Source organism: Lissotriton helveticus, chromosome 9 (genome assembly GCF_964261635.1).
Source record: "Lissotriton helveticus chromosome 9, aLisHel1.1, whole genome shotgun sequence".
Lineage (NCBI taxonomy): Eukaryota > Metazoa > Chordata > Amphibia > Caudata > Salamandridae > Lissotriton > Lissotriton helveticus.
Window position 1 is genome coordinate 1,100,576,198 of NC_136070.1, and position 72,089 is coordinate 1,100,648,286.

The window sequence follows — 72,089 nt, forward strand, 5'->3', positions numbered from 1 at the left end:
CCTGTACCGGAGGCCCCTTACCTATTATCTAATGTGATTCACAGACGAACGCCCCTACAGCAAATTTGGCATTCCCGACCGTCAGGGCAACATCCCAAGGAGGAATCCCCACCTGCCACTAGGGAAAAGACCTGGGACCTAAAATGATAAGGCTACAGTCCCCATCCCAACTCAGTGGTCCTCTAGGAGTGTCCAAGGAAAAGGTGAGATCACCCTCAAAAGGACCACGGCAACCACAAGTGTGCAAATGGCGCCTGGCTTGAAGAGGACTCAGCCACGGAACCCCAGAGGGATCCAACAGAGTGTCAGCAACAGAGGGCAATCTTGGCCTGGAGATGCTGCACCTTGCTCCCACCTTCCAGATAAGCCAGCTACACCATGGAAACCTGCCCAATCTAGCACTTACTGGCCTTGGTGGTCAAGTATACCTGTTGCAGGGCCAGAAGCAGCTTGTGGAGGTGATGCAGGTGTTTCTCCCAGCTGGAACTGTAGACGGCAATATCGTCTAGGTAGGTGGCACAAAAACCTTCCTTAATAGCCAACAACTTTGGAAGGTAGCAAGGGCATTTTGCAAGCCAAAGAACATCACCTGAAACTGGAAGTGGCCCTCTGAAGATAAAAATGCTGACCTCTCGGTTACCACCTAGGTAAGAGCGATCTGCCAGTAACCTGATGTCAAGTCAAAGGTACTGAGGAATTGGGCAGTGCCCAGCATTCCAATGAGCTCATCAGCTCTGGGCATAAATACGCATCCGTCGTGGTGATGGAATTCAGGCCACGATAGTCCATGCAGAACAGAAGCTCTGGTGTGGCACCCATGGGGAATCTTTGATACCAACAACACAAGGCTCACTCACCCCAAATGCAACATCTTGGAGATTTCCTGCTTGATTCTGGCCCTCAACCTATTTGACAAGCTGTATATTTTGTTGTACAGAGGTGAACTGTCTCCAGTGTCAACATCATAGACGCACAGATGTGTGAGTCCATGAGTGAGTGAGGACAGTGGGGCAAACTGTCCCGGCAACTGGTAACAGTCGTGCTGCTCTTCTGGGGTCAGAGTGAAGTTGAGGCTGACACAATCCACTGACCAATCATCTTCCTGTGCAGAGAGTAGGTAAGGCAAAGGTTCATTCTTTTCTCCCACCCCCTCATCTATCACGAGGAACATGCTCACTTCGGACCTCTCGAAGTGAGGCTTGAGTCTTTTCACATGAGCACCCCTAGGGGTCTGGAGATCCATCTAGTAGGTGGCCACACTCTTATGCTCCTTGAGAGCCCTGGAATCTACTGGTTCATTGACCCACACTTTCTGGCCAGACTGAAACTCTGCCAGAGTGGTTTTCTGGTCATACCAGAGCTTCATGACTGCCTCTGTGGCCTCTAAATTGCTTTTTGCCTTTTTCTAGAAGCACTGCATCTGGTTTCAAAGGGCCAGAATATAGGTGACCACATCCTTTGGGATTCCTGGGAGCTTGCTCCCATCCCTCCATGACAAGGTTCAAAGGTCCTCTAACAGGGTGTCCATAGAGGAGTTCAAAGTGGCTGAACCCTACTCCTTTCTGTGCCACCTCCCAGTAGGGAAAGAGAAGGAAAGGCAAGAGGGCATCCCACTTATGCCCCATGGGCTCAGGCAGATCTATAAGTATGCCCTTGAAGGTCTTGTTGAATCTCTCCACAAGATCATTTGTTTGGGGGTGACATGGTGTGATGAACTTGTAAGTTACACCACACTCATTACACATGGACTTTATGGACTCAGACAAGAAGTTAGTGCCTCTGTTAGACACTACCTCCTTAGGGCACCCAATACGGGTAAAGATCCCCATCAGAACTCTAGCTACCATAGGTGTACTAATTGACCTCAGAGGGACGTCCTCCGGGTATCGTGTGATATGGTCCACTAAGACCAGGACAAACATGTTGCCCAAGGCTGTCTTGGGGTCCAACAATCCAATGATGTTGATGCCCACCCTTTCAAAGGGGGGCCAATGACTGGTAATGGGATCAGGGGAGATTTTTGTTTTTTCCACTGATTTACCGCAGGCCTGGCTGGTGGGACAGGACGTGCAGAATGCATCTGAAGCTGTCTTTATTGCCTTCAAGTGGGCGACAAGCCTGGCAAAGGTCTTGTCTTGCCCTAATTGTCTTGACAGGGGTATGTCATGAGCCAAACCCAGTAGGAAGGTCCCAAAACACTGGGAGACCACCAGCACATTGGCTGCCCCAGCCACAGGAGCCTTCAGCTCACTATAATGGAGATTATTCTCCCATTAGATTATGTGATCCCTAGAGGCTTCACCTGCTGCATGTCTGAGACCTGTCACCTCAAGCCCTCAAGAGTGGAACACCTAGGTGGCAATCTCTTACCCGGTTGGCTCTGGGACCTCCACCTTAGGGACCCCATTAACCTCCACTATAGGAACTTCAGGGGCTTGTTTCCAATGCCCCTTGCCCCGCTCCTTGGCAGTTGTCTGGTCCATTGTCACAGGCTCCAGATGCCCTTGATTTCCACCATGGACAGTGTTGTCATACAAACCCACTCAGTAAATCCCATCATCACCAAGTGTTGCCTGAGCTTTACTTCCCTTCAGGCGTTGTGCTCCAGGGCACTGCCTAGCAAACAATTAACAGGCATGGCAGGGCTCACAGCAAATTTCAGAGAACCTGAGGACTCCCTTCAAAGAGAACCAGAGCCACCGGTAAATAGCTCTATTGATTGCTGGTGACTAAGATTTGGTGTAATGTGTTCCGTAGGACCTGTTCTGCAGACACCAGCTGACACCTGATAGTAGTCATGCTTGCTCCTGTGTCTCACAGAGTCTTCACCTATTGTCCATTAATGGTGGCCCACTGCCTATACTTTGAAGTATTTGCAGGCATATGGGATTTGGGCACAATCTCTTTATCTTCCAGGGAAACTAGGGTAACTTGTGTTTGTCCCCCAAAGCTAACTGGGATTACTTCCTCCTCGAGCACTACACTCACCAACCAAGGTGTCAGCCCAGTGGTGGGGAGTTGTGCCATCTTGGGACATTTGGAGTCGCCCATGTAGTGTGCATACTTGTAGCACTCAGTACATTTGGGTACAAACCTCACTGTCTTGTGATCAAAGAACCCCTTCTTCTTAGGATCAGACTGGGACTGGTTACCACTACTCCCTTGAGAATTATTTTGGGGGTAATTTGAGAACTTCTTGCATTTAATTTTTTCTCCTTCCTCTTTTTTTCTGTTCAGAACCCTGGCCACCTTTATGGGAGTCCTCCCCAGATACCTTTTTGGACACTGGTGCTAGCTCAGAGGTTTGTCCCCTCAGCAAACTTCCTGCTGTCAGTCAGCTTACTGTTAACTGGGTGCGGGCCCAACTCTGTAAAACAAATACTGAGCATGTGCTCTCTCATGTTTCAATTGTACAACCCAACATAATCATTAACCTTGCTGCCCTGGACCCAACCATTCACTGCCTTTTTGGAGTAGTCTGCAAAATCTACCCAGGGTTGATTAGGGAGCTTCTGGCTGCCCCTAATTCTTTGGTAATACTTCTCAGGGGTCAACCCAAATTTTGCAGATAAAATGGCTTTCCTAGGGTTATACTTGATTTGGTCCCCAACCGCTTGTGTAATAAGTGTGCCCCTCCTCACAGGAGCGGTAATTGCAAACACAACAGTGATGGACAGAATGTGGATCAATGTCACACATTCACCCCAGTCCAAAGATCTGGGCCCAAATCCATCGTTTTTCCACTCCACACCACCCTGGGTTAGACAATGGCGATATGCAAATCAGCGCTGACCCTGTGCCCCATGGGAACAGTCCAGTCCGAACTACAAAAGCCATGTCCTTCCCAGAACGGAAACAAGCATCCGAGGACCGGCCCGGTTTCAAGGTAACACCTCTCATCAGCCCGGCTAGCTTGATTCCAGTGGTGTGGAGTGCCTGGGACTCACGTCTGAGCATCCCCAGTACACTTAGAGCGGTAATTGCAAACACAACAGTGATGGACAGAATGTGGATCAATGTCACACATTCACCCCAGTCCAAAGATCTGGGCCCAAATCCATCGTTTTTCCACTCCACACCACCCTGGGTTAGACAATGGCGATATGCAAATCAGCGCTGACCCTGTGCCCCATGGGAACAGTCCAGTCCGAACTACAAAAGCCATGTCCTTCCCAGAACGGAAACAAGCATCCGAGGACCGGCCCGGTTTCGAGGTAACACCTCTCATCAGCCCGGCTAGCTTGATTCCAGTGGTGTGGAGTCCATCACTGTTGTGTTTGCAATTACCGCTCTAAGTGTACTGGGGATGCTCAGACGTGAGTCCCAGGCACTCCACACCACTGGAATCAAGCTAGCCGGGCTGATGAGAGGTGTTACCTCGAAACCGGGCCGGTCCTCGGATGCTTGTTTCCGTTCTGGGAAGGACATGGCTTTTGTAGTTCGGACTGGACTGTTCCCATGGGGCACAGGGTCAGCGCTGATTTGCATATCGCCATTGTCTAACCCAGGGTGGTGTGGAGTGGAAAAACGATGGATTTGGGCCCAGATCTTTGGACTGGGGTGAATGTGTGACATTGATCCACATTCTGTCCATCACTGTTGTGTTTGCAATTACCGCTCTAAGTGTACTGGGGATGTTCAGACGTGAGTCCCAGGCACTCCACACCACTGGAATCAAGCTAGCCGGGCTGATGAGAGGTGTTACCTCGAAACCGGGCCGGTCCTCGGATGCTTGTTTCCGTTCTGGGAAGGACATGGCTTTTGTAGTTCGGACTGGACTGTTCCCATGGGGCACAGGGTCAGCGCTGATTTGCATATCGCCATTGTCTAACCCAGGGTGGTGTGGAGTGGAAAAACGATGGATTTGGGCCCAGATCTTTGGACTGGGGTGAATGTGTGACATTGATCCACATTCTGTCCATCACTGTTGTGTTTGCAATTACCCCTCCTCACAGGAGGCATGTATTTACACAGACCCCCAACCCCTAGTGCTCTGCAGGAACCCTGTGAACCTTCAGTGCAACTTCACAAGCAGAAAAACACTTACCAATGTTATCTCCCACTACATAACTGAGCACCAAATCCTTGGGTATGCAAATCTGTTTGCTTCCTTTCAGTACTGTAGGTATGCTGTAACCATCACTGCTTGAGTCTGCCTTGATGTCCAGCTCTTTCAAACTCAATTCATGAGCCAGTAGGATTTCCTTTTCTGCAAAGGTACTCTCTGACTCTGCCTTCTTTGCCCCCAAGGCTCTTTCAACCTTTATCTCCTCCATGGCCAGTTTCAGCTCCACCATTTTAAATTTAGCCATCTGCAGCTTGAACTCCCGCTCTCCCTCCTCTTTGCCAGTTCCTCTGGGGAGAGACCAGAGGAAGAGTCACTGCTCCCTGTCCTGACAGGCTCAAATTCATGGTTTTTACACTTAGAAAAGCCAGTCTCAGGCTCCCCCAATCCATCATTAGCCTCAGAGCGGGCTTCTTCCCAGGCCCTCAGCGCCTTTTGTAATTCCACCTTCTTGGTGGCACTCTTGGCAAGAAGCCCAATTTCCTATAAAACATCTTTAAGCTGAGCCACTGGATAGGTTTCCAAGTTGGCCAGCTCAAATTCCATGGTTCCAGTTGTAAAACCAGCAGCCAGAGACATGAGGTTGAGGAAAAAATTCAATTAGGGAGAATTTAAAATTCTAATTGATCTTGAGTGTGGATGGATAGTGTACACCAAATTACTGTGTGGCACTGCACAAACACAAGTCCTATTCTCACTGCTGATCACTAATGTAGAAATTTGATTGTAGGTTGACTGGGGTTTGCCCTAGTCAAGCAGCAACCACAATCCTAGTCAGAGTAAGAAGCAGGTTAGCCCAAAATTAACCTGCGTTCATACTCTGATAGCTTGGCACAGAGCAGTCAGGCTTCACTTTGGAGGCAATGTGTAAAAATTGTTTGCAACACTTCAAACAGTAAAACATTGAAAACACCACAAAAACATTTTCACACTAGCCTAGAAAAATAGTTCTTAATTTAAAAAATAAAACAAGAACATAAGTAGGACTTGAGATATTAATTTATAGAGACAAAACTGTAAAATAGCACTTAAAAGCAATAAGCGCTTACATGGGAGATCTGGTCGCGCCGGACTGGGACAACGTTGGAAGTTTAAGCTAACCGTGATGGATCGCTGACTGGATACAGGATCCCAGTGAGGTCTGTTGAACAAAAGTACCTTGATCCTTGCTGCGCCGACTTCGAAGATGTGGACTGCAGCTGAAACGATGTGTTATGTCGATCCACAAGACAGGGCGGTGCATCCGGCCTATCTGCACAGCGGAGAGGATTGGTCGGCTCTGATGAGCCAAGAGCTGCAATGCAGAGATTCACTGTTAAGGATACTGTTGACAGAGATGCAGAGACATTGTGCACTGGTGGTTCCAAAAGCAATGCATCGGGTCTGACCCACATCGCGGCGGAGATGCACTGGTCTGGTCACACAATAGGAGAGATGCGCTTGTTCTAATCCACGCAACAGGAGTGATGTGCCAGTTCAAAGCCATGCAGCAGGACTGATGAGCCAGTTCTGACCAACACAATGGCGCTGATGCGCTGGGTCGACAGAGGAAGCATGGGTTTTGCTGAAGCAAGCATCTTAGGTCTCACATCCAAGGGTCCAGGACTGGGGTGGCACCACTTGGCAGGGCAGTCTCACAAATGTCAGAGCCCAGGTGCAGAAGCAGGTAAGCTGGAAGTCTTTTATGTCAATGAGACTACAGATCTGGAGGCCAGCCAGCTTTGGAGTCACTCTGTATTCCAGCGCTGAAGCTTCAGTCCTTATCTCCCAGGCAGGGGAACAGCAGGCAGCAGAACAGCACAGCAAGGCAGAAGTCCAACAAAGCAGTAGTCCAGTAAAATGGCCGTCCTTCAGCAGCCCAGCAGCCCTTTTCCAGGCAGACTTTTCACATGTTCAGAAGTGCCCTGAAGTAGTGGTGTCTGAGGTCCAGTACTTATTCCCAGTTGTGCCTTTGAAGTGGGGCAGTCTTCTAGACAGGTCATTGAAGTCTACTGAGGTCCTTCCTTCCTGATTGGCTCCAGACTCACTACATAGGGGGTATGAAGCCCTTTATGTGGGAACATGACACTGCATCTTTAGCTGTCACCCTCCCCAGACATCTATCGGTGGCAGGCAGCGGTCACCAAATGTCTAAAGTAAGAAAATGGCAACTTTAAAAAAGTGTCATTTTCAGAATTGCTATTTTTAAATCAGACTTCACCATAAGTTGTTATTTTAAATTGTGATTCCAGAGACACCAAACTTGGAATCCTATCTCTTCACAATTGGGAATTACACTACACTAATGGCCAAGAAGAGGGAGGAAGTAGCGCATTCATGGTTAACAGCTCGAGGACGGTGAACGTTTTTCACAAATGTAATCCCTGACAAAGAGCCAAGAGGGCTCGAAATGCATTGGATATTTACACAGTGTGTCAACTTCAAACCCGTGATTGAGCTGTACGTACCATTGTATAAAGCCTGGAGTGGCGAGCAGTTGGTATTGGAAGGATTTAATAAAGATTGCAGATGTAATCACACTGTCTCCATTATGATGAAGATAAAAACAGCGAAAGGAAGTAATATTGGACAATAAAAAGGACATGGATATAAGAGTTTACATTGGAATACCTGGATTAATGGAATACATTGGTGGGATTGATTCCCACTTTGCGCAGTGCAACAGTGTAGAGTGCAAGAGGAGTGCTCTTTTAGAATACAACTTTAAAAAAGTGCCATTTTCAGAATTGCTATTTAAAATCAGACTTCACCATAAGTTGTTATTTTAAATTGTGATTCCAGAGACACCCAACTTGGAATCCTAACTCTTCACAATTGGGAATTACACCTAAAGAATGGAGTAAGGTAATCCCAATGTTTTCCTATGGGAGAGATAGGCCTTGAAGTAGTGAAAAACGAATTTGCGAGTTTTTCACTACCAGGCCATGTAAAACTTTAAAAGTCCATGCCCTGCTTTTTAGATACATTACACCCGGCCCTCTGGATTAACCAGGGCCTACCCAAGGGGTGACTTACATGTATAAAAAAGGGAAGGTTTGGGCCTGGCAAGAGGTTTATTTTGCCAAGTGGAAATGACAGTGTAAACTACACATGCAGGCTCTGCAATGGAGGCCTTAGACGTGGATCGAGGGTTACTTAAGTGGGTGGCACAATAAGTGCTGCTGGGCCACTAGTAGCATTTAATTTACAGTCCCTGGGCACATATAATGCACTTTACTAGGGAGCTATTAGTAAATGTATTATTCCAATTGGGAATGAGGCAATATTACCAGGTTTAGGGGAGAGAGCACAAGCACGTTAGCACTGGTTGCCAGTGGTAAAGTGCACATGTCCTAAAGCCTCCAAAACGAGGTTAGAAAAGTGGAAGAGGTAAGCAAAAAGTTGGGGGTAAGACCACCCAAAGGGTGCCAGGTCTAACAAATACTCTGCAAAATATAAGAGGTTCTCTGGGAGGCCTGTCTGAATCCACACAGACACATACCTTTATAAATATATCTCAGAGAGGGAGTGGGGAAATCCTGTTTTCCTTTTCTCCATAGACACAAGAAACTATTTAATTACTGTTTGCTCTTAATAAGAGCTATTCCTTCTTGCTATCTTGCAGGTTCTGCATAGTGATTAGCAAGAAAGGACATAGAAGAACAAAGTGACCTCTGAAGGTTTGTTATGTATCTCCAACCAGCATGTTAGGTAGGGGTGTACTAATGTAGTGTTTTTGACCAATGCAGCATCATGTCTGGTTCAGCCAGTGCATCTACTTGGTTCAACATCAACCGAGTTTCCTAAAAGTGGCCATTGCACTGACAAATAACATTGACAGTATATATTCTTCACACCCACTTGGTAAGTGGTAACTGCATTCCCATTTGCTACCCAGCAATGAGAGTTCTTTGTGATCTGCATATCATTTAAATACCAAATATATATTATAAAGAATTTATAGGACAGAGTGGATAAATAAGGTGTTTTATTTTAATATTGTGGTACAGCAATATTTTGTCAAAGATGTTGTCACATCAAAAATAACGAGGGGCAGAATGGAGAAGGCAAGATTATTGTTTTTTTATGTGCATAATACTATTTGAACTGCTGTTTATATAATATTATAATATTGTATACTATTCTATTAAATATTGTTTTTTTAATTAAGCTCATATAAGTTATTGTATTATTTTTAAGCGTTACCATTAATATAATCATTGTTCTATATTTTTAGTATAGTTTATAAGTTTTAATGAATAATTAAATGTTTCCATTTAATTAGTAGTTTATAATTTATTAGTGGGTTCTTGAGATTGTAGGTGAAACAGGATGGGAAGTTCTTTGAATTCTATATTATTGTTTTGATACTTAATTCATACTTTCTGTATATTAAATATGTAATTTAGTTATTAATTATATACATTATTTAGTCGATTAATTGATATCTTTAATGAGTTAAGAACATTTTGCGGTTTTTTTAATGTGTAATTTGAGTTTTCTACAGTTAGTAAATGATAACTTCATTCTACCCACTGCTGGAATTCCTGTGAATGCACAGGCATGCAATATTCACTTTTAACATTCCAAAGTACAATTGTACTTAAGTAGATCAAATAGTCACAGGCTGATTACCAGACTCATCTGTAGAAGAATCTTGATGCCACAGAAATAGTAAATCTATTTCCGGAGAATTAACGATGGCCCGGTGCTGCAAGTCATATTGCGTTGGTATGTGTGTTTGAGAGTTTCCAGCAGTGGTGCATTACTATATAATGCCGCCAACACGATTTTGTGCTGAAAGTATTATAATTTGTCAGGGTCATTGGCCGCATAACGTATGCCTATGTGTATTGGCCACATTTTAATTTGTTAAGAGTAAAAGCCGGCGACTGTATTATATTTGTGAGCAATCAATTGTACAGTTGTTTGATTTCTGCACCATTGCACAATATGATGTATTTTATACTGTTACGAGTGAAATTTAAATAAACTTCGGTTTTTCTTTTCATGAAACATTAAAATACCACCAACTGTCAAGTTGAAACACTGACACAAAATTGTTTATGCGATGCGCCCCATGATGCTCTGTAAACAAACAAAAACAAATCAAACCAAGGGCAAACATGATTCGTCTAATTAAAGTGAACGTCTGCAAAGACATTTGCGAAAAAATAAATTGAGGTATTTTGAAATGTAATCAAAAAGGTGATTAAACTGCGTATTATTAATATGGTAATAATTTACAAAGTCAAAGAATAGGGAACGTTTATATGTTTTCTTTTTCTACAGGTGAGTGGCTGTACAGCAAATCTTTCCTGTGACTAGTGATGTGACTGGATGAAAGTGTTCCTCTGGAAGAGGCAGCTAGACACGTGTAACCTTGCTGGATGAGGGCAGAACACAGGAGGAAAGTTTGGAACCATGGGCCAGTTCAGGTCAGACAGGAAGCAGTAAAATACATTGAACGCAGCCTCTGGGGTATGGAAGCAAGATGGTCTAATGAATCAGTCACTCAAGGTCTCTGGCAGCTAAGCCAAAGGTCGAATCTGCTTGCAGCACAGATCTAAGGTGATAGCATTTTTTGTGTAAAAATCCTACTTACAGTAGGCTGTGTTTGTATACAGCTTCAATGCTCCTTTTCGTGGAGGAGAAAATAGATTTTTTTTTAAGATTGGTATTGAATTTCATTGAACCAAGCAAGCGATATGCATATGTTTCGAATATAAAACATGTAGGTACTAGGGGGTTTCTTCTTTCTGCTTTTATTTTACTGTACAATCCCATAAAGGCATCTTCAGAGCGTGTGCTGCTACAACCTATAGACAGAAATTGTAGTTCTTGGTTAACACTAGTGGTGCGATGTTAGGTTGTAAGACACACTATAGTCACAATATAGTCATGGCTATGCATAGCCACACTGAGATATTGCCATCCTAGTAACTTGAAATCATATTTTAGAGTCCTAAATAGGACCTGGAAAGTTGTATATCAGAGGGAAGGAAGTCAGTCAAATATCTTTATCTGGGAGGTAATTCCATAGCAAGGACCATGAACTAAAAGTGATCTTCCTTCACAAACTGACTTACGCAATGCATTATCACCTTGTAACAAGGATGCTTCGGTCACAACGCCTACATGCACCTTAACTAGTTTCTATATAACTCTGTGTCTGTAGTCACATGCTCTACAGTGTCATCATGTCTGAATCTGGTAATTTTAAAATCACCTGTGTGTCAAAGACATATGACACCATTGAAGAGCCTGCTGGCGTCCACGCTCTGCCTATGGATCCACATTAAACTATGGAAGTCTGTGTCACCAGTCCCCCAGTTCAAGAGAAACACCTAGTTCAGTGAGGTTATATTTTCTGCTGCAGTTGTCACCGTGATTCCTAAACTTGTTAACCATCCTCCAATGAATATCAATAACCTGCTGCCAGTGGAAAGAATTATGTACATTGGAAAACTAGGTCCAGGTCCAATGGGTGCCCTTCTCATCAAAGATTTTTGTAATGAGATCAAAGGTGTACACAATAAGTCTCTCAATGATTTGAGGAATAAGGGCTCAATGTAGTGTTGAATGGTATCCCCCAATTGTAAAGAAATTCGTGTTATGCAGACGTCACAGGATTTATTTCCTCCATCAGAGATGATGAGTTTTTAGTGTACCGCAAGCTCTAAAGAAGGGTCTCTTGGGCCCAGTTATACCTCGATGGGCCAGCCCACCCTATTTAAAGTCCCTACGTCCATTTGTTTGGTTGTTTGCCTATGAAAATGCTTTAATCAAAATGGCAAGAACACATTTAGCTAGAAGAAAGTGTGTTGTCTGGTCTGGCAATCCACGGCTGCAGGGTTGTCTGGTGAGCATTTTTTCTTGTTTTCCAAAAACCCACACAATGCTGAATTACTTTGGGAAATACAAATAAATACCACTGATACAGTGGTTTGACATGCCAGGGACCATTGTGGTGTACATGGTGGTCAGAGACAAGAAAAATATTTCTTGTAATGATATTGGAGAGGCTGCTATGAAAACGGATGATAACTCAACGCCGATTGCATGGAAAAACATATTTGTATGGAGGACCCTGTGAAACTGTCTGATCCAAGCTAGGTTCAAGGGACAGAGTGCACTCTCAGCCCCATGCCAGCGTCCTTCATGCAGAAGTATAATTCCTGAAGATTGTGGGTTGGTTGACTGTGGATCCACTCTGAACCTCACAGTGTACCACTGATTGGTTTTGTACACTTGTTGAGCAGAAGCATTACTCCTAGGTCCTGACGAATGCCAATACAACTCTAATGAGGGTTTTGAAGGAAGAAACATGTTGACCTACTTCAAGTTACACACCCAAGCAGTGTCAAATAACTCCTTCAGTGGCTTTTGTTTTAACCCTGACATAGGCACACATGAATAAAGTTGTACGCTTGTCCTGTAGTTTAATCACCAAAGCACTTTTTCACGCTCTGCATACCTCACCATCCCTTAGTTCACCCCTGGGTGTCCACTACTCTTTGAAAACATCCAAAGACCTCCTCCTTCTCAGTGAGGGAGTTGTAGCCCACACCGTAATCATCTGTCACAGTGAAAGGAGATTCCCAATGATGAAGAATGCCACCTCTGATGGCATATCCCTGCTCAGTTAGTTTACATTCTTTCTTAACCTCTCTGAGACCCAGATGTTTTTTTCTGTGATAGCGATTATAATTGGGTGTAAACACCTGATTGTCTATCTACAACTCTCCCCGGGCCTTCTTTTGTGTTAACGGGTTTGAATACTCCATTGCAACAGGGACGGAGTATCAATACCACCAAGACTGTCGTCCAACCTTTAAATTTATATGTGGGTAGACCTTTGGTTTAATCACAGTGGAGAAAACTTTGTGTCTGCCGTGATAAAGCTCCTCTGACAGCCCTACAGAGTAAGGACCGTCGGAGGCAGAGCTCTAGTTCCACCGACCTAATTTAGAAGTGCAGAATTAGATGTCAGTTTTCACTGCCCATCACCACTAGGAAAACTCTGGCGCTAATAGGCAAGGAAACCTACTAAATACTCCCGAAGCCAATAGGCGGTAGCTCTAATAGAGCAGGGAGTATTTTCTTTTGCATTTTCAAAAAGATATCCTGCTTTGGGATTTTCTTTCATAAAATACAAAAGAAAACAGTTTGATTGATGGTTCTGTTGATAGATCCATGCTCCAAACTTCAAAAAGCATTGACAGGAACTGCCCTGACGGTAGTCCCTGCCAATGCTTTAGAAATGACCACCAGTTTGAGAGTAATTTCTAAATTTGGTGGGTGCGGTAGTCTCATTCTGGCAGACGTTAAGTCCTCTGCCAGGCCAACGAGATTACTCTGTCCGCCAAATTATAAATCGGGCCCTTAACTCCTCAGTGGCGGAGACCGTGAATCCAATCTTCGATTTAAGTGTTGTCAACAAAGAACCTCCAGATTACTAAAAGCATGCTGCTGCCATTTGCTGTGAATACGCTTTTGACTGCATCTTTTCCTTCAAGTTTTCATTCCAAGGTAGGTACCCCACACATGCAGCCACCCACCATCTCCAACAGGTAACCCCACCTTCCTGAGGACACCTGATGCTTTGTTCACCAATACCATGAGCGTTTACTGTTGTTGTGTGGTGTTGCCAACTTACTCACTTGCCCTTCTTTCCTGGTGCTGGGCAGCAGAACCAACTTTCTTGCTCTTTCCTGTGTAACCACTCCCAAACCTCGCCTCTGCAGAGTAATGTGAACAGCACTCTTGGTGCACACTCTGGACCCCCCCTTTGCATGTTTGCTGCAGTGAGGCTCTCCTCTATGAGTCAACTCTTTTATTCAGTGGTGGACTCTAAAGAACGGGGCATATTTCAACAGTGTGAGGTTACGGTTAGAATAATGTCAGGTCATAAACTTCCTAGAGCTAAATGAAACATTGTATATTCGTGCTAGGCTATTCTTCTTTGTTGCAGGTGCCCATAGCCCGAAGGCTCCTGCTCCATTGATTTTAAAGCCATGCACAACTGGCGGGAACAAATTGCTGTACCCCAGTTCCTGCTTGACCAATTTTGATGAGATTTGGAGCTTTATGCTCCAGGGATGCCTCCAAATCCTTGTTGCCAATATCAGCAGGTAGGACCCTCCTGGTCATAGATGCTGACTGCCTCCATAGATTATATAGCATATTATCTTTCCCCCACTTCACCCCCGATATTACTATCATCATACATTTTCACCCCGATTCGGTGAACCTTTCCTCATTGGCTAAAAAACGTACAGTCCTCATTGGACCATAAATGGGGATAGAAGCCTTCATTGCTGATGCTGTCACCATGTATGAGTGCATGCTTAACATACAAAACATCCTCTAACTCGCAATTTATTATGCAGATTCTAGTTAATCTATTTAGACAATGTCCTCCTTAGCATATCAACATGGGTGATTGGCTCAATGCCAAGAACAAAGCCATACTTGAACTACTAATAGTAATATTACAATGAACATGCAGTTTGGCACCCAGCTATCTTGCCAACAGCATATTACAATACTCACAAAATTGCAAACCACGATCCACCAAATGCATTTTTGCTGACAACACTCACACATCCTTGTGCCAGCTTCATGTTCGGAGTCCTTTACATGCTAAGACCCTTTGGCTGAAACTCCCTACCTCCTGACATTCCTGCCTCTAATAGTTCAAAATCTCATTGAAACGATAACTGCAGCAATAATAAACACACAAATCTGGATGTACTAAGGTTTTTCGTGGCAGTCCTGAGGTACTCCACAATATTACACTGAATTTGCAGAATTTTATAGTCCTAAGTAAATTAACACAATGGTTTCCGCCACTTTACACCAGCAAGTGCTTGCTAAAAACCTTAATGAATAATCATATAGTGCCCAATTATGAGTTGCATGATCCTAGGACAGAGCTACCACAGAGTACATTGTCTTGCCCATTTACTGTTACTATTTGGTAAATCAGCCCAGTGCTGGGAAATTTTGAGTTAAAATCCATGGAATAGGGAGTTTTCCACCTAAACTGATCAGATGTTAACATCTGTGGGGACTGGTGCATGGGTTGGGGCTGACGGAGGAAGTTGGAGTGAGTAGGAGAGGGATTCGTTTTTTTCTAGTGGGGTATCCTCACACCTGATAGGAAGAAAAACTGAAATGTGACTTGGCTGATGCTGCAGCCAAAGTCTCAAACTATTTTTCTTTACTGGTCAAAAAAATCTAGTTAGATTCTTACACACCCAGAAAAACTGGATGTGAAAAAACCTAACGCCTAGTAATCAGGCAGAAATACATTGATTCAGGAAAGCATACTTTAAATTTGTTTTGATTAACTTGTAATGAGAGCCTGTACATGTTCAAAAATCCACCATGCTTTGAATATTTATGTACTTTGCCCTGTACATTGTTATGAATGTTCAAGTAGCTTCTGATGCAATATGTTACTAGGTAAATATGTGTCTTTGCCCGGGGGTTTGTTTCAGCCTCTTTTAACTTCTGTTTGGCCATCCTGTAAAGGGTCCTTTAAGTTTGGTGAGGGAAGGCTGGGAGAAAACTCCCAAAGAACCCTAACAAGCCATAGTGGAGTATGTGCGGGGCCTGTGTTCACAAATTGCTGAGTACATGAAGAGAGCAAATATATATCTGGAGGCAAGCCAGGAACTTATCAAGCGCTGGTATGACCGAACGTCAGCACAGATTGAGTACCAACCAGGTCAGTTGGTGTGTGTATTGAAGCCAGTGGACCCCAGGGCCCCCCAGAACAAGTAGACTGGCCCTATCCCATTTGAAGAAAAAAGATGACGTCACATACTGGGTAGACTTAGGCACTCCTAGGAGTCCTGTCAGAGTCCTCCATGTAAATCACCTAAAGCCACACAATGACAGAGCTGGCATGGCAATGCTCACAGTCACTGATGAAGGCCAGAAAGGGAAAGTAAAACCCTCCCTGACCAACTGTCAAATAACCCACATGATGGTTCAGTAGAGGGTATTGTTTTATCAGACTCTCTTACTGAACAACAGAAATCTGACAGCAGGAAAGTCCTAGGTGAGTTTGCTGAGCTCTTTTCTCTGACCCCGTGGTCAGACAGCATGGTGTGTCCAAGATGTGGACACTGGTGACAACTTCTCTGTCAAAAACAAGATTTATAAAATGGCTTATCAAGTCAAAGTCTGCATCAAGACTAAGGTCAGCAAGATGCTAGAGCTGCCGGTAATGGATCCCTCTGACAGTACCTGGGCTATCACAGTGGCATTGGCCCCCAAATCTCACTCAAAAGGTGGAAAACCAAAGATGAAGTTGTGTTTGGATTACAAGTTTTATAGTGAAGTCACTATACTTTATGCACACTCCATCCCAAGAGCAGATGTGCTTTGATTTAACATCAGGGTACTGTCAAATTGGACTCCCCCAGGAAGCAAAAGAGAGATCAGCATTTCAAACCCTTGAAGGTCAATTTCAATTTAAGGCAATGCCTTTTGGTCTGACAAATGCACCTGCCACTTTCCAAAGGTTGAGGAATCAAGTTCTCTCAGGTCTGGACAACTTTATCACAGCATATCTGGATTACATTGACCGTCCTGACGCTTTCAGAAGCGGTCGCTCCCTTCGCCCACAGCCATCACCTGGTATCGTTGCCTCGAGCTCAAAACTAAATTGCAGATTTCAATTTGCTGGCTCCTTCATTGTCTAACGCTACAGCGCGCTTAACCATTGCAGCTCTGAAATACTTTTAGCGCTTTCAGGACTTGTAGCACTGTGAAACTAAACTGCTGATTTCAATTTGCTGGCTCCTTCATTGTTTTACGCTATCGCGCGTGCAACCATTGTAGCTCTGGAATACTTACAGTGCTTTCAGGGTTTTGTAGCACTGTGATATAAATCGCGCATTCGCAGCTGTAGCGCTATTTGTGCAGCGTAATTCAAAGGCATATTGCCTGCAGTTTCTGTCGATTAGAATCACACTTGCAAGACAGATTGTCCCAGACATAAACTAACTTCGTGCCCCAGCCTATCTCCACTTTTGTATTTCGCGGCCATTTTACCTGTTGTTGTGCCGCAGAGCCCGCCCTCCACAGCCCGACCCGCCTCCCAGCTGACCCTCCCTCGCCCCTCCCCTCCCACTATCCACATATGACTGATGCATTCGCGCGCAGCGTCCACGCGCAGCGGTCACGCCGAAGGTGCGCCAAAGGTAAGCCCGTCTACGCCCGTCCGCGCCTGGACCGCGCCCAGCGCCCGTCCCCCTGCTCTATGCCGCTCCCAACCCCCCAGAGTAATTTATGGTGCCGCTACTCTCCTCGCCCTCAACACCGGACGCACCCCACTTTGCTGCGAAGCTACCCCAGGACGTACCCACGGCCCATTCTCCTGCCTCTCCTGTAAGTTCAACTGCATCAGGACCCTCACCAAACACACTTCCTCAACACACAGCTCCGAACCCAACGACTTGAAATGCATCCTACTGAACACCCGCTCGGTCCACAGACATGCAACCGAACTCTGGGACCTAATCGACACTGCGTCACCTGACATCGCCTTCCTTACTGAAACATGGATGAATGCATCTTCTGCCCCCGACATCGCCATAGCCATACCGGACACTTACAAGATCATTCGAAAAGACCGCACCAATAAAAAAACTGGAGGTGGCATCGCCATCGTCCATAGAAACACCATCAAAATTACAACCAGCTCTGACGTCAATCTTGCAACCGCCGAACACCTCCACTTTCAGATCCACACCGACCCCAGGACCACACTTAGAGGAACCCTCATTTACAGGCCCCCAGGCACCCGATCTCAATTCAGCGACGGCATCACTGACTTCGTCAGCCCGCACGCCCTCGCCTCCGAGAACTACATTCTTCTAGGAGACCTCAACTACCACCTTGACAACACTCTCGACAACAACACCACCACCCTTCTGGACAACCTGTCCAATCTCGGACTCAAACAACTTGTTGACACCCCCACTCACATAGCCGGACACACGCTCGACCCCATCTTCACCTCCAGCAAGCACATCTCCTTCGATCACACTGCAGCTCTCCACTGGACGGATCACAGCTGTGTTCACTTCAGCTACAAAACAACCCTGACCCACAACCGTCCACAACCCATTCCCCGAAGAAAATGGAACAAAATCACCACCGAACAACTCCTCACATCACTCAGCCAAAACACTCCCACCCTGGCCAACGGCCACCAACCTCAGGCAATGGATTACCCACAGTGCGGACGAACTAGCACCCCTGAAAAAACACCAGTCGAAATCACCCAGCAAAAAAGCTCCCTGGTTCAATGATGACCTTAAAAAATCCAAGAAGACATGCCGCACCCTGGAGAAGAATTGGAGAAAAGAACCAACCTCAGACAACATGGCCTCCCTCAAGACAGCCACCCGCAAACACCACCAACTGATCTGATCCGCCAAGAAGTCAGCACTTAAGGACCGTCTCGACAACAATTCTCATAACAGCAAGGAACTCTTCAATATCGTCAAAGAATTCACCAACCCTCCCGCAGCATCCAACGACATCACTAACTCCCAAGACCTCTGCGATGCGCTATCCTCCTTCTTCTACAACAAAATTGCCGACATCCACAACAGCTTCAAGAATACTCCCAATGACCAACTCACCCCACCCCCTTCAGATCCCACCCCTCCAACTAACTACCTCAACTCCTGGAACCCAATCACCATTGAAGACACCATTCGCCTCATGAACTCAATCCACTCTGGCTCACCTTCTGACTCCTGCCCCCACTACATCTTCAACAAAGCTGACTCCATCATCGCTCCCCAACTCCACGATGTCATCAACTGCTCCTTCGACTCCGCCACCTTTCCAGAAATATGGAAACACGCCGAACTCAGCGCCCTTCTGAAAAAACCAACAGCAGACCCCTCAGATCTGAAAAACTACCGACCCATTTCCCTCCTCCCTTTCCCGGCCAAAGTCATCGAGAAAGCCGTCAATAGCCAACTAGCAGCCTTCCTTGAATCCAACAACTCCCTGGATCCCTCACAGAACGGCTTTCGAGACAAACACAGCACCGAAACCGCTCGCATTGCGGCGACCGACGACATCAGAGCACTCCTGGACAACGGTGAAACAGTGGCCCTCATTCTACTCGACCTCTCCGCCGCCTTCAACACTGTCTGTCACAACACCCTCATACAACGCCTCAACAACATCGGCATACAAGGAAAAGCCTTGGACTGGATCATCTCATTCCTAGCCGGGAGAACACAGAGAGTCCGACTCCCCCCATTCTACTCAGAACCCACCGAAGTCATCTGCGGCGTACCTCAAGGCTCCTCACTCAGTCCCACCCTCTTCAACGTCTACATGAGTCCCCTCGCCTCCATCGCACGTCAACACAACCTCAACATCATCTCCTACGCCGACGACACCCAGCTAATCCTTTCCCTCACCAAAGACCCCAACACCGCCAAAAACAACCTTCACGAAGGTATGAAAGAAGTTGCCGAATGGATGAAACAGAGCCGCTTAAAACTCAACTCAGACAAGACGGAGGTGCTCATCCTAGGATCCTCCCCCTCAGCTTGGGATGACTCCTGGTGGCCTTACGCTCTGGGATCTGCGCCCACACCCACAGACCATGCACGTAACCTTGGCTTCATTCTAGACTCCTCCCTCTCAATGTCCAGACAAGTCAACGCCGTATCGTCCTCCTGCTTCAACGTCCTTCGCATTCTCAAAAAGATCTTCCGCTGGATCCCCCTCGAAACAAGAAAGACTGTCACCCATGCACTGGTCACGAGTCGACTGGACTATGGCAACACACTCTACGCCGGAATTACAACAAAATTGCAGAAAAAGCTCCAGCGCATCCAAAACGCATCAGCGAGACTCATATTAGACATCCCGCGCCAAGAGCACATCACCGGTCACTTAAAAAACCTCCACTGGCTTCCCGTCAACAAAAGAATTACTTTCCGCCTTCTTACCCACGCACACAAGGCCCTTTATAATCTAGGACCCGAATGCCTCAACACCCGACTGTCCTTCTACTATCCCACCCGCCAACTAAGATCATCCAATCAAGCCCTCGCCGCAGTCCCGCGTATCCGAAAAACCACCATGGGTGGCAGATCCTTCTCCTTCCTGGCTGCCAAGACCTGGAACTCACTCCCCACCCACCTCCGCCTTACTCAGAATCACATCTCCTTCAGAAAAGAACTGAAAACATGGCTATTCGATAAAAAGTAAACCCCTCCCTCCAGCGCCTTGAGACCCTCTGGGTGAGTAGTGCGCTTTACAAATGCCTGAACTTGAACTTGAACATAGCTGTACTTAATTTCACCTGCAAGGATCACCTGGTCCACCTAAGAGAAGGTTTCCAGGCTCAGCTGCAGGCAAGCCTAACTATCAAGGCCAGTAAGTGCCAGATAGGGTACAGTTCTGTTGTGTACCTGGGCTTCCTTGTAGGTAGAGGCCAAGTGCAACCTCTCAAACCCAAGATCCAGACCATTCAGGAGTGGGAGACTCCCAAAACCAAGACCCAAGTCACGGTTTTTATTGGCTTGACTGGGTACTATAGGAGGTTGGTGAAGGGTTATGGGACAATTGTGGCCTCACTCACTGAACTCACCTCCAAAAAGTATCTTAAGAAGGTCATCTGGACCACAGGATGCCAAAAGGCCTCTGACACCCTGAAAGTGGCAACATGCTCAGCACCTGTCCTTAAGGCACCAGACTTTGGAAACTAGTTCATTGTCCAAACAGATGCTTCTAGAAAGGGGATTGAGGCAGTATTGTTACAAACAAATGATGAGAACCATGATTAACCAGTTGCCAATATCAGCAAGTAACTCCTCCTTACAAAGCAATGTTGAAGTGCCATTGAGAGGGACATTTTTGCTGTGGTTTAGTCCCTGAAGAAGCTGAGACCAAACTAGTTTGAGTTACACTTCAAGGTTCAAACCAATCATAGGCCTCTCAGATACCTGATGGAGGTGACAGGAGAGACCCCCAAATTGTTGAGGTTGTCTATTTCCCTATGGGATATGGACTTTTCAGTGGGACACAGACCAGGGAATGAACAAACCAATGCAGATGGTGTTTTCCAGGAATTTCCACTAAGACAATGATATCTAATAGGGTACAGTTTAGTTACTTATCACCTTTTGTCTGGGGAGGTCATGTAGGAAAGTGCCGTTTTTGTATGGTCACCCCCCTCCCACACTTTTTGCTCCAGTGCTGATGGTTATCACTCTGAAAGTGCACTGGACCCAGTGCCAGTGCTCTCTCTCCAAAACTGATAATGTGAATTGACCACAATTGGCAAGGGCTTTAACCCCCTTGTGAATCCCTGCTAAATAGTACAAGTGGTACCCAGGGCATGGGAGTTAAAGGGGTCACCAGGGCCTTAAGCACTGTTAGCGCCGTTCTTAGTGACCCAAGTAAACAGATGACAGCAGGCCTGCCATTGCAGACTGCTGGAGCAGTACCAACTGCTCAAACTCAACTTTGCCCTCACCATGTGTGGCAAGGTCAATGCACTATTTTTAACATATGTCAGTCACCCCCTAAGGAAGGCCTGCTGAATCCAGGGGGCAGGGCGCATTATTTTAAAGGTGGGGACATATAAGTGCGAGTTTACATGTCTCTATATCAGCCTTTTCTACTAAGGGTTACTATAAGTAATCAGGAGTCCATAAGATAACACTGACTGACTACGGGCACCCCAAGGTTGCCAACTCCGTTATGGTACCACCAGAATATGTCATGTTTGGTATCAAACAACTTGCCCCATAATCCCTGACATGATTCTCTTGCAAAGGTTGATATGGCATGCACCCAGGTGGCTACCTTAGACGTTGCCCACCTGTTTGCGCCAGCCTTTCCTCTGCTCTGGCTGTCAGCCTGCAGCCACTGCCACAAAGACAGGAATGTGAAACCCTGCCAGGAGGTGAGATCTCTCCCAGGAGTGAGAAACAATGGCCTGGGCAGGAAGAAGGTCACATCTACCTCCCTGACAGGATGGCAAGTGAAGTGGCATGTCAAGGCAGTGAGCTTTAAAGCTTACACCGCCTGTGATATGCAACCAGGTTACCCTCCCCAAGGAGGAAACAGCCCTCCCCTGCCCTCAAGAACATTTCTACCAAGGCAGGCAGAAAATTATTAGTAGTCAAGAGGGGCACACCACCAGAAGGGTAGCCACACCCCTTGGGTGTGCTACCTGGTCTGCACAGCTAAGAAAGGTTTTAACCATTTTTAATATTGGCAGAATAGAGGGACCTGGGTAGAAAAGGTGGCACACACCCTGGATGTTGTCGACTCAGGGCTGGATTAGCTGCTGGGGCTAGTAGTCTATTGACCACTTGCACTCACACCCCTAACGCCCTACATTTAGGATTTAAGTTCACCCCTGGCATCAGAACCTTAGTTCTGATTCCACTTGCAACAGAGGACACAGAAGGGACCCGAGTATGCTACAACAGGAGCTGTCCAAACCAAAGGTGTGATACTCTGCACCTGTGGCAACATCCTGAAACTGCATGACTCTGACTCGTCCCGAATCAAAGAGCAGTTTCTGCAGACAGAGGGACCTCTTTCAGAGCCACAACAAAATGTCAGGGGGTCAACATGTATAGTGATGCCTATTGCCAGTATTAGCCAGAAACCAAAGACAGAAAGTTATACTCTAAAACTCCCAAGTGTACTTAAATTAAGGGTCAGCCAACCAAAAGACAACTCATAGTGTTTGGTCCGGATGCCCATCAGTCACCACACGGAACCGCCCTTCATCATTTGGGTTTCCTCAAAGGACCATCTCACAGTGAGAGCCCGAAGGTTAAGGGACCATAGCTGGATTAGATCCCTCCCTAGAGATGTAAGGGTCTCACTCAAATGTGATGTTGGTAGTGTAGATGGTATAAACACGGGTGACTGGTGTTGCAGTGTATAGAAAGTGATGGAACAAAAAATAGAAAAAAGTGAGTGACTTTAAAATTGGATAAACGGTCACTGTAAATAGTTTATTCTAGTGCTGCCCGTTTGTCTACTCTAAAAAGTAGGCAAGGTAGTCGAATAGATGTTGGACTACCCAGCTGCATATTTGGTCAACATGTTTCTGCAAGTGAACGACAGTAATTGTCTCTTGCTTTCATCAGGACCTTACAACTGGATACTACTGCAATGTGAATTAAGATAAAGAAAAAATCATAAAGTGACACCCAGAAATCATAGGAACAATAACAGAGTTCACCTGAAAATCCTAGGTGTCCGTCACGTTCACTGCCTTATGAATCAGAATGCTGTTCTGTAGAGATAAGAGAAACTAATGTCAGTGCAATGGCTAGAACTTAACAACAGCAAGACTGTGACATTAATCATTGGCCATAGCGATGAGCAAGAATGGCCGTGTGTCTTCCTTATGGGTACAATGTTAACTTGTACTGACAGTCCAACAGTGACTATCTAGAGGTTCGAACAATTTTGTTCATATTACCAAAAAGGCTCCTTACCCGATTCGTAAGGTGTGCCGACCTCACCCCACCTGGCCGCGGCTCAGGAAATAAGGGGAAGCATCGCTCTACAAAATAAAGGCAAAAACAAATAAAGGCGTGAACAAAAAGCCTCTTTATACACATAACTCAGCGCAACGCACCACTCTAAAACACAGTTTCCACTCAATCCACTCTCAAGATGTAAATTTTAAAAAATGCGCCTAAAAAAAGCAACTCCTTTAGCTTCAACTTGGAGAAGGGCATGTACTCATCTCCAAACCCCTCTCGCATTATCTCTATCATTCACTCGATCTCATCAAGAAACGCCTTGGCATGACACCTACGTGTCCGTCGATACTTCAGGCTGGCGTCTGAGCCATCTGGGGAGGTATCGCGGACAAGGTGGGGGAGTTATTTAAGCGTGCCTCCCATTGGCTCCTAGATTGCAAGCAGGAGCATGATTGGGGGACGTGTAACCAATCCTATTAGCACTTCTTAGGTTAGGGTTGGTCGTCATGGTAATCACTCATGTGGCCGGTTTGTAGTTTTATGAATTCACACATTGTTATTACCCACATCGTTAAGGTTGAAACAAACCTTCTGTTTAGGGATTTCCTCAATTGCGAGTAATGATTTCTCGAGTGCCGATGAGCTGCACTCTGTTTGTTCTGCCCACTTCTCACGCCCCTCATTGGATCGCTCTCGACCAATGAGAAAGGTGCTCAAGGCTTCAGAGCGAAACTATGGCAACTGTAGCGTTGTCCGATCCACAACAATGTGGCTCTCGGTAGCATGGCTAGCCCTAGAAGCAGTCTCAGTTTAGGTGCCATAGGCGTCTGAAAATGTGCAAAGACTGACAGTTGAATCAAAAACTAGCCCAAACTATATCATCATTCAGACCCCTGATGTTTGTTCCTAGTTTGTAGACCCACTGCTGTTCTTTGCGGAACAGAAATCATGAGACATCTGACACATGAGCAGGAATATAGGGTTGCTCTAACACAGTCCAATGGAATGATGTGGCTGGGTGGTTTGCCTCCAGAAAATGGTTGGTAAGCCTGGTGGCCTGTCTCTTGCATCTTATTGTGCTTCTATGCTCACCTATTCTTACCTTGACTTTACGTGTAGTCATACCCACGTATTTGAGCCCACATTGGCATGTGATCAAGTAAATCAGATTAATGCTGTTGCAGTTGGTCAATTTGGATAGGATCCAAGGTCTATTGGTTCCTATATCAATTAGCATTGTCTTTGATTTTTTTTTAAGGCGCATTTTTTAAAATTTACATCTTGAGAGTGGATTGAGTGGAAACTGTGTTTTAGAGTGGTGCGTTGTGCTGAGTTATGTGTATAAAGAGGCTTTTGGTTCACGATTTGTACTTTTGCCTTTATTTTGTAGAGCGATGCTTCCCCTTATTTCCTGAGCCGCGGCCAGGTGGGGTGAGGTCGGCACACCTTACGAATCGGGTAAGGAGCCTTTTTGGTAATATGAACAAAATTGCTCAAACCTCTAGATAGTCACTGTTGGACTGTCAGTACAAGTTAACATTGTACCCATAAGGAAGACACACGGCCATTCTTGCTCATCGCTATGGCCAATGATTAATGTCACAGTCTTGCTGTTGTTAAGTTCTAGCCATTGCACTGACATTAGTTTCTATTATCTCTACAGAACAGCATTCTGATTCATAAGGCAGTGAACGTAACGGACACCTAGGATTTTCAGGTGAACTCTGTTATTGTTCCTATGCTTTCTGGGTGTCACTTTAAGATTTTTTCTTTATCTTAAGTCACATTGCAGTAGTATCCAGTTGTAAGGTCCTGATAAAAGCAAGAGACAATTACTGTCGTTCACTTGCAGAAACATGTTGACCAAATATGCAGCTGGGTAGTCCAACATCTATTCGACTACCTTGCCTACTTTTTAGAGTAGACAAACGGGCAGCACTAGAATAAACTATTTACAGTGCCCGTTTATCCTATTTTAAAGTCACTCACTTTTTTCTATTTTTTGTTCCATCACTTTCGATACACTGCAACACCAGTCACCCGTGTTTATACCATCTACACTACCAACATCACATTTGAGTGAGACCCTTACATCTCTAGGGAGGGATCTAATCCAGCTATGGTCCCTTAACCTTCGGGCTCTCACTGTGAGATGGTCCTTTGAGGAAACCCAAATGATGAAGGGCGGTTCCGTGTGGTGACAGATGGGCATCCGGACCAAACACTATGAGTTGTCTTTTGGTTGGCTGACCCTTAATTTAAGTACACTTGGGAGTTTTAGAGTATAACTTTCTGTCTTTGGTTTCTGGCTAATACTGTCAATAGGCATCACTATACATGTTGACCCCCTGACATTTTGTTGTGTTACTGATATTTAAGGGAACAATGTCAGGGCTAGGTCGGTAAATATTTCCCTAGGGCCCTCCTCAATTCGTTGTTTTATGTGTTCAGAGCAGTCGCCTGGCTGCGGGCCTGAATTGATAGGATATTGAGATTTTGAATCAATCCTTGACGCCACCACAAATGGTGTGACGCTCTAATTTGCTCTCCATGTGATTCAGTCTCACATCATAGGACACAGTTCTACTCTCCTCTCTTTATTCTCCTACTAGGCTTGACTCTATCTTTAGACTTTCGCAAATCCATTTACCAACAATGGCAGAACGTCCAGGTTTAGCGTTCAATGAAAATGATTTACAATTAGCATTGGCTAGTCACCCTGACTTATTGGATACAATACCATCAGTGATAAGTGTGAATGAAGACGAATGGGCCAAAATTCTTGGGCTCAAGAAATCCCACACACGTATCACATTACACGGCAAGGTGATGGTACAATATCTGCGGAACAACTGTTCCCCTACAGGACTAATCGTGACTAACACTCCATGACTGTTCCTCACAGATGAGGAATTTCTCAGGAGTTGGGCCCTCATTGCATGGCGATGCACGAGGGACTGGCTCATTCTCATTATACAAACCTCCACCAGAATAGCTGACACATTATTAATAGAGATCCAAACACTTGAGTCCCAGATTAAGGCTACACTATCCACCAAAGCGTTCCAGAAGAATCTGGATGAGGCAAACAAGAACAACAGAGAGTACAATGAGTTTACTTTGTCGGTTACGATGGCGAAATTTAGAAAGGATTTAGACAAATTTAAATTTGAGAAAGTCTATCCTTATACTTCTGACTCATATGTCCCTCCAGACTATTCGGCCAGAGGGCGCAAAACAGGATCAAATTACGGAACATCTAGCTCAGATGGCAATTCCACTGGCAACACATCGGGCAGCGACACAGGTCCTTCTAATTACGGTTACCGTGGAAGGGGAAGAGGAAAGAGAATCCGCGGGAGTAACTGGGGGAATAACCAGTACAACCAATCACAACAATGGTGGCCGCCTGGGCTGTGGCAATTTGGGGGACCTCCGATGCCACCCCATCTACAAGCGATGCCTCCACCGATGGGCCCTTTTCAACCTCACATGGGTCCCTTCCCCCCACATTACCCAGTAAACTACAATGGGCAGCCTTTTTTACCGTCTGGCCGTGGCCGGCCAAGAGGAAGGAAAAGAGGACAGCAACAGCCACAAGCACAAGTACACTACAGCCCACCGACATCCTCCACGAGGAATCTGAGGAGTACCAAGACGAAGGAACTACCCTCCGGGAGCGGGGAGACAGTCTCGTAATTAACTTAAGCAAACACAACCTTACAGTCCCTGAGAGAAATGCATTAGACAGGGGTCTAGGGTTTGTACCGACTCACAAGAATGATCGCTTTGAGACACGTTTGGAATTAGCCAAATTCCTACAGAAAGTAAGACTGCATTTTTTCTTTGCGGACAAACAAAATACTGATGAAATAGACCAGCAGCTCACAAATACGGGTCTCAAAAAGAAATCCACCTTCAACCCACCAACACATACCATGCCACCCCAGGTTGTGGCCTTTGAGCAAGCGGTGGAGAAGAGTGTTGAAGAGTTATTCACAGAGCAACAGAACACGTTCTGTAATCTTCCGAGAATTGAACAGTTAGCACTTAAAGATCTGTCAGCTAATGAAAGCTTAACCATAAAACCAGCGGACAAAGGGGGTGCCATAGTCCTTATGGACACCGATACCTATAGAGCTGAATGCCTCCGACAATTGAGCGATGAAAAATCCTATCGCAAATTAGATGTGGATCCAACTAATGAATTGAAAACTATTATTCTAACCATGACCGAGGAAGCTCTAGCGGAGGGCTGTATCACGCGACATGAAGCATCGTTTCTCCACACGGAACATCCGGTGGTCCCGTATTTCTACACCTTGCCCAAGGTCCATAAAAAGCAGAGACCACCTCCAGGCCGTCCCATTATCTCTGGGATTGGGTCGGTCCTTGAGCCTCTGTCAGCTTTTGCAGACCATTTCTTGAGACCTATTGTTTCGGAGATGCCTACATACCTCAAGGACACCACGGATGTGCTCCGATTACTGCCAGACATAGATTTTGATATCAACACCGATCTACTGATATCTTTTGACGTGGAATCCCTGTACACGTCTATTCCGCAGGATGAAACTCTCGAAGTGGTTCAATCACTGTTGCACACGAGGAATCTTGATAGTATCACCCCAGTGCATTTTATCATGGCCTGTGCTACTTTGGCCATGAAGAGAAACTACTTCAGATTTGAGGACACCTTGTATTTACAGGTGTCCGGTACCAGTATGGGGAGCATTTATGCCCCCAGCCTGGCTAACCTGTATGTACACTCATTTGAAGAAGAGCATGTGCTGGTGGATACCAACCCTTACATCGGATGTATCAAGATATGGAAAAGATACATCGACGATGTTCTAGTCATATGGCGAGGAACAGCTGAAGGATGCCAAGAATTCCTGGTATGGCTAAACAGCAGGAACAATTTCCTCCGGTTTACCTTGGAAATAGGTAGACACAAATTGGCCTTCCTAGACCTCCTCATTACGGCCACTGCAGAAGGCCTGCATTCGGAACTGTACAGAAAACCAGAGGCTAGAAATTCTCTTTTGTGCTTCGATAGCCATCATCCTAGAGCTTTGCGTACGAACTTACTGTACCGACAATTTGTAAGGATCCAGAGGAACTGCTCAAGTGCAGAGACTTTTAAAACACATTCAGCATCTTTGAAACAACAGCTGATATCACGCAAATATCCTCCTAAGTTGGTACACCAGTCCCTCAAGCGAGCAAGAAATAACAACCGCCAAGCACTCCTGGACCAACCTGTCCCAAAACCATCTTTGGACAGAATAACGTTTATCAACACGTTTGGTACTTTATCTAACAAAATACAAAGCATGGTGAGAAAACATTGGCCCATTCTCAACTCGGGCCATCACACGATACAGAAACCACTGTTCTCTTTTAAGAGAGGTCCTAACCTCCGAGATCAAATGGTACACACCAGGCCACGAGAAATGATACCCAGGGACCTGGGAACATTATGGGATATGCCACCTGCGATGGGACACCACCCATGTGGTTCATGTCAAGCGTGTCCACAAACATCAAAGACAATGCAAATTGATATAGGAACCAATAAACCTTGGATCCTATCCAAACTGACCAATTGCAACAGCATTAATCTGATTTACTTGATCACATGCCCATGCGGGCTCAAATACGTGGGTATGAATACACGTAAAGTCAAGGTAAGAATAGGTGAGCATAGAAGCACAATAAGATGCAAGAGACAAGCCACCAGGCTTACCAACCATTTTCTGGAGGCAAACCACCCAGCCACATCATTCCATTGGACTGTGTTAGAGCAACCCTATATTCCTGCTCATGTGTCAGATGTCTCACGATTTCTGTTCCGCAAAGAACTAACCAAAAACAAGCGATGCCAAAGGTATTCAAATCTAAACGTAATTATTTGAGGGAACAGATACCATCAATTATCTATCTCCAACATACACATTTATATTGACTAAATCATCAATCCTATTTTATGTTCATCGTATGGCTAATTTTTTAAAGAAAATACAACACACAAAAATAATCTTCATGTATTAGTCTTTAAAGATTTTCTTAAAGATCTTCAGTATTTTAGTCATACACAAAGAATCACACAATACATATTCTTAGCTCGAGTAATTTTCAGCAGGACATATAAGAAAAATAACAAATAAAATGAAACAGTTGTTGACCCTTAGTCCATGGGTAATGTCTGAAGACAAATAGTTTGAAAAATAAGGAAAAACTGGTATTATCTCTGGTAACCTTAATTCCTTTTTTGAACACCAAGAAATATATACATATATATATATATATATATATATATATATATATATAGGAGTCAGTGAAGCACAACTCATTGTTTTTGTGGCTCCTCAAGTCAATCCAACTCGTAGGGAATATATCCCATATTACTTCCAAATCAAACCAAAGGTGTCGAAATCAATAGTAAACTGTCGACGCGTTTCGGCCTGTCAAGCAGTTTCAGGCCTCATCAGGACAATGGGCAAACAAAACACGCAGTATTTACCTAAGACAAAATTCAAAAAATTACAATAAATATACATCTAAAATAGTCACATTATCATAGTCACATTATCAAAACAGTTAACTTCACGGACACAGGTACCCTAGAGTGCCACTACCATTCTAGAGGGGGAGATTCCTTGAGGTTAGGGTCTCTAGATCATTATCACACCTAATTGAAAAGTGAATATAGTAAAAACACCACCACCAAGTGAATATATTCATGAGAAACAACGGAAAGCCAAATTTCCAATCTCCTTCTTCCTTGCAACTAGAGACATTATATTGCCCAGCATCATACTAATCTACCAATTGTTACAACCAAAACACCCTATGTGCAACTTAGGGCGTTACTGGTGAAAATCCCAGCTTTGTATCAAATTCATTTATGCAATTATATGTCATACCCAAGGTGTAACATAGCAATTTTCATTCCAGCGTTACAACCTGCAATAACAATATACAAAAAAAATATAAACAACAAAATATATAATATAGTTAAAAAAATAATACTAATGTTCAAAAATTAAATAAAGCTGAATCTATGTCTAGAAAATTATATTTTATTCATAATCATATCCCCTCTTGTAAGCTCTAATGTATCCAAACTGCCGTAGTCGACAACCAATTCATACTGTCCCTTCGTGTATTGTTAATGAAAGTAGTCCCACGTCTCTCTCATTAAGTAGGTACTACAATGCAAACAAATACCTCGATAAATATTGACAATATCTGTCCTCAACATATCGGCAACGCTGTTATTGTTGGCGGTGTGTGGCAGCAAGCCGTCGTGTAATATATAAGCTGTTAAAAATCGTGTTAAAAGAGTACACCGGATGATAAATATCGAGCTCTAATCCCCAACTATATCTGTACCTTGCATCCAAAATGCGTGCCATAACCAGCATATCAAGTCCGCATGGTGGCTTTATTCCATACAGCGTCTGGACCTGAAAGCGTCTCACATTCAGGCCCGATATAGTTCTTCACTCGTTCCTCCCAGTCTCACCGGAAACAACAGCTAACGCGGACATCCGCGTCTCCTTCAGAAAAGAACAGATCAACGAGGGACTAACAAACATGCCGGACGGTCCCAAACTAAAATGGCCGCCCAAGTTCAACCTTAAGAACGAACCTACTCCATGCCCCAATCTAATTGTATATAGGGCTCGTATTAACCTGAGTTACCAATCATAGGCCTGCAAAGGAGGTAAAGTTTACTTACTAGAAAGAACAATAATAATAATAAAAATTATATGTATAATCCCAAATCCAAATATTTGAAAAATCTAATATAAATAATCACCCGTGTGAGACCGTGCCCCTCTTACAATCTGTGGCCACAGTTTATGTAGTAGCAGAAATTCAATGTAGTATTTCATTAAAAATGTAATGTACATAACATACAATAAGTACAATCAATCAGCATGATGTTTATATAAACATTTTCGATATTCAGAATGTACACATTAACACCTTGAAGTACTCCTCTACCTCCCTGGGTGCAGTTAAAGGTAAATTCAACCTTTAAAGCTAAAGAACAGCAGTGGGTCTACAAACTAGGAACAAACATCAGGGTTCTGAATGATGATATAGTTTGGGCTAGTTTTTGATTCAACTGTCAGTCTTTGCACATTTTCAGACGCCTATGGCCCCTAAACTGAGACTGCTTCTAGGGCTAGCCATGCTACCGAGTGCCACATTGTTGTGGATCGGGCAACGCTACAGTTGCCATAGTTTCGCTCTGAAGCCTTGAGCACCTTTCTCATTGGTCGAGAGCGATCCAATGAGGGGCGTGAGTATTGGGCAGAACAAATAGAGTGCAGCTCATCGGCACTCGAGAAATCATTACGCGCAATTGAGGAAATCCCTAAACAGAAGGTTTGTTTCAACCTTAACGATGTGGGAAATAACAATGTGTGAATTCATAAAACTACGAACCGGCCACATGAGTGATTACCATGACGACCAACCCTAACCTAAGAAGTGCTAATAGGATTGGTTACACGTCCCCCAATCATGCTCCTGCTTGCAATCTAGGAGCCAATGGGAGGCGCGCTTAAATAACTCCCCCACCTTGTCCGCGATACTTCCCCAGATGGCTCAGATGCCAGCCTGAAGTATCGACGGACAGGTAGGTGTCATGCCAAGGCGTTTCTTGGTGAGATCGAGTGAATGATAGAGATAATGTGAGAGGGGTTTGGGGATGAGTACATGCCCTTCTCCAAGTTGAAACTAAAGGAGTTGATTTTTTTTAAGGCGCATTTTTTAAAATTTACATCTTGAGAGTGGATTGAGTGGAAACTGTGTTTTAGAGTGGTGCGTTGCGCTGAGTTATGTGTATAAAGAGGCTTTTTGTTCACGCCGTGTACTTTTGCCTTTATTTTGTAGAGCGATGCTTCCCCTTATTTCCTGAGCCGCGGCCAGGTGGGGTGAGGTCGGCACACCTTACGAATCGGGTAAGGAGCATTTTTGGTAATATGAACAAAATTGTTCGAACCTCTAGATAGTCACTGTTGGACTGTCAGTACAAGTTAACATTGTACCCATAAGGAAGACACACGGCCATTCTTGCTCATCGCTATGGCCAATGATTAATGTCACAGTCTTGCTGTTGTTAAGTTCTAGCCATTGCACTGACATTAGTTTCTATTATCTCTACAGAACAGCATTCTGATTCATAAGGCAGTGAACGTAACGGACACCTAGGATTTTCAGGTGAACTCTGTTATTGTTCCTATGCTTTCTGGGTGTCACTTTATGATTTTTTCCTTATCTTAATTCACATTGCAGTAGTATCCAGTTGTAAGGTCCTGATAAAAGCAAGAGATAATTACTGTCGTTCACTTGCAGAAACATGTTGACCAAATATGCAGCTGGGTAGTCCAACATCTATTCGACTACCTTGCCTACTTTTTAGAGTAGACAAACGGGCAGCACTAGAATAAACTATTTACAGTGCCCGTTTATCCTATTTTAAAGTCACTCACTTTTTTCTATTTTTTGTTCCATCACTTTCTATAATCTGCAACATCAGTCACCCGTGTTTATACCATCTACACTACCAACATCACATTTGAGTGAGACCCTTACATCTCTAGGGAGGGATCTAATCCAGCTATGGTCCCTTAACCTTCGGGCTCTCACTGTGAGATGGTCCTTTGAGGAAAACCAAATGATGAAGGGCGGTTCCGTGTGGTGACTGATGGGCATCCGGACCAAACACTATGAGTTGTCTTTTGGTTGGCTGACCCTTAATTTAAGTACACTTGGGAGTTTTAGAGTATAACTTTCTGTCTTTGGTTTCTGGCTAATACTGTCAATAGGCATCACTATACATGTTGACCCCCTGACATTTTGTTGTGTTACTGATATTTAAGGGAACAATGTCAGGGCTAGGTCGGTAAATATTTCCCTAGGGCCCTCCTCAATTAGTTGTTTTATGTGGACCTCTTTCAGAGCCAAAAGCAACTTCAAACTCTCCTGGACTAGTGGCACTTGCCCCCTTCAGTCCGCAAGTTAAAACAACATCCTGGAACCAAAGAATCGCTGTTCATCGGGCCCTCCAAGGGATCCCCCAAATGAGAATGGTCCAGTGCATGTGGGAAATGTAGTTCTGACCTACAGTATGTAATGGGCGATAACCGTTTCGCCCAGACCTCTGGACGTCAAAATAACTTCATGCTGACCTTACAGCTGCCAAGGCTTGTTGGTGGCTATTCGGCTACCACCAACTTTACTCAACATAGCAACTCGAGGGAACTCCACAGCACCTTCAGCCGACCACAGCAGTGGCCCCGTTGTCAACTTTTTTTGTTTAAATCGTTTTTATTAACCATTATGTAATTTTTTGTTTGTTTTGCACATCAATCAGTAGACATTACAGTTAAAGCAGCACTCGTAATAAGCGGAAAAGAATACGAGGGGGGAAAGAATTAATTGCCAGTAGTAAGGTACACTTCGGCCAGCAATGGCATGACAATGTAAATTCCGGGTGTGTTAATACAACCAAGCTTATGGCAAACTCTCAAGAAAGGATAAAGCGGTGCTGCTAATTCTATACATCAGGTGGTACGTGAGTATCACAGGGCAGTGCAGTTCAAACATAACCTGGGACATAGGGTACAACAAAATGAGGACAACAAACGCTAAGGAAGGGGAAGAAAGAGTTGCGTAAGTCCTGCCACCATATCTAAATTCGCTTGGGGCCGCAGACACCTCCAAAACATAGTAATAGCAGGGATCCATGGCCCAGAGGCGGTTTCTGTCCAAATGTCAGTGTTATTCCATGCTTAAATCATTGGGAGGGGGAAGAAGGGGGGGGGGTTATTACTCTGTGCGATGCTCCCCTGTGACGCATTTGGAGATCTGGTGCCCGTGTCTGCCCCCGAAAGTTTGGAAACCATCTCATCCCATTGAGGTGTTAGGGGGAACATATGAATGCCAAGCAAGTCCTCCCTGCACATTACCGCGCCCTCCGCCCTTGCTCAATTGAGCAGGGACCTATGCCAAGCAAGGGGATGCGGCGGCAGGGGGTACTTCCAAAGCCTGGTAAGCAAGCGTTTGGCCGTTATCAGACCAATGTCTAAAAACCGTTTGGCTGCTCTGTATTTCTTGTTTCTGCTGAAGAGATGTAACAGATGGGCTTCCCAGGTCACGGGAATGGTGCGGGAGGTGAAGCTAGTGAGAGTAGTGGGCACTGTATTCCAATGGTCGGTCAGGGCTGGGCACCCCGAAAGCATATCTATTAGTTCAGTATCCGCTTGCCGGCAGCGGGGACAAGCCGCATCTGTGCGAAGGAAATACCCATTGATCTATCACTATTCCTGCCTTTTGATACAAATGTCTGTCCTTTTTCACTCTGAGGGGGATTCCGAGGAGGATAATCCTGATCTGCAGAGCCCACCCCCTATATTTTGAGATGTTGTTGGGGGAAAAAGCAATCGGCCTACTACTGTGTGAAGTCGATCGAAGATTTTATAGGAAGGCTCGACTTACGACTCTCTATGGGGCTTGGCTGATCTGGAAATCTATTTTGAAGTTTTTTAATGCTCCAAAGATAAACTCTTATTTACATCTGTTTAACTCTAGTCTTTTCCCCCAGATGGGAATGGATAGGAACCTCAAGGTTTGGAAGGGATTGGGAGTCAAGACCTTAGGGGACATCACGGAGGGAGAGATGATTGTGGGGTTTGATGTCTTACAACAGAGGTTTGGTATTCCATCTAACCACTGGCTATTGTACGGCCAAATCGCCCGAACCCTTAAAGCTCTAAGACCAAAGATGTCGCCCCCTGTAGATCTCCCCCTGGTAGAGTTATTAGCTAAAGGGTGTAAGAAGATTAAAATAGTGTATAACTGTTTCTTAATGAGGCTCCAAGATGATATAGAGAAAACCGAATGTACCTGGGCCACAAAACTGGGTAATCCCGATGTCGACCTGGATCTTGCCATATGTTTAAACAAAAAGCTATTCCGGGCTTCTAATTTGCGGGCCCAGCACTACAAAACGGTGTTCAACCTGTACTATACGCCGGCAAAATTATTTGCATGGGGGGTCAGAGATGACGATAAGTGCCCCAGGTGCAACGCCTGTCAAGCAGACTTATTGCATATGTTTTTTCATTGTAGTGTGCTGGGCCCGATCAGGAATGAGATAGAGAAATTCTGGGAGGGGTTGCTAGGTCATAAGATCTATCTATCCCCTACCCTGATGTTATTGGGTACTGACTCCAAGCTTAATCTGGAAAAGGATGAGGAAGCTTTGGTCTTTTTGTCAGTTGCGGTACTCCGGAACCTACTTTCGGCAGGCTGGAAAGATGCCACGGCTCCCTCTTTCCAGATGTGGCTCTCAAGATTACTAGGTATACATAATATAGAGTCTAGCCTATACGAATTGAAGGGTGCGAAAACACGGGAGATGGGAAGACGTCTATGGGCTCCTATCACAAAGTGGAGGGAGGCAAGATTGTGATTCTGACAAAGGTTGTAATATATCTGTCCACTTTAGTATCCTCAACTGGGTTAGGCTCTTTTAAATGGATTTCATAATTATTATTAATGCCTTTTATCATCAATTGTGTATCTATTCCCAGTCAGAATTTGCCAACTTTTTTATCTTTGTACAGATTCGATACTAGGCGGAAGCCCTATTTAGTGTATGTCCATGTTAAATTATTTGTTGCTTTATTTATCGTATGCATATGCCAAATTATTTACAATGTCTTTTTAATGTACCAGTTAATCCCAATAAAAATATATATATAAAAAAGAGTTAATTGAAATCAAAACTCCAAGATTGTACAAACCAGAGTAAAAGGCATTCCCCAAACCCAGACATGGTCTACTTCTGACTGCCATTGATTAGGGGCAAAAACTCCTGTCCATCTTCAACGTCAAATTGTTTGTCTACCTGGTTCATCTCCTTGGATGTAGGCATGATGGGTAGTGGAGGAAGACCAGCAACCACCTGAGAAATGGGACGCTCTGGTGAGACATAGAGATTTAGGTGGTAAATGAGCTGGGGCTTACAATGACCCTACACAACAACTGTTGTAGGTGGTAAGGTGGTGGGTTGACAAGGGGTGGACAAAGTGGCAGTCTTGGTGGACAACAAGCAAGCTTTTTGCCAACGCTGCCAAATTGGATATTGTGCACATCCATAAAAACCTGATGGATCATGGCCAAACCCTGGACAAGAACGGTGATGGATTAGACCCAGATCTTTTGACTGGGTGTGAGTGTTTGATTGGTTCAGATGCTCCGTCCATCACCACCCCCTTTTGTACCGCAAACCCTGGACAAGGGCATTCCATTTGCCTACTGGCAAGTCTTCAAATGGTGGATGCCCTCCTGAACGCTTGGCGAACAAACACATAGGGAAAATATAGGAGGAGACACATATGAGTGTTCAGACATACCTGGGGTACATTACAATTGTAAGTGAGTGAATATATGTAGGTTGATGATAGAAAAATGTGCATGAATAGATGAGAGTAGGTTGTGCAAATGTATGATCCACATATACAAGAGTGATTTTGGTAACCGCATCATAATGGTACAATAGTGTTGTCTCAGGATAAAAAATAAAAAAAAAGGAACTACCTATTGTTGTGGGCAGGGGTAAGGTAGGCCTGGTGGAGTATGAAAAATTGTATCTGTCGGAATCGTTGATTCCGGGGTATGCAGGTCGGACCGCCAAAAGCAGCCAGCCATTCCCTATCTGTGAATGACCTACCCAATGCCCCCTCCCGGTGAGATCTGCTTCCGTGTGTTGGTGGAGGGAAGATGCGAACCAGCGCGTAAGATGTTTCCGCCTTCCCATCACATGAAGATACTGCAGAGTGTGATGTATGGGAGGTTCCTGAGCCAGCTCACCCCACTTGAACGTTAACGTAGCTATAAGTGTTCTGTGTAGCAAGAACTGCCCGGGAGGCATATTCCCCCCAACATGAGTTCCTGGAACGGAATGAGTGCGCCTTCTTGAAAGAGGTCCCCCACATCCTGTATCACCTCCGAGGTCCAGTGATGTAACTCAGCCGCCGTTGTGTAGGTGCCTCCCCGTTGGGTTCCCAATAGCGGAATGGCGGGTGCATATGGGATGCTGGTCCTAGTTAAGAAAAGACACCTACGGAAACATTTGTACGCTAAAGTGAGGAGAAAAGTATCTGGGGGCCTAAGTGTGGAGCAAGGAAGAAAAATCTGTTGGAGGGTTTTCAGTGACAGCGGCGGTACCATAGAGGCCGTGTCTAGTAGGCAACGGGAGGACATCCACCTGGCAATCCATTGCAGCTGGGAGGCCAGGTTGTAATGTTCAAAATTGGGCACCGCAAGGCCGTGTTAGACCTGACACCCTTGGCGTGGTTTTTCCCCATCTTTTTGCCTCTGTCTACTGTATTTTTGATGCTGTGCTGGATTTCGTTTTTGCTGGTTTAGATGCTTTGGACACTCTGCCACTGCTGATCAGTGCCAGAGTGTAAGTGTCCCCTATGTAAATTGTCATATTGATTGGGTATACCTGATTGGCATATTTGTTTCACCATGAAGTCCCTAGTAAAGTGCACTGTGTGTGCCAGGGCTGGTGATGACAGATGCTACTAGTGGGCCTGCAGCGCAGATTGCGCCACCCACATGAGTAGCCCTAAAATGGTGTCTCAGGCCTACCAGCGCAGTGCCTTGGTGCAGTCAGTGGACTGCCATGTCCGCCTGGCCAGTGTCCCCACTGGCTGGGCCTAACCCTTCCCTGTCTGTGCACATCAGTCACCCCTATGGAAGGCTCAAGGTACCCCCCTGGGCAGGGTGCAGTGTATGGGTAAGGTAGAGCATGTACTAGTGCAGGTCCCATGCTCTGGTAGTGAGCAACAGCCATTTTGTGTGCTCTATGCTGTAAGGTTATCTTGATCCATAGAATAACATGGGGGAGGCTGGTCCCAATGGATACCAGCCTATCTTCTCATAGGAACAAGATGGGACATAAGTGATTGATATCCCTGAACTCGGAATTTAATAACACATCTTTTAGTAAAGGTTGTTTTTAAATTCTGTGTTTGAGAATAGTACTTTTAGAAAGTGGCTGTTCTCTTGTCTAACCTTTCTGTGTGCCTGGGCCTGTTTGTGGATTGACTGTCTGGCCTGAGTGTGACAGGGGCTGCAGAGCCCCCAGGAGGTTATCTGAGTCAGCCCGTGGATGAAAGGCAGCATCTGCTGCCAGGGAAGTGGGAGGAGATCGCACCTGATAGTGAATAGGGCTGTGCCTGCCTGACCACAATGCTGGCTCCACCCCCCTGCTGGGCGACTGTCACCTCTGTCCCTGATACTGAGAGGAAGAAGGAAGCCAGGAAACCCCCAGTGCCTCAGCAACACCCAGAACTGGTTTAGACCGGGCTCAGGGCCCACTTGCACAAAGACTTCAAAGGACTTCAAAGACTTTTAGGGGTATAAGAGAAGGACCCCTGACAACAGAAAATGTAGATTCTACAATCAAGAGGAACCTCTGCTGGAAGAAGGACTGCAGGAGAACGGAATGAAGATTGCCTTGCTGTGTGCTCTAAGGGCTGACCTGTTCTGCTGTTCAACTGAAAGCTGAGAAGAAGAAAGGGACTTTGCTGTGTGCTGTGACCCTGCCTGCTTGACCTACAAATACTTTGCTGTGTGCTGTGTCTTCTTATTGAATCTCCAAGGGCCTGAGAAGAGCTGGCCTCCTGTTCCTGGAACCAAGGGTTAAAAGGTTCCTAAAACATCCTCAAGACGCTGTGCTGATCGTGCTGTTTTGCCTGGAGCGTGCTTGGTGATCCACTGCTGAGCGTGGACAGGGATCGGTGTGCTCATCGGCACATTCCCAGCGAGGGTCGGAGGTCCGTGGTGCCTCCCCTCGTGAGTCCTGCTCTAGAGCGGTTGTGTGGCCGAGAGGGCGGTCTTGCCGTGACCTGCGCCCTCAATAAACAACTGCCGCCTGTTCACCGCCGCTGCCCGGGGCCAGAAACCCCCCTTGGAAACTTGCTGTCCCGATCGTAGCTGCGGGGCCGAAGATCGAAGCCGCCGCGCTCCCATTGGTTGAAGGAGCCGAGCCCCCTCACTAACGCCGCGACGGGATTGGCCCGTGCGCCATAGCGTCATCGCTGTTGCCGTGCTGTGGTTGGCTGGCGAAAGGAGCGTCATCACAGGCCTACCCCGGGAGCCGCACTGCCATTGGCTGACTCCCGGGTACTGGTGGAGGCTCGACTGAAGTGCCGCGACCGGATTGGCCCGCAGCCTTGGAGCCACCGAGAAGCCATGACCGAAGCAAACCCAGCGAGGAGCCGACAGCCGAGTCAGCCGTCCGACCCGTCCTCGCCGAGGGAGTCCGAGTGTGTCCCGCACCCCTGGCCGGTCGTCCCCCGAGGTGTGCTGCACCAACTCCCCCGCCGCTCGTTGGATTGTCGAGAGCGGGCGGGAGAGCAGAGGGGACCGGCCGGGGCTGAGAACGAGTGTGCTCTGTTCGGCGCTGTGCGCCTGAGGTCATCGGGGGTGCAAGGCTGTGCGGAGCGACCCAAAAGGAGTCCCCAGCATATGCGGTGAGGCGCGCTTGCATCGCTTGGGGCCCCTGGCTTTGTGGGCTGATTCTTTTTGATAATTTACCTGCTGGCATAGCTTGGTTTGCTCGTTTTTAGAGCCAATTGGACATAAATCAGTGGCATTATTTTTAGATGCTGATTTGAGAGACTTGAGACAATTTATGATATAAAAACTTCCTACTCCCAACTGCAACCATTAAGATTAAGTGCAACATATTCCTGAAGAAGTGATTATCATGCAACTGTTTTATTTTTCTGCTGAAACTAGATAAAGATATATTTTTTATAAATATACTTACCTGTGTGGTCTCAGTTTGTGGTGGATGGGGGGTCATTGTTTGTGTTAAGTGCAACTATTATACACATTGCCTTAGGGATAAGCCTGTCTGCTCGTGCCAAGCTACCTAGAGGGTGAGCAGGGGTTATCTACTGTGTGTAATTCTTCACCCTGACTAGAAGCAAGGGTCCCTACTTGGTCTAAGGTACTTACCTCTGCCAATTAGAGACCCCCAGATCTAACAGCCGCCCAACTCAGTAGGCAGGTAAAGTTTTCCCATGGATACTCTCTGGCGTGAGGTTCCCCATATAAAATCCCGCACTACATTTTCCCATTGTTTAAAGAAGGGGGCGAGATGATGAGGGGGCAGAGTGGCAAAATAATAGAGGAGGCGGGGGAGGACCACCATCTTAACCAACGCGATTCTGCCAGAAATTGCCAATGGGAGGGTCTCCCAGAACCCCATCTGAGACCGAATCGCCGTGGTAGCACGGACAACATTTCCGTCAAGGAGGTTAGCCTTGGCTTGTTAAACCTGGACCCCAAGGTAACGAAAAGGATCAGTACACCAGGCCACTGGTGCCCCCCAAGTGTGTAGCCCAGATCAGGAATGTTCCCTAAGAACGGGGAGAGTATGGACTTTGTCGGGTTGACTTGCAGCCCGGAGGCTCGCGCAAAAAGGCTAAGGGAAGGGGGATATCATGAAGCTCCCTGGCGGATAGCAATAGGTCATCCGCGTACAGAGAAATGGTGGGTGTGTACGCCATCTCCACGCTCGATCCCCATATCTACGTGCGTGCGGACATGAGCGCCAGCGGCTCCACCGCTAACGCAAAAATAACTGGGGATAATGGGCATCCCTGCCGTGTACCACACCGTACCCAGACCGGATCTGAACGATATGGGCCTGTCCGAACCCGGACTGATGGATCACTGTATAGCAACTATATGAAGCAGTAGAAGTAGGGACCTACCCAAAATGTGTCAGAGCAGCAAATAGGAAGTTCCAGGCCAGAGAGTCAAAGGCCTTCTCAAGGTCTAAGACTATGCAACCGGAGCGCGGCCAGGTGGTTGGAGCATATTCTGCGACCCGAAAGTAGCGGCGCAGGTTCAGGGCTGTACTACGCTGTGGAACAAATCCATTCTGGTCAGAATGTACCAGTTCAGGGACTAGTGGAGCTAGTCGGTTGGCAAAGACCTACGCCAGGATCGTATAATTCGAATTCAATATAGCAATCGGCCGGTAGGAGCCAGGAGACGTGGGGTCCTTACCAGGCTTCAAAAGGACACCACATTGGCCGTACGCATGGATGGGGGCAACGCAATGCGTCCCGTATTTCTTCCTCTGCTAAAGGAGCGTCCAGTTCCAGGGTCTCATCCAATGTCAGATTAGGTAACTCCACAGTGGCCAGAAAGGATTCCATGTGGCTAGCGTTACGAGTCAGGAGGGTGTCATAGAGGCGAGTGTAGTGCTCAGTCATAAGTGCGTGGATGTCTCCCTGTGTGTTGCGTTTGTGGCCGAGGTCGTCTAGGAGGAAATGTATGGGCCGCTGGGGATGTTCCTGTCTAACCAAGTAGGCCAGCAGTCGTCCGGCCTTGTCTGCCGTTGAATGTGAGCAGGTCGAATGCACCAAATAGTTATGGCAGCTTAGGTGGCCTAGAAGTGTCTCCCGCTCGGTATGGGTGGCATCAAGGTGATGCTGTCGTGCCGGGTCAGTGACAACCTGCGACTCGAGCTGGAGCAACCGGTCCTCAATGCGGGTCAGCAAGGTGTCCAAAAGCCTGCGAATACTCCAAGTCTGACCCAGCCCCTAACTACCACCTTAAAAGCCTTCCACTCAGTGAGGACCGAGGCTGTGGAACCGCTATCAAGTGCAAAGTAGTTGGCTAATGCAGACTCCAGCGAGCCTCGGAAGGGGGGTTCTTCCAAAGCTGTGGTCTGTAGGCGCCAGGTTGGAACCGGAGGAGGCGATGCTCCCCAGATCAGGCACGTCAACAGGGGATTATGATCGGAGTGTGTCCGACCAAGATTGTCCATCACTTGTATCAGAGGGAGGAAGGCTGCGGATGTGAGTACACGGTCAAGGAGCACGTGTAGCTTATGGACTGGGGAATAGAATGAGTATACTCTGGAGTGAGGATGTCTTTCCCACCAAACATCGGAGAGGGCCCAATTACCTAACCATGTATTTAGGTGGCGAGCATTGGAGGGGGCTGTAGTGTTAGTAAGAAGGGGGAAAGGAGCGATCAAGGGAGACATCAAGCAGTGCATTAAAAGCCCCCCCAGGAGCCACGTGATATCTCTCTATCGGAGTAAAATCTCCGAGAGATCATTCAGGAAGGTTCCCTGGGCAACATTGGGGGCGTATAAAGAACCCAATAATATTGGTTGGCCGTTCAGTCTGCCGCCTATCAGGGCATACCGCCCCATTGGGTCTGTTAGAACTTCCTTTTCTTCCCATGGGACCCCTCTTTAACCCATATCATCACCCCTCTAGCCATGGATGAGTAACTGGTGCTGAATATCTGGCCACGCCAGCGTCGGCGCAGGCGGGCTGCTTCCAATGCTGTGAAATGTATCTCCTGTAAAAATGCAATACTCGTCTTATGACGCTGCAAGTAGGCATATATGGCGTATCGCTTAGAAGGTGTCTGGATGCCCTTGACATTCCAAGTGAGGACCCTAAGTTCTGTTATCGAGGCAACTAATGTCTGTGTGCCCAATCCGAATACTGCGGAATCCCCCGCGAGGGAAACTCCCTTGGATGGGGAGGACGGGGATGTGGCAGGTCTGTGTGGCCGGCAACTCACACAGGGGAAGAGAGATAATAAGATGAGTTTGTAAGCAATTTTGCAACAGTAAATGAGAGGAACCCCAACAGCCGGATCTGCCCAAACAAATATGCCAAGTCATGGCTTCGGAACTGTCGTCGTTGATTGCCTTTTGTGGGGGGGGGGAAGAAGGAGAGTGCGACCAACGAACGAGAGGAATCAGTGTAAGAACCATCCCCTTCAAGTTACCTCAGTGGAGCAGGATATGGGGCATCATAGAAATATTAAGGTGTGTTAACAAGCCTAGAAGTCACTATGCAAATGAATGTCATGACTACAGGGAGAGAAGGGAGCTCACAGAAAAAAGTAAACAATGCATAATCTGCCCCCCTTTCAAATATTCCCAACCCCCCCATGGAAAAGGAGGGGGGATGCCCCCATCATACAAAATGCAGGCAATAAACAACTGTGTCTTGGAGTCTTGCGGCAGTCTGATCGAAATGTAATCCAATGTCAAATAATGCCATCTGCCGTCTGTGGGGTGACACCATGGAGCGGGGGAAAATCAGTATCCAAGGACCATTCCAGTGTGGAACCCGGAGCTCCGGACGCGGGTAGAGAGGCAGCAGAGCCGACCGGAGATGGAGATCTGGTGGGCTGGAGGGCCGCCATCGCTCGCAGGGCCTCCTGACGTTCCAGTCTGATTTGGTCGGGACTAGGAGAGGTCGCTACATGTCCCATGGTCTTGGCCTTGCCCCCTCTGCGCCGACCTCTGTGAGGACGTTCACGAGGACGAGACTCATCAGATGATTTAGGTGCAGATGACAGGCCCTGTTCCTCAAGCCAGTGCCATGCTTCAGCAGGAGAGTCAAAGTACTTCGTAGAGCCCTCCCTGACAACGCGCAGGCGGGCCGGGAAGAGCAAGAAGTAGCGAAGATCTAGGTCACAAAGTTGCTTTTTGACGGCAGTGAAGGTGGCTCATCTCTTTTGTACCTGAGCCGTATAATCGGGAAAGAGAGAGACTGAGATGTTCTGCACCTTAGGGCCAGGATGTTTGCCAAGCTCTCACAGTATAATGTCTCTGTCCCTGAAGTTCATGACTCGGAATAGGAAGGGGCGAGGGCGCGCCCCAGGAGGGGGCCTGCGAGCAGGTATGCGGTGGGCACGCTCCACCATGAATTGTGGGGAGAGCGATCCGGGAGGCATGAGCTCCTTCATCCAGGTCTCCGTGAAGATCTCAGGGTCCTGACCCTCCGACCCTTTGGGAAGATTAACTATGTGCACATTATTGCGATGTGAGCGACCCTCTGCATCATCCACCTTGTCCTCCAGGGTACAAACTCAGTCCACTAGATCTTGGAGTGCAGACGAACAATTCTGAGACCGGGGTAGGAGATCCGCTACCATGGTTTCCACTTCGTGAAGTCGGTCCGAAAGTTTGTGCTGGTCGGCTCGAAGGAGAGTGCAATCCTAGGTGATAGTGTCCATACGTCCCACCAAGGATGTGCGGGTCAGATCCAGGGATGTGCCAATGCATTCCACCGCTGCCAATACAGAGTCCAGTTTGGTGGCGATGTCAGGCGGATTAATCGCAGTCTTTGATTAGGAGGTCGCGAGTGATGACCCAGCCTGGCCCCCAGGAGGCACATCACAAGAGGGTTTGTTGCTTAGGCGGCCCATGACAAGCTGCTGTGCACTCTTCAAAGGAAAGGAGGCTGGGTCGCTTGGTCTCCGCGATGCCCTCAAGTCAGAAGCATTGCCTGGTACCAAGAGTAAATCTCTCCAGAATGCGGTCTCCCACCAACCTGCAATGTGCCCCTCCGCACACGGTCAGTGGCCACAGGAGCCCTCCAGTAAACAAAGCTTCCTCCACAATAGGCCCAGCAGATGAGTATCCCCGTGAAGAGTGTATGGATCTGTGTACGCCGGGCGACACCCCGGTCGACTGCTAGCAAACAGTGGTGGGTTAAATGTCTCCAGCCTCAGAGGGGACCCTCCGTTGGCAGTACGCAACAGGCCTCCACTGCCGCCATGTGTCAGGCGGAAAAGAAGGAGAAGGTAGGGTACCCACAGGTATGATCAGCGCTGGACTCCACTGATCTCTAGCGCACCCTCAGATGTACCCCTCAAGGTCAGATCCGGCGCGCCGCGGAAGCCCAACACCTCGGAGAGGGACTTCGCAGGCAGCACAATGGGTGAACCAACCTGCGGTAGCGAGAGGCCCGGGATTCCAAGGTAACAAAGCACCTCAGGTCAGACTCATGCGGAGACACAGGCCGCGCCACCTGGGGCTGCCGCGGAGTGTCGTCAGGCCTCGGAAGCTCCTCCTCGGCTGCAGCCGCTGCATACAGACTGAAAGGTCTTACATCAGACAGTGAAACCCACCGATTGCTAGAGATGCTCAGGATAAGCGGAGATTTCCTTGCGGCGCGCTAGCAAGACGTGTCCGCCATCTTTGCTGCTTGGCCACGCCCCCGTTGTCAACTTTTTGTACATGTTTACTCACCAGCACTGGGGAAGCGGTAACACCAGCTCCCCCGCAGCTCCCGCTTCAGTTCCAAGGACAGGCAAGACAATTCTGCACTCTGCACCTGGGAATCTTGGGCCAGGTAAAATCGAATTGATTGTTGTGGCTTGGTCCTAGGATACACATCACTTTAACCCCCAGTGAGTGCCACACAACTCGACCTGCAAGTGACCGATTTTCAGTAGTGCTTTTTACAGTTGACTACAATGCTAAAGTTCTACAGTACTGAACTGCTCTGGTTTGTTTTTCTTTCTAAAATCCATAATTCTGATTGTACTAATCCAGTAGACTTCATGTGGGTTTCTAAATTTGTATAACAATCTGCTATATTTTTATAAATTGGAGTTGGATTTCTTCTGAGTCGTATCAATTGCTTATCGTCCATGTTGGTATTCTGAAATGCTTAACACATGTTCCTCTGGTGAAGCCTGACTTTTCTATGCCATTCTGCCATGACTGAGCTATAGATTTATTATTGTGAATCCTAGGACCATCTTTGGGGTAGTGTGAGAGTATTGCATAGAGAAGCCTAACCAGCTTCACTACATAATACTCCACCTTTCTACAAAGAGGGAAAAATTAGTAGAAATAAACATATTTCTCCTTGTTACGCTTCACCTGGGGAGGCGTAGTATTTTGATGTGTTCCCAGGTCTGCCGCTAAGGGTAAATCTGGGAATATGCCCAAATCCATGGGTGGATGCGTGGAAACACCCATGCTCTACCCTACCCATGGAATGCCTACCTAGTGCAGAGTAATGCAAGACAGTGAGTTGCGCTGCCTTGCTTTACGCTGGAGTTATCAAGCCATGTAGAGCCAAGCAAGGTGGCCATACATGGCTTGATAAATCTGATTTAATTCTTGGGAAATCTGGCCCTCATTCTGCAGTTCGATCAGGCATGATTCTCTCTTGGTTTTGCTTTTTTGACTATAACTAACTGTTTCAAAGCAGCCTAAATGCTACCATTTTCATCAGCCGTGCTCCCCAGGATTGTGGTCACCTAACCTCGCTAATATCTTTCTAGATCCTTTGACCGGGTTAATCTTATCCTAAGGATTACATTTTTATTCAAAAGCAGGCAACAGTCATTTGCTCCTCTGGGTGTGTACGGGGAACTGAATTTCACAGACCCTGCATTGCAAAGGTTCATTCAGACACCCAGGAACAGACTGGGTGCAACTGGCTCACACTAAACTGCTGGTTGTTAGACTTAGCCCTCTCCGCAGGGTCACCCCAAAATGTTTACCATCATCCCTCCTGTTTTCTAAACCTGTTTTGTCGGCTTTTATGACTCTGTGGACTTTATCACTGCTAACCAGTGCTAAAGTGCTTGCACTGTCTCCTTTAAAAATTTTAAAATTGGCTTACACCCAATTGGTACATTTAATTTACTTATAACTTTGTAGTAAAATGGTACTACATGTGCCCAGAACCTGTAAATAAAATGCTACTGGTGGGCCTGCAGCACTTATTGTGCCACCCACTTAAGTAGTCCTTTTAAACATGTCATAGGCCTGCCATTACAGCATGTATGCAGTTTTACACTGCCATTTGGAACTGGCAAAACAAACCTTTCACCAGGCCTAAACCTTCCTTTTTAGGTCTCGCCTAGCGATGCAGCGCATGCGCTGCACGCCTTGGCGAGATCTATTGTTGTGGGTTTTGCGTCTGAAGGGGGACAGGAGATGTGCACGCGGCGTTTCAGCACGCGTATGGACAGGAGAGCCCGCTTGCTACCAAGTGCAATTTGTGTGCGTGTTTGTTGCTCATCTGCTTCCCTCACATAAATATTACTGTAGCCTCAGCTTTTGTTGGTTTACAGTGAAAGTGCGACTGAGGTCACCGGGTGGTGCTTGTTTTTCTGCTTTTCTTTCCACCTCGCCTCTTGTTGTGACTTTTTTTTTATAATAACCATGGCTTTTGTAAAGACATGCCATCATGTGTTGTTCTCGACACATTGGGAAATGTCGTCGTTTGTTGCCTTTCCTTTTAATGCCTTTCTGTGATTAATTGTGATTAATTGTTGCCTCCAAACTTGTTTGGCTTCTGCTTTCCCTCCAACGCATTTGAAAAACCTACATTTGCAGGTGTAACTGAGACACACTGGTGGTAGTTTTCATTAGGACCCGGACCCCCCAGATTGTTCTCGGCCCCACTGCTAACCCCACAATTCAATGACTTACTCTAAGGCATTATAATATACAAGGCCAAAAGACCAAACTCTCGCAAATGGAAGACCTATTGCACTGCAAGTTCTTGTTAATACATGCAAGCAATCTGTACGGTCTGCCCTAATCAACTCTTAGCGCAAAGTTCATTGCATTTAACAAATTGGACATGCAATGTTTAGATTTATATGTCCTGGTAGTGAAAAAACTCTTACATTAATTTCTCTCTACTGCAATAACATTGGGTTACCTTATTTCATTTATTATGTGATAACTTTTCCATGGGAACAGGTAGAAATATCTTGTTTGGACTCTAGGGAATTGTAATTTAAAATCCTTTGTAATGGTAATGTCAAATTTCAAGTCACAATTCTGAAAATGGCACGTTTAGAAAGTTAGCATTTTCTTGTTATAACAATGTGGGAGCTCCAGTGAAACTGACTCTTCACTCTTACGCGACTTCCAGGGGCGACCGGCAATGTGAAATGTGCACTTCGCATTACAGCATTAACAGCCCGTGGTGACCACCAACGTGAAGCTCCAGCAATGACCGTCTGCACACTTGACAGGATCTGCACGCTACAGAGGTGACTGTCCACGTTTCGAGGCCTGCTCTTTGCTCTACAGTGATGACCATCGACGATGCTGACCCTGCTCCTAACGGCCCCCTCCATCATGAACTGGACTTTTCGCGCTGACTTAGAGATGGTAAATTCTTTTAGCAGGGCTAACCTGGTCCCTTTATCCAGCCCGCTTTCCATCGTGGTCACCCTGTAGTTATGACTTTGCAGCACCAAGTCGGGATTTGTGCTTTTAGCTGCTATACTCTTCTAAATCTTTGAAATTGTATATTTCGGTTCTACTGATTGGATTGTTGTTGTTTTGGTGTCAAATAATTTAATACATTTTACTCTACTTTTACAAATTGGTGTGGGAATTTTCTTGTGTTATGTTTTCACTTTATTACTGTTTGTGTGCTGCATAAATAGTTTACATGTTGCCTCTAAACTAAGGCTGATTACTTTTGTCTATGCTACCAGAGTGTTTAACACAAGTTAATTTAGTGACCTTTGCAGTGCACCCTGACAAGCATTGTGATTGTTGCTTGAGAAGGGTTAACACCCCCCTAAACCAACAGCCTAATTTCTCGTCTGGTTATTCAAAATACAGCAGCAATGCTAGCTTGAAATATTTTATTGAGCATCTTCTCTCTTAAGAAGGCTTTTATATTAGTTACTATCGGGATGGAGAAAGGCCACCTGCATGGCTCCCTAAAGCGGCACCCCCAGCCTCAAGTTTCTCCTAACAAGCTTAATAATGTGTGTGAACTGAGGCTTTTTGTGATATGGAGTGAGACCAAGAGCAGGACTATGAGTACTGAGGGGCACTTAAAGTGCACCCTTTTTATGAGTGTTACTAGTGTCATTATGTTGTAGAGGAGAGTTGCAGCAATACCGATTTCAGTCAGAAGGGCATGCCATTTTTCCTGTTGCCTGAAAGAAAGCGCCCTTACTGACCACTCTGTTGTTTTAAATTGTTGGCCAGTTCTCTGCAACTGGAACGTTCTCCATCCATGCGAGCCATGGATGCTGCTTATGTGTGTTCTTTGCCTGTGGAAGACAGCTGCTGTGAATTTTAGGACTCTTCTCAGGTATGCTGACCCTTGCACTGCCAGCATTTCGCTACAAGTAAGCTTTTACTTCAGTCTATGTTACTAAGATGTGAGGGGCTTAAAGTCACAAGGTCTGATTTTAAATGGAATGTTGTCATATTAAAATGTCAACATGCAGGGAATAGCACCAGGGGCAGTCTGCAGTGCTCCCTTGGACAAGTGTATCTTTCCCCATTGCGATTCACCATAATTTACAAGGTGGAGACAGTCCCACTTGGAAAGCTTTAACTTTGCAATTGGGTAACAAGCCAATTGTAGTGTAGGTAATCTGTCAATCATTTGCAACCACATATGTGATCGCACTGCATTGATAGACATAATTGCAACTTGCAATAAGGATGGAGAAGGCTATTAACACCCCTCTTATTTCCCCTTTGGAATGAATTGCAAAATGTACTTTATGAGTCAGAAAAACGCAAAATACCTTTAGATCTTTTGACTTGCGACTATGTGGCTGCAGAATTATGTAATATGGGGATATTAGCTGAAAGGATCACTCTCATTTCTTTTCTTTATGGCGCAAAAGAACTGCTGTGTTGCCAAGAAATGGGAACAAGCGTATCTCAACAATTCAATAAGTATTTACTAGAGAATTGACAGAGCGTGAAGTTAGCCTTCTTGGCTTAACGCCACGCTCTGCCACTTCTGAAATGCAGGGTTTCACCATATTACCAACAATATACTGCAGCCTTGTGTTTCCCACTGCGCTGGCTCTACATTTAGCAGCCTAGCACCAACACAGGGACCCTTGCACCATAGTACACCATTAATGCAGCACACATAGGAGTTGCAAAACTTAATTTTTTAATTGATTGTTTATGTGCCCGAAGGTCTTCTGCTGTTTCTATGAGTGCTGCAGATCGCAGCACACATGGAAACAGCGAAAACGAGGAGAAATTAAACAATTCTCCTCGTTACGCCTGTTTAAGACCCGGTTTCCCCTGTTCTTAATTTTGGTGCCGCCACATATTTACACTGCCCTTGTAAATATGGGGTAGCGTCAAAATCAATGGGAGTTGCGGTGGAACGCCCACTGTAACACCCATTGCCCACCCTTTTCAAACTAAGTACAGCGTGAAAGGGTGCCTTACTTACAAGGCAGCGTTAAGTGGCTTAACGCTGGCTTGTAAAAAAGGCGAAGCACATATTGCCACCGGAACGTCACTGAAAGTGACATTATTGTGGCGATAAAGGCTTGTAAATATACCCCTTTGTTTCTGATAATTACATACACCTAACAGTCAGTCTGAGTGATTAAGGACAGTTTACCACTGGTGTTTCAGGGCTTAACCTTTTCTGTTTAACCCAACCAGGTCACCAAATACAACTCCTTAACACTTGACTCTATGAATAGTGGAGCAACCAACCCAAGGGTTACTTTGGGAGGTGGGGTACTCTTAGAAGCACAGAATTCAATAAACAGCAAATAATAATTTATACATAATTATCCTGCCAGTTCTTTAGTTTACTTCAAGGAAAGCTAATGTATGTTACTGCTACACACACAGCGACAAACTGCTGAGCATGAATCTCAGCCTGCATTTCTCAGGGGTACTAAGACCAGTACCCACTGTACTCTTCGGGCGGTTTGATTGGTGAAGCGTTTTGAAGCTTCTCCTTTGAATGAGGGGAGTCTCAGTGGTACTATGAGCATATCTCATAATGCAGATTGATTACAGTCACCTGCTAAATCCCGCAGCCCACACCGTTTCCATTCAATATCAATGTCACTGTACCTTCCAGAGAACAGTGAGTCCGGAAAAGGCAGGTAGAACTCCAAAGCTTCAAAAGGACGTACTGTCTCCTCTCCTAAGCAGTCTTCAGTGTGAGCCTCTATACTGCCTTCATTCTAAAAAAAACAGAGTTAAAAGAATACCCAAAGTAAGGTCCAGTTTAAGATTATAAAAACAGTAAAAAATGAATTAAGCATTACTATTCAAATGCCAGAAAAAAATAAAATAGGACAATATTATACAAATGTATCCCACTGCCCCCTCCCATTATATCCTAAATCAAAATTAAATTAAATTTAATTCAATCTGAGCCCAGAGCCTTCGTGGAGCATGCTGGTACCTTAGTCGTCATCACCCAGGTAACTGATGAATACTTAGAGGTTGTTCTTTCGGTATGGAAGTCCTCGGCAGGCTCCTGGATCTATACCTTAAAGCAAAACCCTACTCATCAAAATCATAACGCACCACGAATCAAGAGCTCATTTGAATACATATCTTCTCCTAAGTCGGTGATGAAAAAATCTTAGATTGGGGTTCCATCCACCTACACCTTAACTCTTGAACCCCTGGAATGTTGCTCTCTGTTTATTTCTTTCACATCGTCATCGTTTTGATGTTATGAATAGATGGCAACAAAATAAAAAATTAATGATTCTAATATTTAAATATTCCTGCTCAACGTATTTTATTCCTAAAAGATTGTAATAAAATTCCTATTTATTTTTGTATGTGCCTTTTTTCACAGGTTGATAATTTGTATGTGCCCTATTTCCATTACTTGCTTCGTTGTGCAATTTTCAAATGCACATACGGCCATATGTATGAAAAACACGTTTTGCGATTCTCAAATTGCGATTTTTAGGGAATCGCAATTAGAGAATCGCAAAATGCAATGTATGTAGGATTTGCTAAATATTTTGCGAATCCTACATATTCCTTATTTGCGAATTGCAAATTGAGATTCGCAAATAAGGAATACCTTCCCATTTATTCCTATGGGCTAGAAGGCCCATAGGAATGAATGGGAAGACATTCTCAATTTGCGATCCCAATTAGAGAATCGCAAATTGAGAATGCAATTTCAAGGTTGCAAGGGTAACAATAGGACAGCCTGTTGCACCCCTGAAATAAGCACGTGTGCACATGTGGCACACATACATGCCCTAAGGGCATGTATGTGCTCCACATGGCAATTTGAAAAATGCAAAAAAATTAATTTTTTAAAGAAATCACAAATTACCACCAACCTGAATTGGTGGTAATTTGTGATTCCTTAAGCCAAAATCGCACAATTTGGGTGGATCCTACATTGCATTTAAGGCATCGCAATTTGGGATTCTTTAAATGCATTAGCAAAATAGGGAATTGCAAATTTCGCGATTCCTTATTTTGCTAGAGGATTTTTGTGTGCTACATTGCACACTCCCTAAATTGCGATCGCAAACGCTGAAATTCGGCAAATTTCAGCGTTTGTGATTTCAATTTGGCTTCATACATATGGCCCTTTGTTGCCTAGTGCTCAGGGATTTGATGCTGAATATTAAAACTACAATATATAAATAATATACCTAAAGGAATACAAATCAGTGGGCCAACCATTAACCTAAAAGTCAATTGCATCACTGCAATTTCTTGGAAAGTAGAGAGTTACTGTGGGTGTTTTTTAGCATGTGGGAATCGAAAAGTTAGACTGCAATATTATTCAATGGTGGTTCAGAGTCAGGAGTGATTGAAAGAAGATGAAAAAGCACTGAACAGATAAGAGTCATGTTTGACAGATGAAGCAGGGTGCAAGATCATGAGATGTTTGCGTGCCTTTCCTCTGAAGTTTCTCCTGTTATATATATATATCGCTGCTCAGTGGGATATGGTCTCAGGCTGACGCCAAATAGAGTTCAACATCTTAGCTAGAACTTTTGTGAGCCTGCATTGAAGGGACCTTGTGAGGATGAAACGGCTCGGAGAGAGACATGGTGCCATTGAAGGGGACTGTCTCCTTCTTTGTGGGATCTCTCTGGAGTTTTGACCTGGCCACATTTGAGGAAGTTGGAATCCTGTACTTTTTTAAGTAAATATCTTGTCTCGCAACCCAGGTCCCATAGTGCAGAATTATGAAGCTAGCTCTGTTATAACTCACTCTGTGCTCCTAGATTACAAATCTACCAGTGTTGCAGGGACTCTGCTCCGACACAGAACTGTCCACAGAGACCCAGGACCTCCGTGAATTGTGCTGTACTAAAAAACTCACCTCAGTGTCTAGAAACCCTAACCAGCTAGCATCAGTGTCACATTAGATCTTTGTCCTATAGCAAAGGAACCAATGATTAGACAACCCAGAACATGCGACTTAGGTTATACTCAGGAATGGTGGGAAGCAAAAACACTCTTTCGTTATACTCTCATACCAGTCCACAACAGGAGTAAAAAAGAGACACGGAAAGGTTAAAATATTTATTTTACCGATGTGCTCTAAGATGCAATATCTTTACTAACATAAGTAGACATATGATTAGAAATAATATGATCAGCATTGTTACAATTCCATAAAACACAAAAGGAGAAAACATATTATAATGATGGTGAAAATAGGTACTACAGCGCCTAGTAAATCACCCTCACTAGCTAGGAACTATGTTTTATAAAATATAGAAGGTCTCTTAGGCTTGTGTGGGGGACCCCATACCTCTAAGATAAGCAGGGATGAATCACATCAGGATCTGCAAAAGCTCTTTCTCTCTGGAAACGGAAATCTTCCAAGTGCCTGAAATCATGCCTACAGTGTGATATTTAAGGCGCCAGAATCACGTTGGCTTGCAGCTGCATATATGTTATGGCTAGAACATGAGCCGATCAGCACGAACAACAGCTACCTTGTTATGATAACCTTGGAGGCTTTAGCACTCAGTGTGCAGACTAGAGTCATAATGTAAGTCTAGGGATGATGAAAACAAGCCACTCTCATGTGAAGCATTTCACGCAGCCTAACTTACAACAACAGTTATATGCAGTGTCATGTGCAAAAGCAGCAAAAAGAAAAAATGGCGTTTAAACTTCTAATAAGCCTATGCTAACTTAAAAGTGTGAATAACAAGGCCCAGCCCAAACTACACCAGCATAGATCCCCCATTCTTTTTTTTATAAAAACAAACTTTACTGAGTTTTTGTGGTATGTTGCGGCAAGCGCCGGTCACATACATTTCGGACACAGTACATTGCAGGGTAGTACCATAGATTCCCCCATTCTTGCTAGTTTTTCTTCTTCTGGGCACCAACTGAAGACAGAGTCCACTGATGACCATAGTGGAAAAACAGAAAGCTACTCTGTCAGCTCGAGCAAACATGTTTGAGGGGAAGGCAGGGTACCCAGCAAGTGAGAAATGTGCAGAACTAATTGGTGCATTTTTCCTAGCATTTACAACATCAACCCTAAGGTTTCCCAAAGCAGAAGAGCTTGATTCCCAAATATTTAGATTGTTTGTTGGGTGCAGGTAGAGTTCACACACCACAGCACAACTCCTTGGGCTTTTAACATGGCTCTTGTCTCCACTTACTGTCTAAGTCCTTGTCTTCAAGTCAAGCACCATCCACTAGGTCTGTTGCCGATGGTCTATTGCTGGTAACCAGAGGACATGACATTAATTTATGAGAAAGCACTCGCCAATAAAACTTGAGAGGAATTTACTTTTAAAACAAACTATTGCTTTAGTTATTACATATGCTCATTTCGGCTACCAACTGTAAAGAGTCGGTAGTTTGTTTAACGACTGCAATATTCAGGGAGGTAACTACCACACAGGCACTAACTAACCCCATGAAATGTTTCCAGGTTCAAAAGATAGGCTCTTAAAAGGGATGAGGACGCGAAAGTGCTTTAGAGTGCTTTTCAGTCAACATTTACCACTCTGCGATGCAGATCAGTTTTTATTCGATAAAAAAACACATTTAATAAAACTATAAACATGTGCTGCGCGGTGTCACCCAATCCCATATGCCTCTCAGTCACGGAATACCAAACCTTATGGCAACAACCTTGGGAGGCGGTATAAAGGATGCAGCTGTTTTTGGCGTCATGGACCAGCGCAGGACAATTTACAGAGGGAGAAAGGAAAATCTGCAGCAGCGTGATAATTATTCAATTTTCAGAGAGTAAACCCGGAGTTTGGATCAGCGAAGGAGAGAGGCATGTTTAAATTCAAACGGGGAGTTAGAAATGAATTCAGCAACCTCTGATCTCAATCCCATGCGCCACCAGCTCGACCATGCCTCAGCGAGTAAAGCTGCAGCCTTAAAAACAAACACCAGAGTGCACAGAAGTCAACATTTGCATCCTTTTACAACCGCGCGACATTTTCACCTCAAGTTGCTCTCTTTCAGCGAGTGGAAAAACACCACTTCAGCCCTGACACACACTCTGTTCCCATTAGCTGGGAGCGCAGTATATTTATTCTGAAAAGTTTAAATTTGCTGCATGAAAGGTCAATTTAAAAGTTCAGCATCCGCGGAGAGGACTCTGTTGACTTGACAGGGAAAGTAACCAGTCCTTACAACAAATTAATGCTTTCAGACAGTGCGCAGGAGGCCCCCGGCTGCTTACTCATGTGCACTGGATATTAACAGCGCCTGAAATGGAAACTATTAAGAGGCATTAAAAACTTCCAGGGCTTTTAATGAAACATTTTCAATTATTTCATTGTACTCTGTGTTTGTCCTAAATCAGATAATTTAATCTCAAAGGCAAACCAAATGTGTGCTGACCGTATCACTTGCGATGGTTTTAAGATTCGATAATCTTTTCATAATCTATGCGTCATGCTATACGATTACGAATTCTAAATTTTCAAGTAGCTAGAATTTATTTTAATTATATTTTTCGTTATTCTGGATAGGTATAAATAGTCCCATGTAAATGAATCATCTTATCTTCAGAGTTAAAATACAATTTTGCGTTTTTTCTCATTGAAATAAATGAAATAAAAGTGTAAAGGTCCAGTGGGTGCTAACAAAGGATTAATTTAATTTTTTAACTACTTCCTTGATCGCCCATTACATCAGAAGTACGGACAGAAAAACACGTTGCAGTTCCAAAGAATCAGTATAGCTTTTTTCAGGTTTTATTCTTTTTTTTTTCATCTAGGTGTCATCATTGTTGTTAGAACTGGGGGTCTCTAGTTGGCAGAGGTAGGTACCACTGTCTAAATAGGGACCCTTGCTTCTAGTCAGGGTTAGGAGGATACACTCTTTAGATAACCCCTGCTCACCCCCTTGGTAGCTTGACACGAGCAGTCAGGCTTATCAAAGGCAATGTGCAAAGTATTTGTACCAACACTCACAGTAACACAGTGAAAACACCACAAACTGACTACACAACAGTTTAGAAAAATAAAGGTATTTAATCTAAACTACACAAGACCAAAACGACAAAAATCCAACATACACAGTTCAAGAATATGGTTTCAAAAGAGTTCTTAAGGTTTGCGCTAAAATAATCCACAGTTGCGTCACGTTTTAGCCAATAGTACCTTTAGATGCGACAAAAGTTCCAAGTGAAAGCTGTAATGGTGAAAAGCTAGCGATGCGTCACTCCTGAGGCCCTGGGGAGGCGATGCGACAACCCAGCTGGACGTGGCGGGCGTGTTGCGGTGACTCCGGTCTGTATGGGGAGGCATGCGATACCTTGCGTGGATTCCAGTGCACAGGTTTCGGTGGAAGCGGCTCGCAAAAGGTACGATGCGACGATCTTCGGGGCGGCGACGATCTCCGGTGCGGCGACGATGCGCGGCTCAGTGTCGATCTTCTACTCTCGCGGCCCCTCGATGCGATGGCTTTGTGACGACTCTCGCAGCGACGTGATGCAGTCCGCAAGCAAGCGGTGCGGCAATCTCACCCAGTGACGACAGGCTCTGCGACGATACTCGCAGCAATGGTAATCTTCCAGCACCGGACTGGTGCGTCCTGCACGTGAAGGATGTGATGACTCTGGCAGCGGCAACAGGCGCTGCGACGATCTCGGCATTTATAGCGGCGGAAATTTCCTCGCACTGACAGGGATGCGCTCTGCAAGCGAGCGATGCCCTGGCCTACCCCTGCTAAACCTCCTGGCCCTGTCTGTTCGGTTCTTCAGAGCTCCCAGCGCCAGGAAGCCGTTTGGCCATCGTGCGCTCTATAAATATTTTTCATTCATTCATTCATTCATTCATTCATTCATTCATTCATTAAAACTTGCAGAACGTCTTTAAAACGTCTTCCCAACACAGGTACAACTTTTGAGGCACCACAACTGGCCCAAGCACTCTAGGAAGGACAGAACTCTCTCAGCGGAGTTCAGGGAAGCTGGGCGTGAAGTCATTTTGTTTCTGGGACTTCTTAACAGGGAGCCAGCTCTTCTCAGGCCCTTGGAGATTCCTTCAAGCAAGGGGACACAGCACAACGCAAAGTACTTCCCCTCTCCTTGGCAGCAAAGCAACTGCAGGTTAGTCCAGCAAAGCAACAGCTGGACAGTCTTCCTTCTTCAGTCTTCCAGCTTTCTCCTTGGCAGAGGTTCCTTCTTGATTCCAGGATGATCTAATTTTCTGTAGTCTGGAGTCCTATACTTATACCCCTAAAAGTCTTTGTTCCCTTTGTGCAGGAGGGCTCTGAGACCGGTCCAAACCAGTTCTGGAGCACTCTGTTTACATGACTCCTTCTTTCCTTTCACAGTGCAGAGCAGACATATCAGACGCCCCACAGGAGGTGGAGCCAGCATTGTGGAGGGAAAGCACAGCCCTGGAAGCACTTTGTTGACATGATTCCTTCTCTCCTTTCACAGTGCAGGGCAGAGACATCAGACGCACCACTGGGGGTGGAGCCAGCACAGTGGGGAGTGGGCACAGTCCTATTCAGGTCCCAGTTGCAACTCCTCCCTCCCATCTAGATGCAGATCTTTCTATTCACCACTGGGCGGACTCATTCTGTCTCCTGGAATCCCCCAGCCCTGTCACTCACAAACCAGACAGTCAATTCACAAACAGCCAAAGCACACAGAAAGGTTAGACAAGAGAACAGCCACTTTCTAAAAAGTGCTGTTCTCAAACACAGGATTTAAAAACCACCTTCCCCAAAATATGTGTTATTAAATTCTGAGTTCAGGGATACCAGACTTTTATGTCTTACCTTGCTCCTATGGGAAGATATGCTGGTAGCCACAGTAGCCAGCATTCCCCATGATAGCCTATGGGCAAGGTAGCCTTACAATAGTGAAAAACAGAAATGGATGTCATTCACTACGAGAGCATGTCACCTGCACTAGTACATGCTCTACCTTTCACATATACTGTACCCTGCCCAAGGGGGTCCCTTGGGCCTTCCAAAGGGGTGACCAATGTGTATAGAAAGGGAAGGGTTGGGCCTGGTCAGTGGGGACACTGACCAGGAGGACATGGCAGTTCACAGACTGCACACAGGCACTTCGGTGGCAGGCCTGAGACACCATTTTAGGGCTATTCATGTGGGTGGCACAATTAGTGCTGCAGGCCTACTAGTAGCATTTGAATCACCAACCCTGGCACACTCAGTGCACTTTACTAGGGACTTCCTGGTAATACAAATATGCCAATCATGGATATCCAATTACAATAACAATTTAGACGGAGAGCATATGCACTTTAGCACTGATCAGCAGTGGTAAAGTGCTCAGAGTCCTATTGACAACAACCACAGGTCAGGAAAAATAAAGAAGGAAGAAGCACAAAGTTTGGGGATAACCCTGCAAAAAGGGCCATTTCCAACACATGTGATGTTAGAAATTGGTGAAAAACTTGGTCTTTCCTTCTTGTTTTTTACTGCAACTTGTCGGGCAGAGTAGAGATCGCTCATGATTTTAGTGGCAGAGGACATCTTGTCACTGTGGTAAGGAGGGAAAAGTGGTGTGGTGATGTGTCACCTCTAGCAGCTGTACCTTGTGATTGGGGTGGGAACAGTAAGTGATGTGACAATGACAGATGCAGAAATGTCTGCTTTGCCTGGTGCTGTTGCTAACGTGTTTTGAAGTTCAAACTGAAGATCATTAAGGAGACTCTCCCTGGAGTTCTGTGTAGTTCACCAATATAAATACCCCCCCCTCGTTTAGCACACTATCTAGCTCAACATTCATTCTAACCACTTGCCTAAAGGCCTGATTATGACGTTGGTAGTGTGGGAGCAGGCTGCCACCCCACCTACCCGCTCCCACACTGCCAAATCTGACCATCACCTGCCCACAAAATTATGAGTTTTTTTGTGACTGGCGAGGCTGTCCCACGGTGGTGCCTACAAGAAAGGCACCACAATGGGAATCATCAGAGGCTGTTCCTGCACAGTATGGACTGTGTGTGGATTCTGTGTAGAAAAGTGGAGTGCATGTACACAGGGGGGCACAACACGTGCCCCCCACATGCGTTCCCATGCACAGGGGCAATAGGAGGCCCTCTAGGGCCCACTTTGTTTCTGCACTGCCAGCTTTTTCATGGCGGGTTCACCACCATGAAAAGGCTGGCGGTGGGGGAACTCGCAATATGTTTAGCGATGCTGCAGCAGCACCACCAAGCATTTTGCGTCCCTAGACCACAGTGCTAGTACCAGGATTGCAGATCCTTGGCGGTTGCGATAGTTCGCTGAAGGTCCAACTGCCGTATTCGTAATATGGCAGTCAGACCGCTGGTGCGGTGGTCCCCGACCACAACATCAGCTCCACCACGGACCACCGAACTCATAATCAGGCCTTGGTCTCCAGTTTGCTAAAATGCAAATGGGTTATTTGGCATGCATCAGCCTTACCATTCCTACAATGCAGTCTCCTTCTTTACGCCACAGGGTCCTTCCAAGTGGATGGACATAGGTCTAGACACATCTTGATTGAGCACCCTTTCCACATGAATACCAAACCCCAAAATTGATATGCTGGAACAGGTATCCTCACGCTCTGCTAGGAAAGGATGGGACTGGGATGCTAAGACACATCCTGTTAAGACTTGAGGCTCCTGCAGCAAGAGTTGCCATATGTTACCAGTCCAGGTAATAATAGGAAGTTTAATGTAGCCAAACTCTAGTCTATGCTTGAGAATAATGGTTTGTATGTATGCCGGCATCTCCTTGTATAACACTATTGTAGGCTAAAAATGTAAATTTTTGGAGTAAGAGTAAAACAGTGAACTTAGAGCATGTTGTGAGCTCTTCGCCAATTTAGGAGTTAGGACTGCAGTCAACAGGGAATGCTCGATTTATGTGGTACCAAGATTCAGACGATTCTGTAGTCTTGTCTAGAAATGACTTCTGTTTGCACAGAAGTCATTTCTTGCTCAGTTACAAGGAATTTTTGTTTTTGAATTGTGAATTGCTGTCACTGAGTATTTCACACTGTCATCTATGTGGCCTAGCAATAAATGTTTGTCATCTAGTGGGTGAGGCTCCCAGTAGATCCACATTATAAAATGAGTTGTGTGCTTGCAGGTGTTAGTCTGGGGAGGATGAGCACGAATGCAGACTTGTTTGGAATGAGGGGGGGGGATAATCCTGCTGCTTATGTGTTGTCTTCTACTGTTATATCACCTTAGACACAAGGACACGAGCATAAGGACTGTACTAGATAATCAATTTCCTGACTTCCAAGTTTATCAGATACCACCCCACTCATGATGGATATATTTTCAGAAAAATGGAACACCGCATAGCATATATCAGGGTAGAAGATGTTTACGACTTAAAGTAACTTTAAAACGTACAGTAGGTTAAACTGATGTGACGAAATACAACCAAAGATGTTTAGAAGCTTTTAAGACTTTTCATAATGACTGATAAGCGCAAGAATCTGTGGCAAAAATATACTGTCACAAGAAAAAAAAATGAAGCCGTTTTGATGTTATGCTATGTTCAGGAATATAGGTCGAGATGTGAATATGGACATTTTCGTAAATCGCAATAGAAGTTGGATTGCGCAGAGATTCTTGAATTATGGAGAAAATTATCCTCTTCATAAAAGAGGTAAGTGCAGTGCAAAACAAAGGTAATTTACATGTGCTGCACAATGCACCAGCAAAGCTAAGTACATTTATTTCCAAAACAGAAGCAGGCTGATTTAGATGCTCATTGTTTACAGATATGTTTTGATTTATTAGAGGGCGACTTAAACCTACACCTAGAGGACCCACAAAATTCTACCAGTAGTAATCTGATAGCTGATTTAGCGTCTACGAACATTATACTCTGTAATTCAGGCCATCTTCTTGACCCAATTTTTTCCAACCTTCCAGATATCTATTGCTCTCCAGCACTTCCTCTGCACTGGTCGGATCCTTTTCTATCCAAATTCAGTTTCACCCACCCCATTGTTCCTTTTACCCCCAGCCGTCCCCTGAATGTTTGCAAGAGAGATTGGAAAAAATTAGATATTAATACTCTCAATCTATCCCTAGATTTCTATCCCCCCTCAGCATGCTCTAATGCTGGTACCACTAAGGGTGATATAGAAATGTTATCAGGAAAGGTGGATGTTTGGCTCCCGGATGCTATTAACTCCTGTCTCCCCTTGTCACAGAAAAAATGGAAGGTACACAGAAATCCAGCCCCCTGGTTCGATGAACCACTAAAATCTGTAAAATCCAAATGTAAGCACCTAGAAAGGAGCTGGAGGAAAGACTACTCCCCAGAATCCAGGGACGCTTACAAGAAAGAAATAAAACAATATCACAAATTATGCAATATGGCTAGAGCTAGCTATGTCGCTAAAACCATCTCTGAGGCTACGAACCAATCCAAAACTCTTTTTGAATTGGTGAAAGAATTAGCGGGTTCTAAAACTACAGTTAAGCCACCAACCCTAAATAACAACCAGTGCGAAGAACTTGCCTTATTCTTCACACAAAAAATCGAAACTATTTACCTGGACATAGCCAATCTGCAATCTAATACACCCCAGAACTTTCAGATATCCACCCTGAGCACCAATATTTGCCCTGTTACGCCATACTTGTCGTGCACCCACGAACACCTGAATTCGTGGCCACTTTTAAACCTGGATGACTTGAGGATGATCTTGGGCAAATTGAAATCTGGCTCACCCAAAGATCCACTTCCCATCCCAATATTAAAACAACTAGATTGCTCTCACTTATTCATGATTTGCAATATCCTTAACCTTTCCCTGCAAGAGTCAACTGTCCCGGCTAGTTGGAAACATGCCATGGTGACACCGCTTTTAAAAAAGCCTACAGCTGACCCTAGCGTTTTTTCCAACTTCCGCCCTATTTCGCTGTTGCCTGCCTTCTCTAAAATTCTTGAGAGGCACATTCATTCCCATCTCGTTCAGTTCACTGAAACAAATCACATCCTCCATCCCTCGCAATCTGGTTTTCGTCCTGGTTTCTCTACTGAAACAACACTATTGGGAGTCTCGGAGAACCTGCGGCTTCACATTGATAGAGGAGAAACTGTTGCGCTTATACTACTTGACCTCAGCGCAGCATTCAATACCATCTCTCACACCATTCTCATACAGACCCTAACCTCAATGGGCATTCGTGGCTCTGCACTGAATTGGCTTTCCTCTTTCTTATCTCACCGCACGTTTCAAATTTTCTCCAACACAGCAACTTCCAAAGTTCATTCATCTCCCTATGGTGTTCCGCAGGGCTCTGTGCTCAGCCCCCTACTCTTCAACTTATATGTCAAACCACTGGCCCTTATCGCAGAACAAGCAGGTCTCACCCTATACACATATGCTGATGACTCCCAGATTACTTTTTCCCTTTCAAACCCGGGCCCTGACTCCACATCCCTCTTGCATTTAGGCTTAGGGAAAATTGCCACCTGGATGAATAACAATCTACTTAAACTGAATGGTTGTAAGACCGAAGTCTTGATCCTGGGTCAAAAACAAGATCTATGGAATGCTAAGCACTGGCCCACCGAGATGGGTCCCCTTCCTATTCCATCAGACCATGTACGAAATCTGGGTTTCACCATTGATAATGCTTTGACCATGCACCATCAGGCTAGCAAGGTCTCGGCCACCTGCTTTACAATCTTGCGGTGGCTGAGGAAAATCATCTGGATGCTGCCATACGACACCCAACACACTGTTGTCCATGCCCTTATAACGTCTCGACTGGACTACGGAAATGTCCTCTATCTTGGGGCGAACAAGGCCGTGAAAAGACGACTGCAGCTGGTTCAAAATGCCGCCGCAAGGCTGCTACGTAAAATTCCTAAAACAGCTCATATCTCGGGACATCTTCGAGACTTACATTGGCTCAGGGTAGAGAGTCGCATTAAATTCAAAACCCTGAGCTACATGTTCAAAATCAAAGTTGGATCAGCTCCACTATACCTACAATCCCTTGTCTGCCCCTACATTCCCTCTCGCCACCACCGGTCCTTATCCAAAGGCAACTTCACTGTCCCCAGAATTAGACTTTCTAGAACTGGTGACAGATCCTTTGCGTACATTGGACCAACTCTTTGGAATTCTCTCCCCCTGAATATTCGCTTAGAAACCAGCTATATCTGGTTTCGCAGAGCCGTCAAGACCTGGCTTTTCAATCAATACCACTATCCCTGTCTGCTACGTTAGGCCACTTAGCACCTTACCTGTTGAGTGCCGGGAAACCCTTTTTGGGTAGCTGTCGCGCTTAATAAGCTTAATAAATAAATAAATAAATAAATAAATATGGATTGTAAATCGAAGTATATCAGCTAAAGTACTAAAGAAAAGATCAATCAATCAATCATAGGCATTTATACCGTGCACTACTCACCCGGAGGGTCTCAAGGCGCTAGGGGGGGGGGTCCGCTACTGCTCGAATAGCCAGGTCTTGAGCTTCTTCCTGAAGGAGAGGTGGTCTTGGGTCAAGCGTAGGTCGGTCGGGAGGGAGTTCCAGGTCTTGGCGGCCAGGTGGGAGAAGGACCTTCCTCCTGTTGTCGCTCTTCGGATGCGGGGGACGGCGGCGAGGGCGTGACTGGTCGAGCGGAGATGGCGTTTGGGAGCGTAGAAGTTGAGGCGGCTGTTGAGGTAAGTCGGGCCTTGGTTGTGCAGGGCTTTGTGTGCGTGGGTGAGGAGCCGGAAGGTGATTCTCTTGTTGATCGGGAGCCAGTGCAGGTCTCTCAGGTGTCTGGAGATGTGGCTTCGTCTGGGGACGTCGAGGATGAGTCTCGCCGAGGCGTTCTGGATACGCTGGAGTCTCTTCTGGAGCTTGGCGGTGGTTCCGGCGTAGAGGGCGTTGCCGTAGTCCAGACGGCTGGTGACGAGGGCCTGGGTGACCGTCTTCCTGGTCTCGGTGGGGATCCACCGGAAGATCTTACGTAGCATGCGCAGGATGTTGAAACAGGACGAGGAGACGGCGTTGACTTGTCTGGTCATGGATAGGGAGGAGTCCAGGATGAAGCCCAGGTTGCGTGCGTGGTCTGTCGGTTTGGGTGCGTTGCCCAGGGCGGGGGGCCACCAGGAGTCGTCCCAGGCGGAGGGTGAGGAGCCCAGGATGAGGACTTCCGTCTTGTCTGTGTTCAGTTTCAGGCGGCTGGTCGTCATCCACTCGGCCACGTCTTTCATCCCTTCGTGTAGGTTGGCTCTGGCCGCGGCGGGGTCGTTGTTCAGGGAGAGGATCAGCTGGGTGTCATCGGCGTAGGAGATGATGTTCAGGTTGTGTTGGCGTGCGATGGCCGCAAGGGGGCTCATGTAGACATTGAAGAGGGTGGGGCTGAGCGAGGAGCCCTGAGGGACGCCGCAGATGACTTCCGTGGCTTCTGATCTGAACGGGGGGAGGCGGACTCTCTGTGTCCTTCCGGCGAGGAAGGAGATGATCCATTCCAGTGCCTTCTCCTCGATTCCGACGTTGCCGAGGCGCTGTACTAGGGTGCGGTGGCAGACAGTGTCGAATGCCGCGGAGAGGTCCAGGAGGATGAGGGCCGCTGTTTCTCCGTTGTCCAGCAGGGTTCGGATGTCAACAGTGGCAGCGATGAGGGCGGTCTCGGTGCTGTGGTTGGCCCGGAAGCCTGACTGAGATGGGTCGAGGGATCCAGTCGTCTCGAGGAAGGCTGCCAGTTGCTTGTTGACGGTCTTCTCGATGACTTTGGCTGGAAACGGGAGGAGCGAGATGGGGCGGTAGTTCTTGAGTTCGGTGGGGTCCGCCGTTGGTTTCTTTAGTAGAGCGCTGAGTTCGGCGTGCTTCCAGCTCTCAGGGAAGGTGGCGGTGTCGAAGGAGGTGTTGATGATGTCCCGCAGGTGGGGTGCGATGAAAGCGTCGGCCTTGTTGAAGACGTGGTGGGGGCAGGGGTCGGTTGGAGATCCGGAGTGGATGGAGTTCATCGTGCTGATGGTGTCTTCGAGGTTGATCGGTGTCCAGGCGTTGAGGGTGGTGGTGGGGGGCGTTGGTGTGGTCGTGGGGAGCGTTGTTTGTGTGTTGAAGCTGTTGTGTATGTCAGCGATCTTGTTGTGGAAGTAGGAGGCGAGGGAGTTGCAGAGGTCTTGCGATGGGGTGATGTCGTTGGTTCCGGCGTTGGGGTTGGAGAGCTCTCTCACGATGTTGAAGAGTTCCTTGCTGTTGTGTACGTTGTTGTCCAGCCGGTCCTTGAATGCTGTTTTCTTGGTGGCGTGGATGAGTTGTTGGTGCTTTCGGGTGGCGAGCTTGAGGGTCGTCATGTTGTCCGGTGTGGGGTCTTTTCTCCAGGCTTTCTCGAGGGCACGGCAGTTCTTCTTGGAGCTCTTGAGTTCGTCGGTGAACCACGGGGCCTTCTTGCTTCCGGGTCTGCTGGGCGGGGTCCTCAGAGGGGCGAGTTCGTCCGCGCAGGTGCAGATCCATTTCGTGAGGTTGTCGGCGGCTTGGCTGGGGTTCGCTGAGCTGGCGGGAGGGTGCTGGTTTAGGGATGCGGCGAGTTGGTCGGCTGTGATCTTGTTCCAGCTTCTTCGTGCAGCCTGTTGCTGGTGGTGGTGGACCGTGGTCCTTCTGAAGGTGAAGTGGATGCAGCTGTGGTCCGTCCAGTGGAGTCCAGTGGCGTGACTGAAGGCGATGTCTTTGCTGGACGAGAAGACGGCGTCGAGTGTGTGTCCGGCGAGGTGGGTGGGGGTGGTCACCAGCTGCTTGAGTCCGAGGGTGGCGAGGTTGTCAAGCAGGGTGGTGGTGTTGCGGTCGTTGTTGTTCTCCAGGTGGACGTTGATGTCCCCGAGGAGGATGTAGTCAGCGGAGGGGAGGGCGTGCGGGCTGATGAAGTCGGCGATGTCTTCGCTGAATTGAGTGCGTGGTCCCGGGGGTCGGTAGATCAGGGTGCCCCTGAGGGTGGTCTTGGGGTCGGTGTGGATCTGGAAGTGCAGGTGTTTGGCGGTTGTCAGGGTGTCGTCGGTGTTGGTCGAGATGCGGATGCTGTTTCTGTGGATGATGGCGATGCCACCTCCAGTCTGCTTGTCGCGGTCTCTCCTGATGATCTTGTATCCCTCTGGGATGGCGATGGCGATGTCGGGTGCTGAGGAGTCGTTCATCCAGGTTTCCGTGAGGAAGGCAACGTCAGGAGCTGTGGTGTCGAGGAGGTTCCAAAGTTGGACGGCGTGTCTGTGGACGGAGCGGGTGTTGAGCAGGATGCACTTCAGGTGGTTGCTGCTGGTGTTCGGCTTGGTGGATGCTGGTGCAGTGCAGGTCCGGATGCAGGAGAACTTGCAGGACTGGCAGGTGAAGGGTCCGTGGGTGCGTCTCGGGGTGGCTCGGTAGCATCCAGGGGTTCAGACGGCGTTGAGTGCCTTGAGGGTGGCGGCGTCGTACGTCCGGCGGGTGGGCTGGGGTCTGCGAGGGCCAGGGGTCCTGGCGCTGGGCGCGGTCCAGGCGCGGACGGGCGCAGACGGGCTTACCTTTGGCGCACCTTCGGCGCTCAATCGGTGCTCCCGCTGCGCGCGTCCGCTGCGCGGTCGCTCTGGGGGCGTCATAAGAGGGGATCCGGTAGGGAGGGTCTGCGGGGAGGCGGGGAGCGCGGGAACCAATCGGCGGCCGGGGGGGCGGGGTCTCGTGGGACCCGGCGGGAAGCCTGGGGGCTCGGCGGCGGCCCTGTGGCGGCTGGAGCGTCGCTGGGTGGTCCTGTGGCGGCTGGGGCGTCGCTGGTTGCGAGGCTCAGGCAGGTAAGGAGGAGCAGGCGGGAGGTGTGGGGGTGACCAGGCCGAGGGCACAGTGGTCACTCCAGGGCAGCGGTGCGGGACCCCTTAAGAGGGGATCCGGTAGGGAGGGTCTGCGGGGAGGCGGGGAGCGCGGGAACCAATCGGCGGCCGGGGGGCGGGGTCTCGTGGGACCCGGCGGGAAGCCTGGGGGCTCGGCGGCGGCCCTGTGGCGGCTGGGGCGTCGCTGGGTGGTCCTGTGGCGGCTGGGGCGTCGCTGGTTGCGAGGCTCAGGCAGGTAAGGAGGAGCAGGCGGGAGGTGTGGGGGTGACCAGGCCGAGGGCACAGTGGTGGCACAGAGTGGCGATAACTCCAGTATCTGTTGTATATCAGCACTCCACCTCATTATAGAAAATATATATGAAAGTAATTGCCCTTATAGTGTTGTGTATCGATTTAGATTCCATATGAATTTCCCGATTCATGCCCTTATATAGGTACAATTCACATTGCCTTTATTTAGGCATACAAATCCAGCCCTTATTTAGGCATAGTCCATGCTACCCAAATACAGGCATGGCTACTTACATCCGTTCCCCTACGTCACAACAAGTTCCTGGAAAACCAGACTCTTAAGCCTCTAGGACTTCCCCTTGCTTGAATATTGATTTCTCCAAGAACTCATTTATTATGCATGAACATCTATTCCTTAAGGGTTCATTCATGACGTTCTTATGCTCGCCTTTTACGTCAATACTGGCATTCCTAAACACCTTCAAGGTATAAATGTACCTTCACTTGCTATGGCAAGGCACAGTGCGGTTCGGCTACCTACTTGCACAACACGGCTTGCCACAGCAAGTCCTGAAGGAAGTCATGTACCCAACTGACGTACTGACCAGATGCTGTCATCCTCCTTGCCAAGAATCCGGCTCCAGTGTTTCTGACTCCCCTTGCGGGGTGTTGGAGATCGAGTCCCGGGAAAGAGATACCAACCTCTCTCATTCTAAGGTATGGAGCTGATTAGAACCTAGTGAAACATTTGGCAATTCTTGGCACAACTAAACTGAACTAAACTATAGCTAAAACAGCACCTACTTCTTCCCTCGTACTAGACTTAGGTTAGGTACACTGGGGTAGGATTATTTTAGAAGCACCAGTTGAGTATTTTAGCCTGTGTTATTTATGTATGTATTTTTATATATATCATAGCTACAGGAGATGCTATTACAGTATTACTTTTTATTACTGTTAACGCTGTACGCATTATACTTCACATTCTGTCTTACGATTGTAGCAGTTCATATCTCTTGCATGAGAAAGAAGACTGTCCAATAAACCCTTTTTATTGAAACGCCGTCTCCCTATTTCTGTGCTACAACTCTGTAGAAACGAAGCATGCACGATTGACTGAGTGAAACAGTTATCTACATGAGCCCCCTTGCAGCGATCGCACGCCAACACAACCTAAACATTATCTCATACACTGACGACACCCAGCTGATCCTCTCCCTCTCCAACGACCCCGCCACCGCCAGAACCAGCCTCCATGAAGGAATGAAAGACGTCGCAGAATGGATGAAGCTGAGCCGTTTGAAACTGAACTCGGACAAGACGGAAGTCCTCATCCTAGGACCATCCCCCTCTGCCTGGGACGACTCCTGGTGGCCCCCTTCCCTGGGCACCGCCCCCAAGCCAACGGACCACGCACGCAACCTGGGTTTCATCCTGGACTGCTCCCTCACGATGACCAAGCAAGCCAACGCCGTCTCATCATCCTGTTTCAACACCCTGCGCATGCTCCGAAAGATCTTCAGGTGGAACCCCACCGAGACCAGGAAGACGGTCACCCAGGTCCTCGTCACCAGCCAACTGGACTACGGGAACACCCTCTATGCAGGAACCACAGCCAAACTCCAGAAAAGACTCCAGCGCATACAGAACGCCTCTGCACGACTCATCCTGGACATCCCCCGGCACAGCCACATCTCTGCCCATCTGAGAGACCTGCACTGGCTACCCGTCAGCAAGAGGATCACGTTCAGACTCGTCACCCATGCACACAAGGCTCTCCACGACATGGGCCCCAAATACCTCAACAGCCGCCTCACATTCTACACACCCACCCGCCAGCTCTGATCCGCCAGCCTCGCCCTCGCCACCGTACCACGAATTCGCAGAACCACCGCCGGAGGAAGATCCTTCTCCTACCTGGCGGCCAAGACTTGGAACTCCCTCCCCACCCACCTACGGCTGACCCAGGACCATCTCTCCTTCAGGAAACAACTCAAGACCTGGCTGTTCGAGCAGTAGCAACTCCCCCCCTCCCCCCCTCCCCCACTCCCCCAGCACCTTGAGACCCTAGCGGGTGAGTAGCGCGCTATACAAATCTGCTGATTGATTGATTGATTGATCTATTGTTTTCACGACTCTGAAGATATTGTTCCGGCTCTAAGGGAAACAAAGTTGTCATGTTTATGCGGTTGTCAGAAACTAATCCCTTCTTGTTTATTCGAGAAAGTTTCTGGTGACCTCTGAGTTAGCTGGCACACACAAGTAATTAAGTTTAATGCACTAGATAGAGACATACTGACCTCAGTCCTATGTCAAAACTATTGTGTATATTATTCCAATGCGCAGAGCCTATCAGGGATATAGGAACTACACTACAATGGTTTTCGTTCGTTAATACTGCTGACTTCGTCTTTTAAGGCTTGTTAGAAGGTTTTAAGGTTTTGTTTAATTTTGCTTGGTTGGGTGTGGCTAATAAACAGTGTCAAAAACCTTTAGGAAGAAAGCTGTCTCAAAGAGATATAGCTGAACTGGGATATTTTGAATATCATTAAAAGCAAGGCTCTTTTCTCAATGTCTAACCAAGTATTTTTTCCTCCCTGACATATTATAGACGTTTCCCTAAAGTTCACTTTGTAGTGTGTCATCGCTCTATAAATAGCATCAGCATAACATAACATGCTGAGCTAAGAATGTAGGAGTTCTGGAAGTTGTGGATCTTCAAGCATTTGCAGCATTTCTATAGTCTCTTTGAGGTGAAAGATCAATGCCATGGATTAAGAATGATTGAAGCCTTGGAGGTACAGACACATTTCCCCAAATAGTTTATAGTTTGATAGGAATAGTGAGATGTGTTTCTGGGAGATTGTCCTTGGTTATCTACTCAGATGAAATCAGACCACCTACTTGAAAAAGTAGACGTTTGCACCACTTTACAAGACTTTCAGTTCAGCTTTCTTCTCTACTGCAAGAGAGTGAAGCTCCAAAACGGGTCCTGGGATGCTTGTTGTCCTGCCCAGAGAGGACCTGGCTTGGCAGTTTGGGCTGGACTGTTCTCATGAGGCACAGGGTCAAGAGTGATTTGTATATGGCCAGGTGTTAGAAATGGGGGTCTCTAGTTGGCAGAGGTAGGTACCTTCGTCCAAATAGTGACCCTTGCTTCTAGTCAGGATATGGGTGGTACACTCCTGGATAACCCCTACTCACCCCCTTGGTAGCTTGGCACAAGCAGACAAGCTTATCTCAGAGGCAGTGTGTAAAGCATTTGTGAACACACAGTAATACAGTGAAAACACCACAAATGGACACCACACCAGTTTAGAAAAAGAAATATTCTTTACTAGACTTAACACAAGACCAAACGACAAAAATCCACAATACTGTAATCAACAATAAGACTTTAAAATGGTTGGAAATAGCTTAGTTCAATGTAGATGGTAAATGCGACACTTTACTCTCAAAGTACCTTAGATGCGTCACGTAATGCAAACAAAAGGGTCGCAGGGAAGTTGATGCGCCGTTTCTTACACTCAGGGGAGTAAATGCGTAGTTTCTTACTGCAGCCCGGTGACGATGCGGCAAGATGGCGCCTCAATGTGATGTGACGATCTGGTGCGATGCGACAAAATTTCGTCCTTGATGCAATGCGACAATGTTGGATGCATGCACGCCAAATGACCGTGTGGTGAACTCGGTAACTTCTAAGCAGTGACAGGCCCTGCGGCACGCTTCTCTGGTGATGCGACGGCGACCTCAGCGACGGCGACACTCTTCTCCAGTGATGTGACACGCTTCATCGGTGATGCGACGGCGAACAGCTGCAGCATGCTTCTTAGGCGATGTGAGGACAACTGCTTCAGAGGCGACACGCTTCTCCTCGTTGCGTCGTACTTCGAGCTCCCAGTGACACGCAGTCTTCTCAGAGATCCCAAACAACAGTAGGCACCTCTCTGCAGGAAGAAACCCAGCAAGGGAATTCAGGGGAGCTGGTGGTGAAGTCTTGTATCCCTGAGACTTCAAGCAGGAGGCAAGCACCATTTAAGCCCTTGGAGATTCTTCTTCAAGATCATGAAAAGTTCACAAACGTCCTTTTCCCCTTTCCTTGGCAAATAAAGTAACCACTGCAGGCCAACCCCAGAAATAGCAAACAGCACAGGGGCAGTCTCCTCCTTCAGCTTCCTTGGTTCTTCTCCTTGGCAAAAGTTAGTCTTGACTCCAAGAAGTGATCTAAGATTCTGGGGTCTGGGTCCCAATATGTATACCAGTAAATCCTTTGTCCTCTGAAGGCAGAGGGTGCTTGTGCCCAGCCAAAACCAGTTCTGTGTAGCATCCTTGTAGGAGGTGGAGACAGCATTATTGAAAGCAGACCTGGCCCAGGTAGCTGAACGGAAATCTCCTCCCCGTACTCTCTATTCTATGAGGGCACAAGTCAGTGAA